The sequence below is a fragment of the Triticum aestivum genome, chromosome 3B, assembly GCF_018294505.1.
Source record: "Triticum aestivum cultivar Chinese Spring chromosome 3B, IWGSC CS RefSeq v2.1, whole genome shotgun sequence".
Classification (NCBI taxonomy): domain Eukaryota; kingdom Viridiplantae; phylum Streptophyta; class Magnoliopsida; order Poales; family Poaceae; genus Triticum; species Triticum aestivum.
The window spans coordinates 751307063-751379151 of NC_057801.1; the positions used below are offsets into that span (position 1 = coordinate 751307063).

The window sequence follows — 72089 nt, forward strand, 5'->3', positions numbered from 1 at the left end:
GCATATGACAATCATAAACATTTGGAAGTTTTGGCTTCTAAAAAGATTGGGTTATCACCCTTACTGCATAGGTATCATAAGCCGGCAGTACGATTCAATATCATAGGTATGATATTGTTTATACATTATTATGTTTAAATCGGCCCTGGCTATGGACTTTAAGTCACCGATCTATTTTGGATTGCGCCATTGGAATCATGTGCTTATCAATCATTGGATTATTGCCCTTACTGGATACAGAGATGTAAGCCGGCCGGCAGTATGAGCCAATTTCTACAGGTATGTTTTCCTGATTATATAAATATGCAAGGTTAGATAACCCGCCCTAGCTTTTGTCGTTAAGTCTCCAATATGTTTAGGATTGAATGGCCTTAATCCTAGTCTTTTTCATAATTGGATAAAGAGTATATTATGTTTGGGTTGTTACCTGCCCTGGTTTTGAAGTTCAATCGCCAGGGCATATGTTGTTGCAGGATTTGCAGAAATATGACTTATATAAATGATTAAGTTCAAGCTCATCATCAAAATTGATGCTTCAAAATGATTATCCGTTCTGGATTTTCTCAAAGGCTATAAGCCGCCGGGTTATAAAAATTCCGGCTTACGATGGAGGTGTATTATATCGCCATCGGCCAAGAGCCGCCGGGTATATAAACTCCAGATTTACTTGTCAAACAGATAAGGTATTCAAAGTTGCTTTGGCGCAATGGCTATTATTTTATCAATGGATATGATTTATTTTACAATGGATGGAATAGTCCCGAGTCGCTGCAGGCTTAGGATCCGTCACTTGGGGGCTACATTATTCAAGTTGAGATTATATCAAATATGCAAGTCCCATGTCACCGCCAGCATGTTTATTAAGCCGGAGCTTTGGAAACCGACTCAAATGGATTATTTCTTATAATATTTCTCTACAAGAAACTAATGTTAGCAAATTGATTATGAAGCTGGTCTATTGACCCAGATTTTTTCAGAAGAAGTATCTGGATTTTTTGCATTGATAAAGTTGAGACATATATGCTAAGGAAGATTTGCTATGAGATCATTGACATGTATATATCAACAAGGAAATGACAAGGACTTAACGATGATCAAATGCCAGCTCAGAAGAACCTTCGACCCGGCGTATTATCTTTGAAAGTTGATCTTGTTTTCAGGATAAGTTTACCATGGATAAATCCAAGCTAAACTAGGGGCTAATGTTGGGAAACGTAGTAATTTCAAAAAAATTCCTACGCACACGCAAGATCATGGTGATGGCATAGCAACGAGAGGGGAGAGTGTTCGTCCACATACCCTCGTAGACCGTAAGCGGAAGCGTTAACGCGGTTGATGTAGTCGTACGTCTTCACGATCCGACCGATTCAAGCACCGAACGTACGGCACCTCCGAGTTCAGCACACGTTCAGCTCGATGACGATCCCCGGGCTCCGATCCAGCAAAGCTTCGGGGATGAGTTCCGTCAGCACGACGACATGGTGACGATGATGATGTTCTACCGGCGCAGGGCTTTGCCTAAACTCCGCGACGATATGACCGAGGTGGAATATGGTGGAGGGGGGGCACCGCACACGGCTAAGGAACGATCCGTAGATCAACTTGTGTGTCTATGGGGTGCCCCCCCCCCCCGCCCCGTATATAAAGGAGCAAGGGGGGAGGCCGGCCGACCCCTTGGGCGCGCCAAGGGAGGAGGAATCCTCCTCCTAGTAGGAGTAGGACTCCTCCTTTCCTACTCCTACTAGGAGGGGGAAGGAAGGGGGAGAGGGGGAAGGAAAGGGGGGGCGCCGCCCCCCCCCCCCCTCCTAGTCCAATTCGGACCAGAGGGGGGAGGGGGCGCGCGGCCCATGCTGGCCGCCCCTCTCTCCTTTCCCCTAAGGCCCATAAGGCCCAAACTCTACCGGGGGGTTCCGGTAACCCCCCCGGCACTCCGGTTTTCTCCGAAACTACCCGGAACACTTCCGGTGTCCGAATATAGTCGTCCAATATATCAATATTTATGTCTCGACCATTTCGAGACTCCTCGTCATGTCCGTGATCACATCCGGGACTCCGAACAAACTTCGGTACATCAAAACTTACAAACTCATAATAAAACTGTCATCGTAACGTTAAGCATGCGGACCCTACCGGTTCGAGAACTATGTAGACATGACCTAGAACCATTCTCGGTCAATAACCAATAGCGGGACCTGGATGCCCATATTGGTTCCTACATATTCTACGAAGATCTTTATCGGTCAAACCGCATAACAACATATGTTGTTCCCTTTGTCATCGGCATGTTACTTGCCCGAGATTTGATCGTCGGTATCCAATACCTAGTTCAATCTCGTTACTGGAAAGTCTCTTTACTCGTTCTATAACACATCATCTTATAACTAACTCATTAGTTACAATGCTTGCAAGGCTTAGGTGATGAGTATTACCAAGAGGGCCCAGAGATACCTCTCCGACAATCAGAGTGACAAAACCTAATCTCGAATTATGCCAACCCAACATGTACCTTCGGAAACACCTGTAGAGAACCTTTATAATCACCCAGTTACGTTGTGACGTTTGGTAGCACACAAAGTGTTCTTCCGGTAAACGGGAGTTGCACAATCTCATAGTTGCGGGAACTTTGTATAAGTCATGAAGAAAGCAATAGCAATATACTAAACGATCAAGTGCTAGGCTAACGGAATGGGTCATGTCAATCACATCATTATCCTAATGATGTGATCCCATTAATCAAATGACAACACATGTCTATGGTTAGGAAACATAACCATCTTTGATTAATGAGCTAGTCAAGTAGAGGCATACTAGTGACTTTATGTTTGTCTATGTATTCACACATGTATCATGTTTCCGGTTAATACAATTCTAGCATGAATAATAAACATTTATCATGATATGAGGAAATAAATAATAACTTTATTATTGCCTCTAGGGCATATTTCCTTCAGTCTCCCACTTGCACTAGAGTCAATAATCTAGATTACATAGTAATGATTCTAACACCCATGGAGTCTTGGTGCTGATCATGTTTTGCTCGTGAGAGAGGCTTAGTCAATGGGTCTGCAACATTCAGATCCGTATGTATCTTGCAAATCTCTATGTCTCCCACTTGGACTTGGTCCCGAATGGAATTGAAGCGTCTCTTGATATGCTTGGTCCTCTTGTGAAATCTGGATTCCTTTGCCAAGGCAATTGCACCAGTATTGTCACAGAAGATCTTCATTGGTCCCGATGCACTAGGTATGACACCTAGATCGGAAATGAACTCCTTCATCCAGACTCCTTCATTTGCTGCTTCCGAAGCAGCTATGTACTCCGCTTCACATGTAGATCCCGCTACGACGCTTTGTTTAGAACTGCACCAACTTACAGCTCCACAGTTTAATAAAAACACGTATCCGGTTTGCGATTTAGAATCGTCCGGATCAGTGTCAAAGCTTGCATCGACGTAACCGTTTATGACTAGCTCTTTGTCACCTCCATATACGAGAAACATATCCTTAGTCCTTTTCAGGTATTTCAGGATGTTCTTGACCGCTGTCCAGTGATCCACTCCTGGATTACTTTGGTACCTTCCTGCCAAGCTTATTGCTAAGCATACGTCAGGTCTGGTACACAGCATTGCATACATGATAGAGCCTATGGCTGAAGCATAGGGAATATTTTTCATTTTCTCTCTATCTTCTTCTGTGGTCGGGCATTGAGTTTGACTCAACTTCACACCTTGTAGCACAGGCAAGAATCCTTTCTTTGCCTGATCCATTTTGAACTTTTTCAAAATTTTGTCAAGGTATGTGCTTTGTGAAAGTCCTATTAAGCGTCTTGATCTATCTCTATAGATCTTGATGCCCAATATGTAAGCAGCTTCACCGAGGTCTTTCATTGAAAAACTTTTATTCAAGTATTCTTTTATGCTATCCAGAAATTCTATATCATTTCCAATTAATAATACGTCATCTACATATAAAATTAGAAATGCTACAGAGCTCCCACTCACTTTCTTGTAAATATAGGCTTCTCCAAAAGTCTGTATAAAACCATATGCTTTGATCACACTATCAAAGCGTTTATTCCAACTCCGAGATGCTTGCACCAGTCCATAAATGGAATGCTGGAGCTTGCACACTTTGTCAGCACCTTTTGGATCAACAAAACCTTCCGGCTGCATCATATACAACTCTTCTTCTAGAAATCCATTCAAGAATGCAGTCTTGACATCCATTTGCCAAATTTCATAATCATGAAATGCAGCAATAGCTAACATGATTCGGACGGACTTAAGCATCTCTACGGGTGAGAAAGTCTCATCGTAGTCAACCCCTTGAACTTGTCGAAAACCTTTTGCAACAAGTCGAGCTTTATAGACAGTTATATTACCATCAGCGTCAGTCTTCTTCTTAAAGATCCATTTATTCTCAATGGCTTGCCGATCATCGGGCAAGTCAACCAAAGTCCATACATTGTTTTAATACATGGATCCCATCTCAGATTTCATGGCTTCTAGCCATTTTGCAGAACCCGGGCTCATCATCGCTTCCTCATAGTTTGTAGGTTCATCATGGTCAAGTAACATGACTTCCAGAATAGGATTACCGTACCACTCTGGTGCGGATCTTACTCTGGTAGACCTACGAGGTTCAGTAGAAACTTGATCTGAAGTTTCATGATCATTATCATTAGCTTTCTCACTAATTGGTGTAGTTGTCACAGGAACCGGTTCTCGTGATGAACTACTTTCCAATAAGGGAGTGGATACAGTTATCTCATCAAGTTCTACTTTCCTCCCACTCACTTCTTTCGAGAGAAACTCCTTCTTTAGAAAGGATCCATTCTTAGTAACGAATGTCTTGCATTCGGATTTGTGATAGAAGGTGTACCCAACAGTCTCTTTTGGGTATCCTATGAAGACACATTTCTCCGATTTAGGTTCGAGCTTATCTGGTTGAAGTTTCTTCACATAAGCATTGCAGCCCCAAACTTTAAGAAACGACAACTTTGGTTTCTCGCCAAACCACAGTTCATAAGGCGTCGTCTCAAGGGATTTTGATGGTGCCCTATTTAACGTGAATGCAGCCGTCTCTAAAGCATAACCCCAAAATGACAGCGGTAAATCAATAAGAGACATCATAGATCGTACCATATCAAGTAAAGCACGATTACGACGTTCGGACACACCATTTCGTTGTGGTGTTCCAGGTGGCGTGAGTTGCGAAACTATTCCACATTGTTTCAAGTGTAGGCCAAACTCATAACTCAAATACTCTTCTCCACGATCAGATCGTAGAAACTTTATTTTCTTGTTACGATGATTTTCCACTTCACTCTGAAATTCTTTGAATTTTTCAAATGTTTCAGACTTGTGTTTCATCAAGTAGATATACCCATATCTGCTCAAATCATCTGTGAAGGTGAGAAAATAACGATACCCGCCGCGAGCCTCAACATTCATTGGGCCACAAACATCAGTATGTATGATTTCCAACAAATCAGTTGCTCGCTCCATAGTTCCGGAGAACGGCGTTTTAGTCATCTTGCCCATAAGGCACGGTTCGCAAGTACCAAGTGATTCATAATCAAGTGATTCCAAAAGTCCATCAGTATGGAGTTTCTTCATGCGCTTTACACCGATATGACCCAAACGGCAGTGCCACAAATAAGTTGCACTATCATTATTAACTCTGCATCTTTTGGTTTCAACACTATGAATATGTGTATCACTACTATCGAGATTTAATAAAAATAGACCACTCTTCAAGGGTGCATGACCATAAAAGATATTACTCATATAAATAGAACAACCATTATTCTCTGATTTAAATGAATAACCGTCTCGCATCAAACAAGATCCAGATATAATGTTCATGCTCAACGCTGGCACCAAATAACAATTATTCAGGTCTAAAACTAATCCCGAAGGTAGATGTAGAGGTAGCGTGCCGACCGCGATCACATCGACTTTGGAACCGTTTCCCACGCGCATCGTCACCTCGTCCTTGGCCAGTGCTCGCTTATTCCGTAGTCCCTGTTTCGAGTTGCAAATATTAGCAACAGAACCAGTATCAAATACCCAGGTGCTACTACGAGCTCTAGTTAGGTACACATCAATAACATGTATATCACATATACCTTTGTTCACTTTGCCATCCTTCTTATCCGCCAAATACTTGGGGCAGTTCCGCTTCCAGTGACCAGTCTGCTTGCAGTAGAAGCACTCAGTTTCAGGCTTAGGTCCAGACTTGGGTTTCTTCTCTTGAGCAGCAACTTGCTTGCTGTTCTTCTTGAAGTTCCCCTTCTTCTTCCCTTTGCCCTTTTTCTTGAAACTAGTGGTCTTGTTGACCATCAACACTTGATGCTCCTTCTTGATTTCTACCTCCGCAGCTTTTAGCATTGCGAAGAGCTCGGGAATAGTCTTGTTCATCCCTTGCATATTATAGTTCATCACAAAGCTCTTGTAGCTTGGTGGCAGTGATTGGAGAATTCTGTCAATGACGCTATCATCCGGAAGATTAACTCCCAGTTGAATCAAGTGATTATTATACCCAGACATTTTGAGTATATGCTCACTGACAGAACTATTCTCCTCCATCTTGCAGCTGTAGAACTTATTGGAGACTTCATATCTCTCAATCCGGGCATTTGCTTGAAATATTAACTTCAACTCCTGGAACATCTCATATGCTCCATGACGTTCAAAACGTCGTTGAAGACCCGGTTCTAAGCCGTAAAGCATGGCACACTGAACTATAGAGTAGTCATCAGCTTTGCTCTGCCAGACGTTCTTAACATCGTCAGTTGCATCAGCAGCAGGCCTGGCACCCAGCGGTGCTTCCAGGACGTAACTTTTCTGTGCAGCAATGAGGATAATCCTCAGGTTACGGACCCAGTCCGTGTAATTGCTACCATCATCTTTCAACTTTGCTTTCTCAAGGAACGCATTAAAATTCAACGGAACAACAGCACGAGCCATCTATCTACAAACAAACATAGACAAGCAAAATACTATCAGGTACTAAGTTCATGATAAATTTAAGTTCAATTAATCATATTACTTAAGAACTCCCACTTAGACAGACATCTCTCTAGTCATCTAAGTGATCACGTGATCCAAATCAACTAAACCATAACCGATCATCACGTGAGATGGAGTAGTTTTCAATGGTGAACATCACTATGTTGATCATATCTACTATATGATTCACGCTCGACCTTTCGGTCTCCGTGTTCCGAGGCCATATCTGCATATGCTAGGCTCGTCAAGTTTAACCTGAGTATTCCGCGTGTGCAAAACTGTCTTGCACCCGTTGTAGATGGACGTAGAGCTTATCACACCCGATCATCACGTGGTGTCTGGGCACGACGAACTTTGGCAACGGTGCATACTCAGGGAGAACACTTCTTGATAATTTTAGTGAGAGATCATCTTAAAATGCTACCGTCAATCAAAGCAAGATAAGATGCATAAAGGATAAACATCACATGCAATCAATATAAGTGATATGATATGGCCATCATCATCTTGTGCTTGTGATCTCCATCTCCGAAGCACCGTCGTGATCACCATCGTCACCGGCGCGACACCTTGATCTCCATCGTAGCATCGTTGTCGTTACGCCATCTATTGCTTCTACGACTATCGCTACCGCTTAGTGATAAAGTAAAGCAATTACAGGGCGTTTGCATTTCATACAATAAAGCGACAACCATATGGCTCCTGCCAGTTGCCGATAACTTCGGTTACAAAACATGATCATCTCATACAATAAAATATAGCATCACGTCTTGACCATATCACATCACAACATGCCCTGCAAAAACAAGTTAGACGTCCTCTACTTTGTTGTTGCAAATTTTACGTGGCTGCTACGGGCTTAGCAAGAACCGTTCTTACCTACGCATCAAAAACCACAACGATAGTTTGTCAAGTTGGTGCTGTTTTAACCTTCGCAAGGACCGAGCGTAGCCACACTCGATTCAGCTAAAGTGAGAGATACAGACACCCGCCAGCCACCTTTAAGCACGAGTGCTCGTAACGGTGAAACCAGTCTCGCGTAAGCGTACGCGTAATGTCGGTCCGGGCCGCTTCATCTCACAATACCGCCGAACCAAAGTATGACATGCTGGTAAGCAGTATGACTTGTATCGCCCACAACTCACTTGTGTTCTACTCGTGCATATAACATCAACGCATAAAACCTAGGCTCGGATGCCACTGTTGGGAAACGTAGTAATTTCAAAAAAATTCCTACGCACACGCAAGATCATGGTGATGGCATAGCAACGAGAGGGGAGAGTGTTCGTCCACATACCCTCGTATACCGTAAGCGGAAGCGTTATGACAACGCGGTTGATGTAGTCGTACGTCTTCACGATCCGACCGATCCAAGCACCGAACGTACGGCACCTCCGAGTTCAGCACACGTTCAGCTCGATGACGATCCCCGGGCTCCGATCCAGCAAAGCTTCAGGGATGAGTTCCGTCAGCACGACGGCGTGGTGACGATGATGATGTTCTACCTGCGCAGGGCTTCGCCTAAACTCCGCGACGATATGACCGAGGTGGAATATGGTGGAGGGGGGCACCGCACACGGCTAAGGAATGATTCGTAGATCAACTTGTGTGTCTATGGGGTGCCCCCCTGCCCCCGTATATAAAGGAGCAAGGGGGGAGGCCGGCCGGCCCCTTGGGCGTGCCAAGGGAGGAGGAATCCTCCTCCTAGTAGGAGTAGGACTCCTCCTTTCCTACTCCTACTAGGAGGGGGAAGGAAGGGGGAGAGGGGGAAGGAAAGGGGGGGGGCGCCGCCCCCCCTCCTAGTCCAATTCGGACCAGAGGGGGGAGGGGGCGCGCGGCCCATGCTGGCCGCCCCTCTCTCCTTTCCCCTAAGGCCCATAAGGCCCAATACTCTCCCGGGGGTTCCGGTAACCCCCCCCCCCCGGCACTCCGGTTTTCTCCGAAATCACCCGGAACACTTCCGGTGTCCGAATATAGTCGTCCAATATATCAATCTTTATGTCTCGACCATTTCGAGACTCCTCGTCATGTCCGTGATCACATCCGGGACTCCGAACAAACTTCGGTACATCAAAACTTATAAACTCATAATAAAACTGTCATCGTAACGTTAAGCGTGCGGACCCTACGGGTTCGAGAACTATGTAGACATGACCTAGAACCATTCTCGGTCAATAACCAATAGCGGGACCTGGATGCCCATATTGGTTCCTACATATTCTACGAAGATCTTTATCGGTCAAACCGCATAACAACATACGTTGTTCCCTTTGTCATCGGTATGTTACTTGCCCGAGATTTGATCGTCGGTATCCAATACCTAGTTCAATCTCATTACCGGCAAGTCTCTTTACTCGTTCTGTAACACATCATCTTATAACTAACTCATTAGTTACAATGCTTGCAAGGCTTAGGTGATGAGTATTACCGAGAGGGCCCAGAGATACCTCTCCGACAATCGGAGTGACAAAACCTAATCTCGAATTATGCCAACCCAACATGTACCTTCGGAAACACCTGTAGAGCACCTTTATAATCACCCAGTTACGTTGTGACGTTTGGTAGCACACAAAGTGTTCTTCCGGTAAACGGGAGTTGCACAATCTCATAGTTGCAGGAACTTTGTATAAGTCATGAAGAAAGCAATAGCAATATACTAAACGATCAAGTGCTAGGCTAACGGAATGGGTCATGTCAATCACATCATTATCCTAATGATGTGATCCCATTAATCAAATGACAACACATGTCTATGGTTAGGAAACATAACCATCTTTGATTAATGAGCTAGTCAAGTAGAGGCATACTAGTGACTTTATGTTTGTCTATGTATTCACACATGTATCATGTTTCCGGTTAATACAATTCTAGCATGAATAATAAACATTTATCATGATATGAGGAAATAAATAATAACTTTATTATTGCCTCTAGGGCATATTTCCTTCAGCTAATGTCGGGGATATACCCCGTAGTATGACCCGACCAGACTTAGCGGCTCACCGGAGACCCGACAGACATTTGACGACTCACTGGAGACCCCCCGATCCTCGACGACCTATTAGTGACCCGGCGGGCAGGTCAGACGATCGACAAGACTCAAGCCCAGAAGGATGGCTCATGCTATGGTGTGCCAGCTTAAGAGAAAAGGCATAAGGAATATTCTCCCACAAAAGGAAGCAAGACTAGGACTCCACTTGTAATAGAGTAATCCTAATCCTACTAGGACTAGTCATGGAACCCGCACCTCCAACTTATATAAGGAGGGGCAGGGCACCCCAAGAGGGACAAGCAAGAAACAATCTCTAGGGCTAGACCCAACGAGAAGAGAGTCGGCTTACCGGCGACTCCCTCATGAGCATAATGAGACCTAGCCACAAACAGCATGTAGGGCTTTTACCGGATGATGTTTCCCGGGGCCCAAAGCTGTCTAAATCCTTGACTTGTGTGTTGCGTATCTCGATTCCGCCCAACCCCACTCAAGCTACCGCATAGATGCGTTGGCCTCGCGACTAAGTCCTCACACTAAGGACATCTGTCGTGACAATTCAACGACAAAAGGTTCAACATGAACCGGGACTAATGCATAGCCTCACATTAGTACCGGTTAATTTACAAACCGGGACTAAAAGGCTGAACATTAGGCCCTTTTTATACTAGCGCCATGGGACGCGTAGGATGAAGATGGTCTCTCTCAAGCAACCCTGCAACCAAATAACAAAGAGTCTCTTGTGTCCCCAACACACCCAATACAATTTTAAATTGTATAGGTGCACTAGTTCGGCGAAGAGATGGTGATACAAGTGCAATATGTATGGTAGATATAGGTTTTTATAATCTAGAAATATAAAAGCAGCAAGGTAGCAAGTAATAAAAGTCAGCGAAAACGATATTGCAATGCTTCGAAACAAGGCCCAGGGTTCATACTTTCACTAGTGCAAGTTTCCTCAACAATGATAACATAATAAGATCATATAACAATCCCTCAACATGCAACAAAGAGTCACCTCCAAATTCACTAATAGCGGAGAACAAATAAAGAGATTATTTTAGGGTACGAAACCACCTCAAAGTTATTCTTTTCGATCAATCCTTTGGGCTATTCCTATAAGTGTCACAAATAGCCCTAAAGTCCGTAGTAAAATAACACCTTAAGACACACATCAACCAAAAACCCTAATGTCACCTAGATACTCCAATGTCACCTCAAGTATCCGCGGGTTTGATTACACGATATGCATCACACAATCTCATATTCATCTATTCAGACCAACACAAAGAACTTCAAAGAGTGCACCAAAGTTTCTACCGGAGAGTCAAGACGAAAATGTGTGCCAACCCCTATGCATAAGTTCACAAGGTAACTCAACCCGCAAGTTGATCACAAAAACATACATCAAGTAGATCACGTGAATATCCCATTGTCACCACAGATAAGCACATGCAAGACATACATCAAGTGTTCTCAAATCCATAAAGACTCAATCCGATAACATAACTTCAAAAGGAAAACTCAATCCATTACACGAAGGTAGAGGGGGAGAAACATCATAAGATCCAACTATAATAGCAAAGCTTGCGATACATCAAGATCGTGCCATATCAAGAACATGAGAGAGAGAGAGAGAGAGATCAAACACATAGCTACTGGTACATACCCTCAGCCCCGAGGATGAACTACCCCCTCCTCGTCAGGGGGGTCCACGAGGCAGCCACGAGGTTGGGGGAGCACTACTAGGAAAAGGCCTACTAGTGGCGCACCTGTTTTGCCTACTAATGGCGCACTACACGTGCACCACTAGCACCACGACATTAGAATTTTTTACTAATGGCGCACCACTGGTGCACCATTAGTATATGGTATACTAATGGCGCACAAGGCAGTGCGCTATTAGTATAGCCCACGGTGCGCCATTAGTATGCCTCACAGGGGGCCATATTTACCCATGTGCTTTGGCTTACTAATGGCGCACTAGTGGATGCTGCGCCATTAGTGTCCTTTTTGCAGTGCGCCATTAGTCTGCTGAGTGGTGCACCACTAGTATGAATATTAGGGATTTTTTTTCTTTTCTGATATTTGCACAGGTTACAAAACATATTACTACACAGAATATAGAGAGCACAACATATAAACAGCAGATTTATCGAATACAATAGAATATTAGTCTCCGAATACAATTTGTCATATTAGTCTCCGAATTTAAAATATCAAACGAAGTTAGAACGGTGCACCCTTTGTAAGTGTTACCGCTGAAACGGTGAACCTGTCTCCGACACTCCTCCCAGTCGTCGTAGACTCCGGGAACCTTACCCTTGTACACGACATACGACGGCATCTCTATGCACTAGCCAAACAAAACATTAGTAACAATTCACAGACAATACATAAGCAATATATAAGTATGCAACAAAAGGATTGGAAGAGAAAAGCAACACATTAATAGCACGATTCATGGTCCTGCTAATAAATAGCATCGATTACATATAAGTTGAAGGATTGTCCAAACCAAAGAGACATACAAGTTCATTAAAGTTTAATATACAACATGAGCCAATCGACATTTCAGAACTACATAGAATCACTACTTTCGACTCGACTCAGGGACCGGAGCGTGGATGAAGCCGTCGTCTTTCGTGATGGTCATGAAATTGCGGGCGTTGTCAGCCTGCATTTGTAGCATTGTTTTTATCTCACTGTTGGACGGTTGAGATCTGAGGTAGAACTGCCCCGAGGTACGAAGGACATCTTGATGGATGATTTCCACAAACTCCGACTAGATGCGAAAGAATCCTTGTCTGATATCCGCGTCCTGGTTTGCTGACAAGCGTGTGGCCAAATCTTTGAGATTATTTGGTAGCAGAAGGTGATTATGGTCCCGTACGATCGCCCGCATGTGATGGAGGGTGTAGTAGGCATCCTTCTGACCGCGAGGCGGCTACTTGACGTAGGGGAACATCGTATTTTGGGTGAACATGTGCTTGTCGTACCTACGAACTGGCCTCTTGAAGGTGCCTCTAGATCTGGCGTAGCCTGGGAGAGCATCATCAAGAACTTTCTTGATATTTGTGTAGTCTATCTTCGACTCACAGTCCGGGTCGAAATACGTGGCCATGGAATATTTCGGGCTTAAGAGGATGAGTGTGCAATGTGTGTCACTGCACAAAACACGGATTGTTAGGAAAAAAAGAATGATCAAAATCTAAGAAATCATATATTACGGGGCGGTGAGGGGATGACTTACTCGGAAAGTAAGGCATGAGGAAGTTATCCTTATCTGGGTTTTCCAGAATGACGCCTTCGAGGTGTGAACTCGCAACTTGCCGGTCCCCAGCGCTGCCCAAGATCTTGGCACGCATGTAGAAGGGGTCGACTATCACGATGTCCAGGGTCTTGTCTCTAATGATCCGCATCTCTGTACTCAGCAAAAACAGTCGAACGAAGGTGTAGTGCAGCGGATGAAGGTTAAACATAGCGAAGATGTCATCAAATCGCAGGACGATCGTACCCCCGATGGCGCTATCCACAAAGCCCTTGCCCTCTGGCACCTTGGCCACGAAAACTAGGCCACATCATTCTGGGAGAGACGCCGCTTCTCCAAATAAAGAACACTATCATTCAGACTCTGCATAGCTCCTGTTGCAGCATTTAGCAGATTAGTCGGTAGCATCGCCCTACCTGCCACATGCACCCTCTTCGAGATATCCTTAGGTGAAGGTGGCCCATCCTGAGCATGGATCGTACTCGGTGCCGGCTGGCTCGCACCGCTCTTGTTATTCTTTCGTTTCCGTCCCTTCTTCTTCATCTGCTGTAATGGGATCGAGTTCTGCTCAGAGACCGCCTTCTTGAGTGTGTTGGGGCTGATAATATTTTGCACCTCGACTATCTGAGGCTCGGTGAAGGCGGCAGCTGGAGGCGTCTCCTGAGAACTGAACGCCATACGACGCATGTTGCAATTGGGTTTCTCTGCGGTACCAGCAAGATCGCGGTCATCTTTTTCAGGGTTGGGTTCTTGAGAAAGAGGCCCGAAGAATTCGTCACCATACCCATGTTTGGCAAATTACTTATCGACGTTGGTAAATGTACCATCGTCATTGTCGTCGTCGTCCGGATCCTGTGCCATAGGGATGTCCGGATCCTGTGCCATAGGGATGTCCGGCATGTCCGTTAGCGTTGCGGCGGTCTTGCCATGACTTGGTGCCGGCACGACTGGCGGTGTTGTCTGTGGGGTGGTGTCCCCCGCCCACAAACGAATTTGGCTCTTCGGCCAAAGCAGGGGCCAGCTTACGCAGGCACTAAGGGTCATCACATCATCTTCGTCGGCCCCAGCAGGTCGAATCGGAGGTAACAACTCGTCGCAGCCTGGTAGCACCAGAACCAGTTCAACCCTATACACGGTGGGTGGCATCGGATTACCGTGGAACACGGGGTTGCCCGGTTGAATGATTCTTCCCTTGGCAACATCGATCAACTCGCCACGCACGAAGTGCAGGAGAGTGCATGGAACGTCGGCGGTGCCCTGTGAAAACATGTAGGGTGTTAGGGATGCCCAGTCAAAGGCAAGAAGATGAAGTCATCGGCCGAGAGGCTTAGTTACCGTGATGGCGTCGAGCTGGGCTAATGTGGAGGCACCGCCAATGGCGGGCGTGCAACTGACGGAGGGGCCACTTGCTGCCGAGGTGCCGGCCGGCGTACACCCGGGTGCATCAAGCTCCAATGCCCATGCCGGCGCCGGAGACACGAATACCGCCTCCGCCAGAGACACCAATGGCGCTGCCTGAGCGTTGTGCGAGATGCTGGCTGTGAAGCTGGGAACCGAGGGCGGCCCCTGTTGGCCGCCCGCAATCCACGTCGTCAGCCCCTGAATCAAGGTAGGCACAATGGCGGTGAGCATCGTTCCCAGTTTTTTTGCACTTGCTCTTGGATAATCTCCGGAATCTGTGCCACTTGTGCCTTGAGTTCTTGAACCTCGCGCGGCTGGCTTTCTGAGCTAGTCTTTCTCTCCTTTCGCCCACCAGCGGTATAGTATGACGACCATTTTGTGGAGAAGCCTTTGCCGGCCACACGACCAGCTGACGACGGCTTACTGAGCTTATCCTTGTTTTTCATTATGTTCAACGCCCTATTTAGAGTGTTGTCCCAAGGGGAGCTCTGAGACGACCCCGCGCTACTGCTTTCAGTCTCCTGCGGAAGGAATGTGAACCATTTAGAAATTTGGCTTCATTAATTAGAATGCAACCATATGGAGCTAATTACGCGGGGGTGTATTCCTTACCAGAACACGCTCAAGCGCCTTGGTCTTCGGATCCGTGGTAAGCTCCTTTGTTACCGGGTCCTCCTTGTACCGGGCCCTGACATAGTTCCTGGTCTTCTTGTCATGGTATTTCTCAAAGCGGGGCGGTAGGACTTGCTCGGCACGCTCCGCGTCCTGCTTGTCCCATATAGTCTTCGCCACTCTGTAACCGCTGAGACCGAGTTGGTGGACCCCTAAGTTCAACTCCCGCATTTCTTTCCCCCACTGACTTGATTCCACCTTGGTGGCACCATCAGTGGTGTCGTCCCCGATGCCACTAGGGGTTGTGTAGTTAGGATCGCTGTCTTCCGCGACGTCCTCATAGCGGTGAGGTTCTTCCTCCATCCCCTGGGACAGCTCCCGTAATTGCTTGCCCGAATCGCCGGCCTCATCGTTGTGGGCCATGTTTCGCTCTAAATAGGAAAAAAGTTTGGTCCAAAAGTTGGTTATTGTCAAGGAACAAGATCATGGTCTCATCAGTTAGGGTTTGTCGACGCCGAGGCACCCTAAAAGCCTAAGCTTCCATCATTTAGGTTTTTATCGACACCGAGGCACCCTAAAAGCCAAGGTTTTATAATTTAGGGTTTGTCGACGCTGAGGCACCCTAAATGCTAAGTTAAGTTTTCATCATTTAGGGTTTATCGATGCCGAGGCACCCTAGGTTGACTGATATATATGGGTATCTTCTAATAATATACCCTATCAAGAAAAGGGAAGGAGAATTCTAAGTTGGGCCTAATCACTTGGCTCTATTGCCACCTATGGTTTAATGCAGCAAGAATAAAGGGGCAGTTGATCCTACTTAATTAAGTACTAAGATACCCTGGCCCATGCATTAGTCGCAAGTACCCCATATGTCCTATTTTTAGCAAAGTCATGCTAAAATTCACGGAAAATTTCAGCATGACCTTTGCTGAAAATAGGACATATGGAGTACCCGAATTTGCCAGAACGGAAGTTAATCGACATTCCGGCAAACTCAAGGGCCTCTGAGGATACTTGCAAAATCATCACGACACGATGGTCGGAGACAAAAACCAGCAAACTAGCAAAGTTACTGACGTGTTTACAGAAATTGTTTTCTGTAAAAGATGATCATCATCTTTACAAGTCTTTCTCAATGTCTACAACTATAAGACCATCACAAGTATCAACAGAACATGTCTACAACTATCAGACCATCACAAGTACCATCGTTCAGGCCATCACAAGCATAACAGAGCAATGGTGTTTTCTTCAGTTACCTTTGATCTGGCTTCTCGGAATCAATTGACCTTCAGATCCGCTGACCAATCCACTAACCTGCTGTAAACTGTACATCATTGTAAAAACACAGTTCATTTCATTTTATTTGTAAATAAATGCAATTTGTAAAAAAAATTGTACAACAATATATCTTCTAGCCATGAAACCCTACCCTGATTCTCCTTTCTTCCTCTTGCCGAAGAGAAGTTGGCTGCAGAGGATGGTCCAACTCAGATCAGCCTGCAGAAGTTCATTGTATAATTTTTGTTTAGTTCCAAGCAGTAGTTCAAGAAGTGCAAATTGCAGAAGTTTGAGAAAGCACTAACTGGAAAGTCTGGTGTTTCCTAGAAAACATGAAAGGGCCTGACTATGCATACAATTCTACAACAAGACATCCACCATACAATTTTTATTAAAGGAAAAGACTTAAGTTAACTTTAATTAAAGTTTCAGTGAAAGTTTAAATTAAAGTTTCAGTTAAAGTTTTAGTTGATTTTAAAGTTAAGTTAAATTTTCACTTAAAGTTTCAGTTAAAGGAGAGCACTTGCTACTGGATTTTAGGGCTATTGTAAGCAGTGCACTACTGCACTATTGTTCATACTCCTGCACTATTGCACTACTGGAATCCTCCTTCAAACTACTGCAAGCGGGAATACTGATGCAAACCCTAGAACTTCAAGCAGTAGCAGGAGTACAACAAGAAGAGAAGATGAGACAATATGGAGGGCACAAGACAAACTACTGAAATGGTTTCTTTGTGCTGTACTCCAAAATTCAACCAAACAAATTAACTGAAACTTAACAGCAGCAGCAAGTACTACACTATTGTTGTCCTACACTAAACTAATACACCCAAACAAATTAATTGAAGAAAAACTACTGAAACTATACAAGCACTACAGTCAGATTACACAAAAGTACTGATGCAAGCAGTATAGTACACAAAACTTGCAACCTTACAAGCACTACTGCAACTTAATTAAGCTGCTGGAGTAAGTGAAACAAATGCACTTAAATAAGCTACTGGAGTAAGTAACTCCATGGCGTACTCACTTGAGTACAGCTAAATGTTCAGGAATACTTCTCTAGCATAAGCAACTGCTGACAACTTTCATACTCCAATGAGAAGAGTACTTGTACTCATAGCAGTTCAGAAGTGCAACTACTCTTCTGTGAAATTCAGTGCATCTACTGCAAATAAAATTCAGTAAATTTCCACCCAGCAACTAGATAGGATGGCCATAAAATTCAGTGCATCTACTTCAACTACTCTTCAAGTATATGAATATTGTGAACCTAATAAGTTTTCCAGAAACATAAGTATTAGGGTGATAACTAGTGTATCAATTTCATTGTGATAATTGTACCCTGAACACCTCAGAAACTCTATTATTGTGTTGGTCACTATAAAACAGGAGTATGAAAACCAACAACCTAGCTAGAGCCTACTATAGCAGCACCCTTGGCGTCGAGAGAGGAGAAGAATGGGATTGAAACAAGGCAGAGAGGAGAAGTGGGTCGAGAGAGGGGACCTTGGCGTCGTTCTCGCGGCCGACGGAGTAGCGGCGGTGTTGCTGGGCGGGGGCAGCTACTCCGGGGACGGGGAGGGAGGTGCTGCGGTGCCGGAGGCGGGGCCGCGAAGGCTGGGCGCGTGTGGCTGCCCGACTCGTCGGTGGAGGCGACCGTCGGAAGCAACGGACGGATCCCGTCCTCCTCCTCGTCCTGCACCCCGTGCGGTCGTCGGCGGTGGGATGGTTGCGAGTCGGCGGCGGGATGGTTGGGGGCCGCGGCGTCTTGCTGTCCGGTGGAGGGTGGATGGAGTGTCGACTTGTGGGCGGCGGAGGAGCTGCAGTGGTGGGGGGCACGGGGTGCGGGGGCGGCGGCACATGTAGGGGCGGCGGCGCAGTGGATCGGGGAAGCGACGCGCAGTGGGGGGGCTGAGAGAGATGTGAGATGGGATCGGGGATTGGGAATTTTAGTCGGGGGAGGGATAGCAATGGCGCACCACCTAGCGGTGCGCCATAAGTAATTTTTTTTAGATAGCAATGGTGCACCACCCAGCGGTGCGCCATAAGTAACATTTTTTGCATAGCAATGGAGCACCACCCAGCGGTGCGCCATAAGTAATTTTTTTTGTTGCATCTAATAATTTTTAGAAAATGAATATGAATATAAAACAGTAATATTTTTTTATAAAAACAGTAATAATTTTTTTAAAAATATTATCAAATTTGTTATTTGAAAATATCATCAAATTGGTTATATGAAAATATAATCAAATTTTTTTTTAGTTGCATTCATTTGTGAATTGGTGCGGGGGGGTCATCGGCAGCGGTGGAGCGGGGGAGGGTGCGGTGGGTGTCGGTGACGGTGGAGCGGGGGAGGGTGCGGGGGGTCGTCGGCGGAGGTGGAGCGGGGGAGGGTGCGGGGGGTCGGCGGTGGCGGTGGAGCGGGGGAGGGTGCGGGGGAGGGTGCGGTGGGTCGTCGGCGGCGGTGGAGTGGGGGAGGGTGCGGGGGGTCGTCGGCAACGGTGGAGCGGGGGAGGGTGCGGGGGGTGCTCGGCGGCAAGGGGGATCTGGCGAGGGAGGATAGCGATCGAGATGGAGGGGATCGAGATCGAGTGTCGTCATGAATATTCAATATTTTTTCATATTGAATATGAAAAAATATCATCAAATTTGAAAAAATATTCATGAATTCAAAAAGTGCCCATGAAATTTAAAAATATTCATGAGTTCAAAAAGTGCCCATAAAATACAATCGAGAAATGAAGGCTACAATTTAAATACAATCGATCTTAGCTAGCTATCTGTTCACAATCTTCTTGCCCTTATTTTTTGTAAATGGAGTTCTTCTCTTGAACGGACGTCCTTTAGGTAGGGTGGTCCTGCTTCTTCTTGTGGTGTATGCTGGTACTTCATCATCGTCGTCATGTTCCATCTTCGGGTCGCCGTACTTGTCGAAGTCTTGCTCATTGGCGACTCCATCCATTCCGATGATCTTCCTTTTGCCTCTCCTCACAACTACACGACTGGGCTTTGACGGGTTGGTAATGAAGAAGCATTGGTCGATTTGGGAAGCCAGTACCCATGGCTCATTTTTCGCGGTGACGTTTGCGCCCGCGGTCTTGGATTTGGCTTTGGGTATAACCATGTTGGTGAAATACTGGTCTTCTTTTATGACGCTCTTGGCCCATCTGACACGGAACATCGGGACCTTCTCTCCAGCGTAGCTCAGCTCCCAGATCTTATCGATCCTTCCGTAGTATCTGTTCTTGTCGTTACTGGTGTAGGATTCCATCGTTACCTGGGAGTTCTGATAACCATCGCTCTTCATGTCCTTTCCCTCGGTGTAGAATGTGAAGCCGTTGATATCGTACGCCTCATACGTCATCAGCTTGTGCTCGGCGCCCTGTTTCAAGGCGAATATGAATTGTTCTTCCGCGGAAGAATCCTCATGTAAAGGGTACGACGGAAGCTTCTGCTTGAACCAACGCGTGAAACATGAGTTGTGCTCTTTGATTATATCTCCGTCCGTCCTCTGTTGGCCTCGGTCATTGTACGTCTTGTCAATAAAGGTTTTGTGCTCTACCACCCAAGGATCGACCACGTCTATGTGTTGTAGTGTGACTAGGTTTGCTCTTTCAAAGTCGGCGAGTCGACCCTCAAAGTCGACATGCATTTCGAAGCGACCCTCATAGTGACCCCATCCAGCGAGCCTGCCGAGGTGCCTGTTGACAGGCAGACCAATGGGGTTCTCGATGCCTAGATAATTCCTGCAGTAGGAGATGCACTCTTCAGCCTGAAAGCCCCTCGCTATGCTTCCCTCTGGACGTGACATGTTGCGAACGTATCCTTTGATGACACCATTCATCCTTTCGAGCGGGCATCATGCTGTGCAGGAACGTCGTCCCGAGTTGGATGATATCCTCCACGATATGGACCAGCAGACGCACCATAATGTCGAAGAATGCGGGCGGGAAGTACATCTCCAGCTCACATAGTATCACCACGATCTCTTCCTGTGGCCTTCTGAGTTGCCTCATGCCAACCGACTTTCGAGAGATGACATCGAAGTTGCATAGGCCAAATAGCGTTTCACGGACATGCGCGTCCATGATCCCACGGATTGCAACGGGAAGTATCTGCGTCATCAGCACGTGATAGTCGTGAGACTTCATCCCGCTGAACTTCTGCTTCGCTGAGTCTAGGTATCTGCTTATCTTCCCCGCGTAAACGTAAGGAAGTTTTACTCCTACGAGGCAGGTGAAAAACTGATCGATCTCCTCCTGACTTAGAGTGAAGCACGCGGGAGGGAAGTCATTTCTGGTCTTCTTGGCCTTTTTGCCTTTGCGACGACTTTCTGTGTCCTGCTTCGCCTCATCATCATCATTAGCGTGAAGGTCCTCCCTAATGCCCATCGATATCAAGTTTGCCCTTGCTTTCAGCCCATCTTTGGTCCTCTCTGGCATGTTGAGCAGGGTACCAAGCAGACTCTCGCACACGTTCTTCGTGATATGCATGACATCAAGGCTGTGAGGCACACGGTGGATCTTCCAGTACGGCAAGTCCCAGAAAATAGACCTCGTTTTCCATACCTTCAGTAGCGGCTCTAGCGCCTTTCACTTCTTTCCCGGCTCTAGCGCCTTCTGCTTCTTTCCCGGTAGTGGGCAATCTTTCCAATTTTTCAACAGCTCATCTATTTCCTCGCCGCTCCTCGTACGCGGGCATCTTCGGGGTTTGGTTTCACCATCGAACAGATCCTTGCGTTTCCTCCATGAGTCATCGTCGCGAAGCCACCTTCGATGTCCCATGAACACGGTTTTTGAATACCCGTGATCTTTATCTAGCTGGTGATACGTTGTGTCATCCATGCACCTGACGCATCCAGAAAATCCGTGGACCACCTGCCCGGCGACATATCCGTAACCGAGATAGTCCTCGTGAGTAGTGCGGCTCTCATAGGTATTGGCTGGTGTTTTCCACAGTGTGTCTAGCTCCTCTTTCAGCAGCCCCAGATACAGATTGATGTTGTTCCATGGTTGTTTCGGCCCTTCAATTAGTATACTCATGTGAATGTACTTCCTCTTCATGCACAACTAGGGGGGAAGGTTGTACATCCACACAAATACATGCCAGGTGCTATGTGTGCTTCTCTAGCTGCCAAACAGATTGACTCCATCGGTGCTCGCACCCAGCATGATGTTCCTTGGATCCTTTCCAAATTCTGGGTGTTCGAAGTTCAACGCTTGCCACTGGCTCCCATCTTTTGGGTGACTCAGCATCTTGTCTTTTTATTTATATCTGGATCATTTGCGTCATCTTCTCGCTTCTTCTCCTCCCTATCCGCGTGCCAACGCAGGAGCTTTGCTACCTTAGGGTCCGCGAAATACCGCCGCAGACGAGGAGTGATCGGAAAGTACCACACCACTTTTCGAGGAGCTTTCTTCCTCTTCTTGTATCGAGTGACGCCGCACACCGGACATATGGTAGACTCCGTGTGCTCGTCCCGATAAATGATGCAATTTTTCATGCACACATGGTATTTCACGTGCGGTAAATCCAGAGGACACACGATTTTCTTCGCCTCCTCGAAACTGGTCGGGCACTTGTTCCCCTTGGGAAGACGTTCGTGCCACAATGACATGTTCTCGTCGAAGCATGTGTCGGTCATTTTGTGTTTTACCTTCATCTCCAGAGCCATGAGCGTTACTTTCAGGCGGGTATCCTCGGGCCTGCATCCTTCATACAATGGAGTAACCGCGTCTATCTCAAGTTGATCCAGCTTGGCTTTCTCTCGGGCGACAGCTCTTGCGTGATCCGTCTGCTTGAGAAGCATCTCTTGAATATGAGGGTCCTGCACCTAGCCCATCGATGGTCCATCGTCGTCTGCTCCGGCATCTTCATCTTCCTGATCATGCCCTTCGTCTGCTTCGGCATCTTCCTCATCATCATGTTCGGCATCTTCTACATGATGACTGTGTACTGCATCTACTTCGTGATCATGTCCTGGAGATTCTTCGTCTTCTCGCCCGCCCTCGCCACAGTTGTCTTGCTGCCCTTCCTCATTTCTTGCCCGGCCCCCATGGACGACTTCATAATCATCTTCATCACCTTGCCAACGATAGCCATCCATGAAACCACGCAAGAGCAGGTGGTCCCGCACCTGTACGGAATCCGGGTCCATAAGGCTCCTCAGCTTGCATCTTCGACATGGACATCTTATCTCCGTCTCGTTCTTTCGAAGCAACTCGGCCTTCACGGAGCTCAAAAACCTATTCACGATGCCTTCGGTCATCGTGCGGACCATGGTCGCCTGCGGGATAGAGCAAAACGATATTTTATAACAAAGAAAAAATTTGGCATCACTTCGCCTAAAAATAGTACCAAAAAGAATGCTTAGTGCCAAAATTCTCGCCGAAACGGAAATGAATCAACATTCCGACAAAATATTGGCAACTATCGCATTTCAAATACTGGTACCTGCAAACACAAACATATGTGCAACACAACAAACATATGCAACATCACAAACATACATAGATCTAGCTAGGCCATAAAAAGTGCATGTGCACGTTGTTGGAGGGAGAAAAAAAGTAGATCTACAACATAAAAAAAGTTTTCCCCTTACTTACCTATCAAAAAAAGTAATTTAACCACTTAATTTGGATGAATCTATGGTACACATGAGGTGAGGAGGAGGAGGAAGCCGAGACAAGCTTGGAGGAGGAGGTGGAGAGAATAAAGTAGGGAAAGTGAGTGTGTAGGTGGCTGTCCAAAATATCTAGCTGGTCTCATGTTACTAATGGTGCACCACCTACAAACGCGCCATTAGTAACCCTGGTTACTAATGGCGCACCAGCTAGTGATGCGCCATTAGTAGTTTTGCAAAAAAAAATTATAGTAGTGGCGCACTGTGTGGTTGGTGCGTCATTACTAGTTAAAACTAGTAATTGCGCACTGTGCCCTGGTGCGCCATTAGTATTTTTGGAAAAAAAATTTACTAGTGGCGCACGATGGGTCTGGCGCGCCATTAGTGTCTATCACGCTAATGGCGCACTAACACATGGTGCGCCACTGCTATATAGTAGTGGCGCACCACATGTCTGGTGCGCCATTAGTGTCCATATCATCTATAGCCCTTTTCCTAGTAGTGGAGCGCCCAAGGGGGTAGGGCGCGCCCTCCAGGTAGCCTCGGGACTTTTGTCCATCTCCGATGCGCCGTGGGCTTCTTCTGGTCCAAAAATAAGGTCCGTGAATTTTCAGGTCAATTGGACTCAGTTTGGTTTTCTTTTCTACGATACTCAAAAACAAGGGGAAAAAACTGGCACTAGGCTCTAGGTTAATAGGTTAGTCCCAAAAATTATATAAAATAGCATATAAATACATATAAAACATTCCAGATAAATAATATAATAGCATGGAACAATCACAAATTGTAGATACAATGGAGATGTATCAACACCCCCCCCCCCCCCCCCCCCCCCCCCAAGTCTTCCCTCTATAGTTTAGTATTCCCTACGTTCAAAAAAACTTGTTGTGGTTTGAACTAAAACCACGACAAGTATTTTGGAATGGAGGGAGTAGTAGTTAGCTGGTATTTGTTGTGTAGGATTAGGTGCAATCAGGCCTACTAGCATAAGTAGCATGGTTTTTTGCCGAGACATTTGAATTTTATTGTAGAATTTTCCTCCCGGTCTTGCTTAGATAGGAATAGGATAGGGTCTTTTGGTTTTCCATGAGTAATACGTGTACATTTACAGTATACCACGTAAGCATTTGTAAATTTGCAAATATTACATTGTACGAAAGTGTTTCCGTTGAAACTTAGAAATTGCAATGCAACTACATCAACTTTGGCTTGTGAATCAAAGAGTTAATTTGATCACCTCATCAAACAATTATTACGAGAGTATTTGGCGAATAGATATTCCACTTATAAATGTTGAGATTTTGCACAGTTCATTATTGCAGCAAGCCAATAACATTGCCATGTCTAGGCTAACATATCATAATGTCATGTGTCATACTCAGCGGGACGTATGATGGGATAGCGACTGTTTATTAAAAACACATGACTCACACTTACCCGATGGTGAAAGGTGGGAAGGAAAAGTGTGATCACCTTTGAATGGAATCTCTGATAAAAGACAACAATATAATACAGGTAGTCTAATTTGATGGAAAAATATATCAAATCCAATCGGACTTTGACTTTTTCCCGGACAATCAACAGGGTTGCAGCCAGCCCACTAGTATTGTCTCATTGGGTTCAGTTGACCCTACTGAAAGCTTGCACAACCTATATAAATCATTAGGTTTTATTGCTCATTGCTAGCCAATGAACCTCTTGCAATAGGATGAACCAATTGCTTCAATTGTCTGATTTCATCCCTTATAGTACTAGTTCTCCTATGATGCTACTGAATGAAGGTGAGCCCTGAGCCCATTCAAAGAGCTAGCGGCCGTGACCCTTGAACATTTCTAGATGCACTAGTGTGATTGATATATTTTCTATCATAGTCACACTACTCAGACTGCAATTGGGCTTCCCGTGGGCATTCTATCTCCACCCACTTATATATATGTCCTGTTCTAGTCGCATTGCTCCTGCAAGATGCCTACACAAGTATTCCCACATCCTGCATGTTTCGCCATGGCCGTGTTACTGTGCTCTGCACCTATGCCTTGCTTCATGGCGGGATCGTGCCAGAAGCGGGACGACATCATCTCCTACAGCTTCCCTTTCTTCCCCCATGATAGCATGCAGAACTTGGCGATTTTCGGGGACGCGAGTGTGATAGTGGCAAACCTCGTGCTCACTGTCGACAGAGACGGGATGAAGGGTGGAGCCGGTTCTGCCCTCCTCCTATCACCCATCAAGCTCTGGGGCGTCGACTCCGACGATGTGAAGCACGAGGCGTCCTTCAACACCTCCTTCACCATGAATATCTACAGGCGGCTGGGACAAGGCGGCGGCCTTGCGTTCGTCATCGTCCCCTCCCTCCACGGCCCTCCGCCTGGCAGCGAGGGTGGTTTCCTCGGTCTCACCAATACCACCTCAAAGTCCACCACTGCCTCGGGCAGCAGTTTCGTCGCCGTCGAGTTAGACACCTGGAAGGACGACTTCGATCCCGATGACAACCACATCGGGCTCAACATCGGCAGCGTCGTCTCCGACGTAGTCGTCTCGCTCTCCTCACTCCCGGTGCCCGACAACATCACCCTCGCACCGCTGATGGAGTCGGTGGATTACACCGTGTGGATCGATTACAACGGAGTCGGGCACCACATATGGGTGTACATGGCCGTCGATGGACTGCCCAAGCCTAACAAGGCCTACCTTGATGCGCACCTCAACATGAGCAGCAACATCCCGCAGCAAGCGTTCATTGGTTTCACGGCATCGACGGGGGAAGGCCACCACCTACATCGTATCCTGAGCTGGAACTTGACAGTCGAAAAGCTTCCCGATCACCGAGCCGTCCGACAACGGAAGATGGTACTGTCCGCTGTTCTTGGGTCAGCGGCCGCCACCGTCGTCATAATATCTGTCGCGGTCTTCTACTTCTACTTGAGGTACAAGGCCCTGAAGATGGAGCTGAAGCTGTCAGATGCTCTTCCGCGGCTTCCGGGAACGCCCAAGGAGTTCAAGTACGCCATGATCAGGAAAGCCACAAACAACTACGACGAGGCAAGGAAGCTAGGCAAAGGCGGGTTCGGCGCAGTGTACAGGGGAACGCTCCGCCTCCGGTCAGACAAGACGTGCCAGCTGGTGGACGTTGCTGTGAAAAAGGTCACACGTAATCGAGACCGCGGCTACGATGACTTCCTCGCCGAGGTCGACGTCATCAACCGGCTGCGCCACCGAAATGTCGTGCCGCTTGTTGGTATGTCGTCACCCCTCACCACTACATTAAATTTTACTAGTTCGATGATACCCTTGGCGTTGCTGCTAGAATTAGTTGCAATTTATTTTTATAATATTTAGTTATATGGGCATGACCATTATTATAAATCAATAACATAAGAAATAAAACTGAAAATACATATGATTATTGTATAACAAAAAAATATTGAATATAAGTTATATAAGATACATCCGTATCTAAACAAATCTAAGACAAGAATTTTGGGACGGGGGGAGTATAATTAAAACATTTGAGAATTTTTTCATGCATATATAGCTATATCCTGAGGTGAGCCTTTTTTAGGCTTGGTTGAATGTTAATGTAGTGTAACTGAGATAAATATGTTAATGGAGATCACCTTAGTTATATAGAATTAGGTCTATGTCACAACAATAATACCCCGGGTGAGATATTATCATAATACATAATTGAAATGAAATGTCGTTCTCTGTAGGTGACGTCATTCAAATTATACGTGACAACCTCTGTCATACAAGAAAAAACAAATGTACTCCCTCTGTTTCTAAATATTTGTCTTTCTAGAGATTTCAACAAGTGACTACATACGGAGCAAAATGAGTGAATCTACACTCTATAATATGTCTATATACATCCGTATGTGGTGGTTCATTTGAAATGTCTAAAAAGACAAATATTTAGGAACGGAGGGAGTACTTGAGATGTTGACTTTTCTTACTTGAAATATGGTAGAACGAATCATATAATGTATGGCAAGCGAAAAGTCACAATTACTCCCTTTTTTTGCGGGCAAGTCACAATTACTCATGATACTAGAGAATACCCCGCGCGTTGCAATGAGAATTGATTGATGAAAATTTAGATTGACAACATGAGAATCAAAATTTAAAATACATATATTATTTATATATTATTATTTATAGTTGTAACAATCTTTATTGAATATAAGTAGAAAAATCGTATGAAAAAACATTTTTCCGTGCATGGTTGAATGGTGTACTGGTCTTTTCTCATGTGTGATTTGCATATTGAGGTGGGTCTTATCCTATTTATAATTATATGGTGAGGTGACATGCTTGTATGTTCAGTTAAATAACTTGATGCGGATGACTCTCATAGGTATATAGGATTAGGTGATGAGATCGTTACTTTATAAACAAACTAGCCATTGATACACTCAGTTTTAGCTTCTTAGTTTCCACACACTAGCTGGCTCCAAGAGGCTAACTACCATTACCATCACCGAATGGCAATGATTTAGTTCTTTGTCAAATTATGATGTCTATCCTCGGTATGGATAACATTTACGGTAGTGAAATACAAAAGTTTTTGAGAAATGATGTAATGCTTGTGTTGGAGAATTCAAAACACTTAAGAGTTAATTTCTAATTTTGGAATTGGGCAACACATGGACTGTAGATTTGCCGCCTTATATGAAGCAACTTCTTTATTATGAAAAATACGATCTTCAGGTCACATATGGGCAAGATTAATTTGTATAATTGACCGATCACAGTTCAGATTACTTTGCAGTGTTTTCAGTAACACAAATTAGGGCAAATAAAAAATGATGTCAAAAAGTGGCGTACTATAGTATTGATAAGGGTCTACTCATGCCACTGAATTTGGATCACACAATTTTGCCTCCCAAAAGGAAATAAATGTACTGCAAACAGAACATATATATACGTGTGCAAAAACTTCTTTATTAAAAAGATCATACATTCACTTGTGTGCATATTTACGATAAAGGGTTCCCCCGCTTTATATTACAAAGCAAACACCCGATACATTCAGCTCGCTGGGGCCGCAGCACAGATAAGCCCAAAAGAAAAACAAGAAGAAGAAAGAGATATAAATGCCGACACCAGCAGATCAACGAAGAAAGGAAGTCCGGCAACCGCTGCACCCTCCGAAGAAGTACCACCACGCTCCCAGCATCCCGAAGCGCCGCGCCCCAAGCAACACCTTCAAGAAGGAATGCGACGACGCCACCGTTGTTGCCCGAATAAGTTCTAGGGTTTCCCCGGTACGCGAGGGATAGTGGGGAAGGGGTATACCCGATGCCCCTCAGGAAGGTCCGACGGCACCCGCAGGCGTCATCGCATCGGTGTCGGCCAGGCCGACAGGGGTTTCTCCCGACCCAGAACCACCACCACCACCTCAGGCATTTCGAAATGCACCACCTCCTTGGCCACCCACCAGCTAGTGCCACTACGATTACCGGACAACCCTCACCGCTTCACTGGAGCTGTCAACACGAGACTTGGAGAGGAAGAGGGGACACCAACTACGGGAGCGACCACAACTCGACCGGATGGAGGGGACAGCCTCCACCGCCACAGCGGAGCCGACCGGACGTGGCGACGAGGACTTACCGGGCCTCAATGGCCCGGCCGGGCCCACGTGGATCCGGACAGTCCTGTCACCATGCTGCAGCAGGCCGGCCAACGAAGTCCTCACCGCCCGAGACCGCCGCCAGCACGCCACCACCAAGGAACGTCGCCGCCGAGCACCAAGCCACCGGCCCGCCCCAACCCAGATGGGCCCAAATGGGCCCAGATCTAGGCTGGGCGGGCGCCGCCAGCCACAGTGCCACCGGGCCGCACCACCGCGTCGAGAGCCATCGGGCCCGCGGCACCACCACCGACGGGCCGCACCGATGCCGGCCGAGGAGCACCGCCGCCAGCCACCACCGTCCGAGCAGGAGGGAGCCGCGCGCGGGGAAGGGCAGGCCCGCCGCCGCCAGCACCACGCGGCCAAGGCCCGGCGGCGCTCGCCGACGGCGGCTGGAAGGAGCGCTTGAGAGGAGCGGTGGAGATGCCCCCAGTTGCCTCGCTCGGGGAGGCGACCCAGGGGTACGGGGAAGGAAGGGGAGGGGTAGGGGAGCGGGCTCCGGCTAGCGGCGTGGACGGGCTCCGGCCGCGGCGACGGCCCCGCGCGGGGGAGCCGCCGGCGGCGGCGAGGGAACCCTAGGAGGGGGCGGGTCGCGAGAGCGGGCAGGTCGCGAGAGCGGGCGGGTTTCGTCGACAACGACCAGCCACCAACTTTTCACTCCTTCAGAGTGCAGTTGTGTGCATATTCGATGTCTTGGTTAGCTCTTGATATTGTGTTGGTGCAGATGCCAGGAGTAATGGGTGTTTTTCTTGATATTAATATATATTCCTTATTGGCCAAATATTTACACTATCAAAAAAGCGTAACACGGTGTAAAAGTTATCATAATATAGTGTCCAATTTTTTTTATTGGGCACATGGCACATATCACGTGCTGAGGAATTTCGAAACTACTCGCTGGCCTTGCACCTAGCTTACAAATATTAAAATTATAATTCCAATAAAATTCAACAAAAATGCACAGCGATATACAACATACATCAGTCTCCCAGAGAAAGTAGTACTAGGATTTTGGAAGGTGCTTTTTAGTATTACACTAGGCATTCACTAGAAAACAATAAGGAAAACTCACCGAACTCTGCCTCAATTGATCCACAAAATCATCTTTCATTTCACAATGGCAAGTCTAGTAAAGAATCATACAAATTGAATTATTCAGGGTTAAGACAATCAATGCACAATAGATATGACATGATGTGTTCATGATGGTCGTAGCGCAAGTCAGTGGTTTGTGATAGAGTGCGGAAACCCGAGACAAATCCTATTAGTAGACCGCAACCCATAATGGTTCAACAAAGACCATGCTACCATCTCTCCATACAGATCTAATGCGCAGTCTTGTAGATAATTAATCTACAAGAATTTGGAAACCTGAACTTTGCTAAAAATGCTCATGGCGACAATTCCAAATTGCCCAACATGAATGGCATAACCCCATCGGGATTTGGACCCTAAGAGCGTCTAAAGCCGCATAAACCCGCCTCAAACGCCCGAGCGGACGGTCCGGTCAGTGAACGGTAAAAAAAGAACCCAGAAGGGCGCCTCAAACGTCTGGGCTGACCGGCACCCCTCATATCCAGCCCAAATACGGGGCGGATATGGGGAGTCCCGGGCACGTCCGCTATGTCGGACTGACGATGGGGTCCCACAGGAAAACACTCTGAAACCCGATGGGTCCGAAACGCATCTCTTCTGTTGGCGTGTGGCGCCGTTCCAGCGGGCTGCGTAATGCCCTAGCCCGGCTATTTAAGCGGACTGATAGGCACTGAAACCCTACCCTTCCACATTTCCCCCTCTTGTCTGCCGTTGCCACCACTTTCCAATCGCCATCCACCACCACTAGTAGACATGCCCCCAGGCAGCCGGGTAAGGAGCTAGCCATATCTAACGCCAGAGCGCCGGCTGCAGCTCCTTGAGCAGACCCGCGCAAGGCGCAAAGCCCGGATCATGTCGGGGCTACATCCGGACGCGGTGGATCCGGAGGAGGACTTGGAGAAGGAGGTCGAAGTGGAGGAGGACCGGGAGGGCGTGGAGCAGGAGGAGGAACTGGAGGAGGAGCATGAGAAGGATGCTGGGGATGCGGATTTGCGGGCGGTCCTCGATTCCCTTCGGTCGGAATCAGCAGCGGAGGCGAAGCGCTGTCATCTGTGGGAGGCGGAGGCGGAGCAGCAGGCTGACGTCGATCAGATGCTCACTTATATGGATGAGGAGGAGGAGCTGGAGCCCTACTACACACCCATCTACCCCATGCTCGGCATCAACACCATGGACATCTTCGATGACGAAACGTAGTTAGGCTAGCGCGATATGCATAGCACGTAGGATTTCTTTTGCATGTTTTGTAAGGATTTATGGGATGAAATATGAGGTACTCGAATGCATAGCACCAAGTATGAGGTGTGACCCGTTAGTGCCGACGGACGCGCCCGGTCGCGTCCGGGGGCGTTTGAGGGCCCGGATTTGCCAACAAGTCCTGTTGTAGATGCTCTAAGCTTTTGCTACATCCCACCTATCCAGTTTTCTAAACATATACTTCTGCATAGTACTCCCTCCGTCCCTAAACGCTCTTATATTATGGACCGGAGGGAGTAGTAAACTTATATCATCATAAATAGTGCATCAGGTTTTTCTTTTGGGGGGTCGATAGTGTACCGGGTAATTGTGGCAGAAGGACATGACAGACACAAGTGGTGTATTGTTTCGTATTTCTCACAATAACAACATTTCTTACTGCCATGCCATTTGTACTTCGATTTGTTTTTTGAATTTTTAACAGAACGTTGAGTTTTAAAATGTTTTTTCTTTGAAAAACATGACCCTCACTAAGCAAGTCAGTATACGTACATCTGACTGAGACGAAACCAAAACCAAAAGCCATGTTGTCCATTTATTGAGTGATTTCCTGTCGGAAGACACTAGGCGTTCACATAGTTCTAACATTACTTGTGTGGCTGGCAAATATGATATTTCAGGTTGGTGTTATGAGAAAGGGGAGCTCCTGCTTATATACGAGTATATGCCCAATGGTAGCCTGGACCAGTACCTCTTTGAGGAAAACCCTCGGCTCCAGCGGCCCATCTTAGGATGGAATACCCGGTACGACATCATCATGGATGTAGCCGTAGGGCTCCACTACGTGCATCACGAGCACGAACACATGGTGATCCACCGCGACATAAAAGCGAGCAACATCATGCTTGACTCTTCCTTTCATGGCCGCCTCGGTGACTTTGGCCTTGCACGCATCGTCAGTTTGAACAAGAACTCCTACACAGATGTGGGTGTCGCTGGCACCTGGGGCTTCATCGCGCCGGAGTACTCAGTCTGCCACAAGGCCACTCGCAAGACTGACGTCTATGCCTTTGGGGTGCTAGTCCTCGAGATTATCACCGGGGAACGGGCACTTGCTGGGAACCATGACCATGAGACGCTTCAACCGCTCACTGACTGGGTCTGGTGGGTTCACCGGGAGGGAAGGTTGCTCCATGCAGTGGACGACAAAGTCACTTCCACGCAAGAGTTTGATCGCAATGATGCTACTCGCTTGTTGCTTCTTGGACTGGCATGTAGCAACCCAAACCCATCTGACCGACCAAGCATGGCCGAGATAGTGCAAGTGATAGCCAAATCGGTGCCGCCACCAGACGTACCGCTTGTGAAACCTACATTCGTCTGGCCACCTGAAGGCGGGATCCCCATGGAATTTGACGACATGATGGCAACGAGCAACCTCGACTGGGAGGACATGTCTAGCAATGAAGCCCTTGGGGCTAGCGTACCATCAGAGGTGAATAGGCGCAACGCTCGGGTTGGGCATTCAAACACAGCTGGATCAGCTGAGGAGTATTATGTGTAGTCGTGTAAGTTGATTGTTGTGGTAAATCTTGTGACAGGTCAAACTTAAAAGGAGGGACAGAAACCCTGACTGTTGTTGCTCTTGCTTGATTAAATGTTCGAGAGACTTTCTTGTACCAAAGTATTTGCAATTAGTGGTTTGATTTGGTTCTACTTCGAAGGCCGGTGATTTGGTTTCTTCTAGCTTCATGCATGGTTGGAATGTGAAGGAAATATGCCCTAGAGGCAATAATAAAGGTATTATTTATTTCCTTATTTCATGATAAATGTTTATTATTCATGCTAGAATTGTATAACCAGAAACTTACTACATGTGTGAATACATAGACATACATAGTATCCCTAGTATGCCTCTACTTGACTAGCTCGTTAATCAAAGATGGTTATGTTTCCTAACCATAGACATGTGTTGTCATATGATGAACGGGATCACATCATTAGGAGAATGACGTGATGGACAAGACCCATCCGTTAGCTTAGCATTATGATCGTTATAGTTTCATTGCTATTGCTTAATTCATGACTTATACATGTTCCTCAGACTATGAGATTATGCAACTCCCGAATACCGGAGGAACGCCTTGTGTGCTATCAAACGTGTAGGACCTTGAAGTATGTCTAGAGGGGGGGGCTGATTAGACTACTTGACCAATTAAAAACTTAACATTTTCCCAATTTTAGACTTTGGCAGATTTTAGCTATCTTTGCACAAGTCAAGCAATCTTCACACAATTCAAGCAAACATGCAAAGAGTATATGAGCAGCGGAAATTAAAGCATGCAACTTTCAAGAATGTAAAGGGAAGGGTTTGGAGAATTCAAACGCAATTGGAGACACGAATATTTTTATCGTGGTTCCGATAGGTGGTGCTATCGTACATCCACGTTGATGGAGACTTCAACCCACAAAGGGTAACGGTTGCGCGAGTCCACGGAGGGCTCCACCCAAGAAGGGTCCACGAAGAAGCAACCTTGTCTATCCCACCATGGCCGTCGACTACGAAGGACTTGCCTCACTAGCGGTAGATCTTCACGAAGTAGGCGATCTCCTTGCCCTTACAAACTCCTTGGTTCAACTCCACAATCTTGTCGGAGGCTCCCAAGTGACACCTAGCCAATCTAGGAGACACCACTCTCCAAAAAGTAACAAATGGTGCGTTGATGATGAACTCCTTGATCTTGTGTTTCAAATGATAGTCTCCCCAACACTCAACTCTCTCTCATAGGATTTGGATCTGGTGGAAAGCGGATTTGAGTGGAAAGCAACTTGGGGAAGGCTAGAGATCAACATTCATATGGTAGGAATGGAATATCTTGGCCTCAACACATGAGTAGGTAGTTCTCTCTCAGAAATGGTAAGTTAGAAGTGTAGGTTTGTTCTGATGGCTCTCTCCACGAATGAAGAGGAGGTGGAGGGGTATATATAGCCTCCACTCAAAATCTAACTGTTACACACAATTTACCAATTTCGGTGGGACCGAATCAACAAACTCGGTCGGACCGATTTAGTAAACCTAGTGGCCGTTAGTGATTTCGGTGGGACCGACATGCAACTCGGTGGGACCGATATGGTTAGGGTTAGGGCATAACATAATCTCGGTGAGACCGATTACACAAACTCGGTGAGACCGATTTTGGTAATTAGCTAACCAGAGAGTTGGTCAGGTAAACTCGGTGGGACCGATTCGCTCTTTTCGGTGAGACCGAAATGTTACGAAAGGGAAAGAGAGAGTTTACATTGCAATCTCGGTGGGACCGATCGCTCACTTCGGTTAGACCGAAATGTTACGAAGGGAAACAGAGAGATTACAATCCCATCTCGGTGAGACCGAGATCCCTATCGGTGAGACCGATTTGCCTAGGGTTTGTGGCAGTGGCTATGACATTTGAACTCGGTGGCGCCGGATAGAAAGAATCGGTGGGACCGATTTTGACTTTAGGTTTAGGTCATATGTGGATATGAGAAACTAGTTGAGGGTTTTTGGAGCATATCACTAAGCACTTGAAGCAAGAGGCTCATTAAGCAACACCTCATCCCTCCTTGATAGTATTGGCTTTTCCTATAGACTCAATGTGATCTTGGATCACTAAAATATAAAATATAGAGTCTTGAGCTTTTGAGCTTGAGCCAATCCTTTTGTCCTTAATATTTTGAGGGATCCACTTTCATCATCCATGCCATGCCATTCATTAAGCGTTCCTGAAATATTTGTCTTGGAATAGTATTAGCTCAATGAGCTATATGTTGATATGAATTACCAAAACCACCTAGGGATAGTTGCACTTTCAAAACGTCACAACGTAACTGGGTGATTATAAATATGCTCTATAGGTGTCTCCGAAGGTGTTTGTTGAGTTGTCATAGATCGAGATTAGGATTTGTCACTCCGTGTTTCGGAGAGGTATCTCTGGGCCCTCTCGGTAATGCTCATCACTATAAGCCTTGCAAGCAATGTGACTAATGAGTTAGTTGCGGGATGAAGTATTACGGAACGAGTAAAAAGACTTTCCGGTAACGAGATTAAACTAGGTATGATGATACCAACGACCGAATCTTGGGCCAGTAACATACCGATGACAAAGGGAACAACGTATGTTGTTATGCGGTTTGACCGATAAAGATCTTCGTAGAATATGTAGGAGCCAATATGAGCATCCAGGTTCCGCTATTGGTTATTGACCAGAGATATGTCTCGATCATTTCTACATAGTTCTCAAACCCGTAGGGTCCGCAAGCTTAACATTCGATGATGATTCGTATTGTGAGTTATGTGTTTTGATGACCGAAGTTTGTTCGGAGTCCCGGATGAGATCATGGACGTGATGAGGAGTCTCGAAATGGTCGAGACATAAATATTGATATATTTGAAGGCTATATTCGGACATCAGAAAGGTTCCGAGTGATTCGGGTATTTTTCGGAGTACCGGGAGTTACGGGAATTCACCGGTAGAAGTAATGGGCCTTATTGGGCCATACGGGAAAGGAGGAGGCAGGCCAAAGGGGAGGTGACGCCCCCCCCCCCCCCCGCCCCATGGGTCCGAATTGGACTAGGGGAAGGGGGCGGTGCCTGCCTTGCCCTTTCCTACTCCCTCTCTCTTTCCCTCTTTCCTTCTCCCCTACTCCGAAAAGGAAAAGGATTCCTACTAGGACTTGGAAGTCCTAGTAGGACTCCATACTCTTGGCGCGCCCCCCTAGGGCCGGCCTCCTCCTCCTCTCCCTCCTTTATATATGGGGGCAGGGGGCACCCTAGAACACATAAGTTTCTCTTAACCGTGTGTAGTGCCCCCTCCACAGTTACACACCTCGATCATACCATCGTAGTGCTTAGGCGAAGCCCTGCACCGATAACATCATCATCACTGTCGCCACACCGTCGTGCTGACGGAACTCACCCTCGTCCTCAACTGGATCAGGAGCACAAGGGACGTCATCGAGCTGAACGTGTGCTGAACGCGGAGGTGCCGTACGTTCGGTACTTGGCCGGTTGGATCGCGAAGAAGTTCGGCTACATCAACCGTGTTATTGAAACGCTTCCGCTTTCGGTCTACGAGGGTAAGTGGGCACACTCTCCCCTCTCGTTGCTATGCATCTCCTAGATAGATCTTGCGTGATCGTTGGAATTTTTTTGAAATTACTGCGTTCCCCATCAGAATGTATAGTGAAAAGAAAAGCTCCACGGTTTGTGTTGGTGTTCATAACAAGTAGGCTTGTAGCCTACCTTGAGGGCCTAACCCTGGGTAAATCCTCTTTATGTTGGTTGCAAGTTTCATTGGTTAGATCCTTGTGCCCCCCACAATTCCATTTTCATAATTTCTTTTGCCCTAGTATTCCACAAAATATCAAAAACATATAAATGAAGTTCCTAAAAATATTTGCAGTATTTGTAGTCGGTGTGAATGCATGTGTTGTCAACTAGGTGTACCTAATTGCTCTGTTCATTCCTGAAAAGAGAGCTGCAGCATGGAGACAAACGAAAGCAGAGGAAATGTTAGGCGGAAGTTCCTTGTTGTTAGTGATTTCTTTGGATATGCAAATATGATTTTAACCATGGTTAGTATATTTTATAACTCATTGAATATTCAAGTGATGACTTGTACTTTACAAGGATTTTGATTTCTTGCTGACTTGTACTTTGCAAATTGCAATGCTTTGATTTGTAGGTCAGTGCTTCTTGTAAAAGAAAAGATGCATTATTACAGAAGCATAATGAAAAGATTGTGTGACAATTAGAAAATGGGGAGATTCTTAAAGGAAGAGGCAAACATCAAGAGACAACTTTAGCAAGACCTGGTGACACGTGATGGGTATCTCACCATAGGACATTGGTTCGGCTTTATCAAATGTGGGATTCGGTGATTCAAGTGCTACATGCTATTTCTCATGATGGGAAGTATGCGGATGATAGAGGAAAAACATCAGGTTTGATGAAATGTATGGAGGTCTTTGAATTTGTTCTGATCTTACATTTGATGCTTAAAGTGCTTGGTTTGACTTGTCACAAGCATTGCAACAAAAGGATCAAAACATAGTAAGTGCAATGAACATGATTGTGTCTGTTAAAAGTTTATTGCAACAGCTAAGGGATGACGGATGGGAGGCACTTTTGGCGGCTGCCACTTCATTTTATATTAAAAGGGAGATACCAGTTCCTAGTATGGATGAGAATATACCAGCAAGGGGTTACCCAAGGAGTTCCTGCAAAATGGTTAGTTGCTTCCATCACTACAAAGTTGAAATATTCAATGAGGTTCTTGACAGAAACATAGCTGAGATGAATAACCGGTTCAGTGAAACTTCAACAAGGTTATTGATATGCATTGCTAGTCTAGATCCTAGAGACTCATTTAGCAGGTTTAATCATGAGAACTTACTTGAGCTTACATCTATGTACTCAGTCGAGTTCGATCCACAAGAACAATATCATTTGGATGGTCAGCTCAAGATATACATTGATATGATGAAAAGGTCTGATGTTTTTGAGTTGTGGCAGTCTCGCTAATCTTGCTCTCAAGTTGGTTGAAACTAAGGAACATTTACACTTTCCTTTGGTTTACCGGCTCATCACACTTTCTTTGACTTTGCTAGTAACGACGACATCTATTAAAAGAGTTTTCTCAACCATGAATATCATTAAGACAGATTTGAGAAATAAGATATCTGATGATTGGTTGAATGATATGATGATATGCTATGTAGAGCGAGATATATTTGCTGGAATTGATGACAAGAAGATCATAGAACATTTTCACAGCTTGAGAGACCGTAGAGGCCATCTACCAAACCCTCCGCGTATACTTACGACTTAGGGTAAATACTTTTGTTATCTCTTTCAAACTATTTGCTTACTTGTTCCAATACATGTATTGATATCAGCTTGTTCACCTGTTGTAGGTATCTATTAGTCATGGAGTTGGACATTTTAGGCCATGGAATGAATTATTCAAGCAGCGGGAGTCCAAGTTAGTAGTTATGTGTGACGTTTATGTTATATTTTGTGATTTTAGGTGGTTACAACCTAGTTCTCGAGAATCTTGAACTGTTCTGAATCATTGGTTATGTAAATTTTCGAGTGCATCTAGCTTCATATTTGAATTTTATGAGATTTGGTTCAGTGGACTTGCATTCGTCAATCAATTTTTTTGTACCTTCAATGTTTCGCCTCGGCTAAGTTCAATTCCTGGATCCGCCACTGGGCGGAACCTGTCTGATAGCTGCGAAGCCGTCTCCAAAAATCGCTATATAAACTTGCCCACTAGTACTGGGCATAATTCGCTTTGGTCGTGTCAAACAATTTCTTTTACAAATTGGCGTACAGGAATTCCTGATGAATTTTACAGACATAATGCAGAAGCCATCGCATTGCCTTGCCAAACAAAGGATTTGAATTACTCGTTCATAGCCGGCCATGATCAGTTGTTCATGTCAGACCAGTATGTCACTCACATCGACAACATTCCTGGGGAATTCGATCATCTGCTCCTGCTAAAAACATTATAGACCTTTATTTCTGGGGCTGCCACCGGCGCCCTCAAGCCGGCGGCAGGGGGAGCGCGGCCACGGTCTTCTTCCAGGCGGGGCGGGCGGAGATGTCGTCCCACCACGCCTGCACGTGCGGCCTGGCCGCGACCAGCTCCGCCGCCCGGGGCGTCCGGCTCATGACGAACAGCTGCGCCATGTGGTTCACATCGGCGAGCGTGAACGCGTCGCCGGCGAGGTACCTGTTCCCGGCGGCGAGGTGCGCGTCGTAGACGTCGAGCACGTCGGCCACCTTGCGGGCGAGCCCGTCCACCACGGCCGGGTCGGGCGGCGCGCCGCCCGGCAGCCGGGGTCTGACGCGGAGCTCGTACACCAGGTCGGCCACGGCCGGGTAGAAGTGGTGCGACTCCACCTCCAGCCACACCTCCAGCTTCGCCGACGGCGTCGCCGGCAGCAGGTCCGTGCCCGAGGACCGGTACTTGGCCGCGATGTACCTACTTATGGCGCGAGACTCTGCACGCGATCCCCAAATCAGAGCAAATTCGTGCAGTTGATTAGCCGAAAATGTTGCCAACTAACTCCGGCGAGTCTGAAAATCTGGATTTTTTTGGGGTGGGCGTACCGAAGAGGATGTCGTCGCCGTCCTGGAACGCCGGGACCTGGCCCAAGGGCTGCACGGCGCATGGAAACGAGGTAAAAATTAGTGAACGATCGCATCGGCTGATGATCAGTAGCTGGGAAGTGCGTGGGCGGGCGTACGTACGTTGATGGCGAGGAAGTCGGGCGCCTTGGTGTCGTCGACGACGACGAGCTCGTAGTCGAGCCCCTTCTCGTTGAGCAGCGCCGCGATGCGCACCGAGTTGGACGACAGCGCGTACCCGTACAGCTTCCTTGTGCTCACCGCAGCCGCCGCCGCCGGCTCAGCCATGGCGCCTGACACGATGTGGCGACCGGCGATATCGACCGAAGACCGGAAGAGCTGCGCCGTCTGCGGATCGAGCGCGGTAGGTGGCTTGCCGAGCAGACACCGATCGCACCCCACCTAACGCTCAATCAACTGATTGGTTGGGTCTGCTCTGCTCTGCTCTGCAGGTGGCGCTAGTACTAGCAAGGAAGCAAGCGCACTTGGTTAATTGTTAATTCCTCAAAGTCGTCCCACGTAACGTGACAATCCATCCGCCCGGACAAATGTTATTTTCTTAACACAGTACAGAAGCTCATACATAAGTATATACACTCACTCCTATAAACACACACCTGCACATCTGTCTCCTTCCACTGAACGCACATCAATGAAAGGCCTGAAATATATCCAGAAAAATGTGAATACTAATGCCAAGTCCAGTGCTTGAATCTTGACGGCTGGGGATACCGCTCCTCCTGAACAACCAACCACAGGTTGGTTCGCCATTCGGATAAATGCTATGAGGGCGTGTGCATAGTTTGGAAAACCGGTGGTCCAACCGAAAAATCGAAACCGCCTATCCGTCGGGATTTTAAGCAACTAGATGGGTAAATATCAAATTAATTCGGTGGTTTTCTGCGAAAATCGGAATAAAATCAGGATTTGACCAACTATTAGTACTATATTAGGACAATGGTCGTTTGTTGCAACGAATATAAATATCCTAGCACATTAGCCTGTGATTTACCTGCCGATTGTATAAATAAATATTTATCAAATCATATAGTAAATTAAATTATAATTGATTCATCAGTTAAGTAAATTAAGGTGATTGATTATCGTACAGGAAAGGTGGACGAAGGGATGGTGGGACGAAAACAGACACATGAAACCTAATAGAGAAGATTAACTTAATACTAACTAACTAATTGTTTGTGAATTGCAATGGGTGCACATAGTGGCTCAACAATAATTATATCTGACACATGTTTTACACACATCATGTTCTAGATTTTGATAATATTCAATTTGATTTACATATGTGTAAGAAATGCAAGGAAAATTTTAATTTAGTTGATGATTTGGTAATATTTGACTTGATTTGGGTATTCTTTTATTTTTTGCGGGTGATTTGATTTGGTTATTCGTAAGTGAAGGAAAGAAGAATTTCGATTTAGTTGTGATTTTGGGAAAATTTATTTTGACTTGTTGAATTAATGCAGAAACTGATTTTGAAAAAGTATCAATTCGGTTTAGATTATTTCAAGTTACTCTATTTATGTTGGTTTTAATTTTATGCAGCATCAATTGAGAGTATCAAAAAAATCAATAGAAAACCAAGACGAGAGGGGGTCATGGGAATGTAAAAACAAGGAGGGGGTGACGATCGTTACTCAATATTTTGTTATTTTATTATTAGAAACCAGCAAATGAACCGGTGAACAGACAGATGAAAACCTAAACCAGCAGGGTCATTGGTTTGTTTTTTTAAACCATGGGCGTGTTGTATGTCTCAGTTGAGGCCTCCGTTGGTATGTAAAAATCCTGTAGGAAATTCATAGGATAGGATTTTAAAAGAAAAGTTTCCTATGTAGCTGTTTGATTTATAGGAATGGATACCTATTTCTTTGTAGAATAAGAACCAATCCTTCATATTTTAAAAACCAAAAAACATTTGCCTAGACTCAATAATTTTTTTCTATACTATGCATCACATGACATCTCTTTCCTATAAACCAAACAGCGGCCACAGGTGCGGCGGGAGGAGGTATGATCCTGCGGGATGACAGAGGCGAGATCATCTACAACGCATGTAGGGAACTACGTACATGCGACAACGCTTTAGAGGCGGAGCTAGCAGCGTGCAGAGAAGGCTTGGAGCTGGCCTTGCACCGATCTAACCTACCTATTCTGGTTGAGTTGGATAGCGCGGAGGCGGTGTCGATGATTACAGCGCGCGAGATGGATAGATCGTCACATCGTGCACTTATAGAGGAGATTCGTAGGTTGGCTGGAAACGATGCTAGGGAGATCTCTTTTACTCTTTGTAGCCGTCTGCAGAACGGGATTAGTCATGAGTTGGCCGCCTATGGCCGTAGAACTCCGCGCACAGCAGTCTGGCTTACTGCCGGGATGGACTTTGTTGTAAACCTGGCTCTCGCTGAGAAGCCTCCTTGAGTAATGAGAACTTCTTTTTCCCTGCAAAAAAAAAGACATCCCTTTCCTTATAGAAATTGAGATGCATGTCATCTTATTTTCTATGATTTTCTTATTCGATGGTATTCATATCCTACGAACCAAATGAGGGGAACAAACCCCCGACTCTCCTCGTGGTCTGCACTCTGTACTCCATGGTCCATCCACGCACACGCTCGTCATGCCACGCGCCCGATCGCATGAGATGGCCAGATCGGGGTCCTGCCTGGTGCGAGTGCATATCTGGTGATACGGTGGGTGATATGATCCCATGATACCGAACCATGTTGGCCGTTGGATCTGTACTAGAGGCACAGGATTGAGCAGCACCAGTTCGCATTGGAAAGTATGCCAAAGACCCCCCTGGGTTATTCTATAATTCACGAAGGAAGTGCAATCACTCTGTTTTGTTCCCTCTTCTTCGATACGATTCGTTCCCCACCGCCGCCGCCTAGATCAAGTCAACCATGGGAAAATCCCACCGCAGCCGCCAACTATGGGACTAGTCCCACCGTCGTGGGATGTGGCGTCCCGCCACCGCCGGTTTCCATAGCCGGTGTATCTCTGCCGGCAGTTGTGCCGGTCCTAGCGGTCAAAGCTCAACCCGCATCCTTCAATTGTGGTGTTGCCTCCAATGGCACGGCGGCCGCAGACTTGCCCCACTCCAAGTTTGACCGTGGCCCGTTCCTAAGGAAATGCAACACAGATCTGAGAAGTCAACCTGGTTTGTTCATTCTCTAATCTCATAGCGTTCGGGCAAAACATCTAATTTTTGGAATATAATATTGTCTTGTGAAATTTTCTCCACAACGTAGTCCTTAATGATTGTAGAAGGCTGCCATGAATGACTCTGCAAATGTCTTGGTGTATTTGGATTCACACTAGCAAAAAAAAGGTTCTAAAATATGCATATTTTGCGGTGACAATCTGCAAGTAAAAAAACAGTACCTATCTCGCAATCCTAATAGGTTGTCACTAAGCCATTGATTTACAGAACTAATGTACGTCACAAAGCTTTCTTCATTATCATGGTGCAAGTTAGTGCCATCTCAATTTTCTGTCACTCCTGCATGTAACGTGAGATGTGTGTTAGTGTTATAGCTGATTGCCAGAATAGTTAAGCTTCACTTTTTTTTATATGTTCAAGCGGTGTTACCAACTGATATCTAAATAATTTTTTGTATATTTCAGTTGCGCCAAGTAGCCCATGATGCAGTCGACGGAGAGCATTGGTCAGAGCTGATCGACTACTCCAATTGTGCTTGAAGATGATGCCAATAGCATTTCACGGTACATAAGTTGGTGCATTCAATAATTGTGCCTTGTTATATGTACCATATCATTTGTTTATTTTTTCTGTACCAAAATTTACCTTACAATATATATATATTTAAATATTACATTTAACGAGGATATATAACGAAAGAAAATAGATAAGAAGAAACCTAGTGTTTGAACAAAAAAACGATGGGAACGTAGAAATTTTACCTGCATACTTGACGAAGAACGAAGAAGCAATGTCTTGTGTAGCATTATTACATATGAGAAACATGGTAGCCCTTGAATGTACTCAAAGAATATTAGAATCCTCTGGCTTGTAAGAAGATAAGACATTGTGAAACAATGGGCTGATGAAGAGCTTTCCGCTGCTAACTTTGTCAAAGGAATTTGGGATTGAAACTCCTTTCTTGTAAATAGCTTTGACTGACAGTTAAAATTACAGTTGCACCAAATCATAGCTATTATGGTGATAAAGCGGGTGCTATCATTTAATTATTTCATGGTTTGTACTAGGTCAATAACTGATTTTTTTACATGGTCTTATAAGGTCAAGAAACATCAAAGTCGATCAAGAGAGTTAGATGGTGTGGCATGCATGACTGTCATTTGGCATCACAAAGGTGTTTAAACATTGAATGTATTTAACGTTGGAGTATGTTTTTCTAGGAAAAGAATGTGTTGCTCTAATTCTTTATTTTGTCATGTACTCCCTCTGTCCCGAAAGGTAAGACGTTTTTTAATACGGACAACGCTACACCTACGTAAATTCTTTTACGTATCTTACGAAAAGGCTTAGGTGGAGATATTTGATTGGAAAAGAAAAGGGAGGGGCCCCCACCCCCTGAAAATCAGGGGGGGCTGATTAGTTAGCGATGGAAGGCTTACGTAGCTTTTCGTAAAGCCATACGTAGGTCTAGCATTTTTGTTTTAATACTATCATAGTATCAAAAAATGTGCTGGAGGGAGTAGGTATGATTTTTTGTCCACCACCGGACGGCGCACAAGTACTCATCAAGTGATCTGGAGTGAAGTTGTTCCGTCTAGCCACGTAAATCTGTGAGCTATATGGTACTGTTGTAAATATATAGTATTTTGTAAGGTCATGCTAATTCCAAGAAAAAGAATTTTATTTGTTGAAGTGGTTTTGTTTCTAGTGATTTTTGGATGCTGTGAATGAATGAATGTGCCGTGTCTTGGAAATGTATGTTCCCAGTACTTTCATGTGATCAGATAGAGCTCATGACTATTGTGTTCCCAGAATTACAAAAAAAAAAAGATATTGTATTCCCAATGCCTTGCTAGAAGTCATTCTTATACTCCCTCCGTCCGAAAATACTTGTCATCAAAATGGATAAAAGAGGATATATCTAGACGTATTTTAGTTCTAGATACATCTATTTTTATCCATTTTGATGATAAGTATTTTTGGACGGAAGGAGTTGGAGAAAGTGAGCAATGCAAACTGAAGGCAATAGATTTTCTTCTGCTTGTACTTGTCGAGAAGCTCAGTTTTTGGAAAGATTTTGAGAAAAAGGCTTTCGTCCCGCTATATAGATATAGCATCAGCATCAACAGTATCTCTTGGTCGCATTATAGCAAGTAAATATGTCAAAAAAACAAACTCTACATGGGTACTTGCAGTGTCGTCCTAATGATTTGGTGTTAGTCTGATTAATCCATGCTTATTGGTTTGATACAAACTAGATCACCTGATGTGTGCCATGAGTCCATGACCCACTAGGATGCGGTGTTCAGGACAGGAGTTACTGGCGAGAACGTGATAACTGTTGGTATCTGAAGGAGAAAAGTGTAGATCTGCTGTGATTTTGCAAGGACAAACAAGGGGCTATATGTAAATTTATCAGTGAGTTGATCATGTCCCTTCGATGCAGATCCAAAGGACTACTCAATCGTGGAGCAGGGTATCATGTGAACGACCGTATCACTGGATATTTTCCCCCTGCCTGGTGCCCTTGGCCATGTGTGCGCTCTGAACGTGGGTGGTTGGCAGCCCTGTCGTCGCCCTCAATCTGTTCGACAGCTGCGACGCCATTGCCCAGCTCCCGCTACAGCAAACACTCGGTACTGTACGGCACGGTGTGGTAGACAGAGGCGCGTAATCATTTTTTTACTGTAGATCTCGCGCCACCGAATGTGCTGACAAAGAATTAAGGGCCGGACACCAACAAAGTTCAAGCCAAAAACTGGATAAATAGATGCGCCATAAACATTCAACACCAAGATTCAACATTCAACAACAGCAGCAGCACCAAGAATTCGAAGCTTCTTCTCTAAAAAGTAGTTTATTCCATCATCGCGATTTTATTCCATTCTCGCCGCAGCTAGGCAAGCAACCACCTCAGAGGCTCAGACGCCGGGCGGGAGGGGGATGGAGGCGACGGTCTTGGCCCAGGCGGGGCGGGCGGAGATCTCATCCCACCAGGCCTTGACGTGCGGGCGGGAGGCCACCAGGTCCGCCTTGGGGCTCTTGGTGAGCATGAAGAGGTAGGACATGTGGTTGGCGTCGGCGAGCGTGAAGGCGTCGCCGGCCAGGTACTTGTTGCCGGCGGCGAGGTGGGCCTCGTAGACGTCGAGCAGCTTGGCGAGGTCGGCGGCGTTCTTGTCCACCTCGGCCGCGTCGGTTGGGGCGCCCAGCATGGGCTTGATGAGCAGCTCGTACACCAGCGTCCGCGCCGGCGGGTAGAAGTGGTGCGACTCCACCTCCAGCCACGCCTCCAGCTTGGCCGACGGCGTCGGAAGCAGGGCCGCCCCGTACTTGGTCGCGATGTACCGGTTGATGGCGCGCGACTCTGCAACCAAATTCGTTGATGATTTGGGGGGGTTAAGCTCGAGCTCTGCTACACGCAAAACAAGAACAAAGAATCTGAAGCTCTGCTGGACTGGTTAGTTGCTAGTAGATCTGCTCTGTTGGTAAGATTCTTACTTGCTTTGTTATTGACCAAACCCTCACTCTTTTTTCAATCTCAGATCAGACAAATTATAAGCATATTCTACCTTCTCGAGAAAAATATAGTATCCTAGAAGTTTGGATAGATCGGCGGAGGATAAAATAAAATTTAAAGAGAGGAACAAGATACAGTTACAGAGAGCCGTGTGTGGTCAGTGACTCGGTGTGGGTAAATCCTGCTGAGAGAGACTGAGGTGCATCTACCAGAACAGATCTGAGTAATTCTGTAAGAAGGAGAAGGAGCGGCAGAATTGTTACCGAAGACAACTTCGTCCCCGTCCTGGAGCGCCGGGATCTGCCCGAAAGGCTGCAAACAACCAACCAGAGCAGTGAGGCAAGTAAATTAGTCCCGGATCTTGGCGAAGAACTAGTAATTAACGATGGAGCAGGGGAAGCAGGGGAAGCAGGGGGAGCGTACGTTGAGCTTGAGGAAGTCGGGCTGCTTGTGGGCGCCGGTGCGGAGGTCGACGTCGACGAAGTCGAAGTCGAGGCCGAGCTCATTGAGCAGCGTGGCCACGCGGGTCACGTTGGGCGACAGCATCATCCCGTACAGCTTGATGGGCGCCATCTCCACCTCCCTTCCTTCCTTCCTTCCTTCCTGCTGCCTGCTCGCTCGCTCGACTTGCTTCTACTGACCCCTATCCGCTCTCTCTGCCTCTCGATATATATCGAGCTACGGAGCGGTGGTGAAGGCGTCAATCCACGAGGTTTCACACCGAGCGCGACTGACCTGCGGGGCCCGAGTGAGAGTGATGGCCATCGATAATATCGGCCAGCCGTAGGCGACCAGCTGTCGCTCGCGCGGTACATCGCGGCTGCATCTACGTGGTGGGGGTACCCGGGTAGGAATCGGGTCCTAGTGAGGTTCCGGAGATCGCAATCGATGATTGTAAAGATTTGGTAATTGAGTAATACTACTACTACTACTACAAAAAAAAAAAGAATAGATTATACGGGATACACCTGACAAAAATCCCGATACAATCCTAATCATGATTGGCCGATAAATATGGTAGGCGATAAGTATGAAAAGGAATAACAAAATATTTAGGTTCTCCTCTACCCTTTCGGGAAATAAAATAATAAGAGTAAAATTTAGGGAAATGATGCATCGTGAGCGATCAGAAAACTCCGCTCATCCCAGCGAACACCCTTCTGGCAGTCAGATGAAGAACATGGATCTTGAAGCACGGGAGGTTTGCCACGTCAGGCATAGCCACCCGTTTGCGTGGAGCAAGCCCTCACACAAACAATTTCATTGTACGAAAGGGTATCCATCCATCTCCATCGCCTCTCCATAACTCCCCGCCACTCTCTCGCCCTCTCCCTACATGTGGATTTAGATCATTTGCCGAACCGCCAAACAACACAACTGCGACACATTGAGCAGAATGACCCATACGAGGCCCAACTTCTACTATCACACAACATTGTCTAGTACTACTACTACAACAATACACTAAATTGCTAACCTAATGATATTGTTTTATAGCCATGTGAACAATTGATTAATTTCTCGTTTTGGTTGTGTTTTTCTCTATGGCTCAATGGGTTTTTATGTTCCGGTCAACACCCGCTTTCATTGGAGTTAATTGTACAGAAGTACCACAATTAGGGCATTACATACGGATTGGTACCACTTTTGGTAATTTTTACATGTCAGTACCAAGTCTGAGGCCAGCTATTACAAAAAGGTCTAAACCACGTATTTGACGGTGTATCTGACTGGCTGGACCCACCATGTCAGTGCTGACGTGGCATATTTTTTTGCAGAAAACTCCCTTGCTTTGTACGTAATCACATAAATGCCCAATTATTTTGCGGAAAAAAGATTGTTACAGAGGCTTTTTTTCGTTCGTAATTTACACTACCGAAGCGATTCTTTGAAAATTTCCGTCGGCTTGAAAGAATAAATAAAACAACTAAAAATTGATACCTGGGCGGGATTCGAACAAGCGATCCGCTGTCCGGCCGCAACTCGCGCTAGCCACAACGCCACAGCAGGAGTAGCGATAGAGAACAGGCGTTCTGTCCTTTATACTAGCAGCAAAACGCTGGGCCGGCCTCCTTCATTTTTTTTTTGCACTTACCTGGCGCGCGTGTTGAGGCTCGTTTGTTCAGATTTCTTTACGTTCCATTTCTCTTACTATGCTTTATTTCTGTTTCTGGTTTGGGCTTATTTTTAGGTTTTCCTTTCCTTTTTTATTCAGTAGGTTGGTTTTTCTCCTGGATTTTAACATATTTACTGAACATATTTTATGATGGGTTTCAGTATATGATGAACATCTTTTCAACTATGCACGAACATTTGTACGCTGATCACTTTTTCTGCATATAGTGAACATTTTTCAATGCACGATGAACTTCTCGTTACAAACAGTGAACATTTATTTAATGCAATGAACTTTTGGTAATATACATATACATTGAACATATTTTAAATGCAAATTTAACATTTTTGTAATATGGGTTGAATATGTTTTCTTAAGATATGATGACATTTTGCATAATGCGCGGTGAACTTTTCATCATTATGGTGAACATTTTCTTAATACACGATGATTTTCAAGAATATTATCATTAAACAATTTCTTAATTTATGGTGAAAATTTTCTTAATACACGATGAGTTTCAAGAGCATTATGGTGAATATTTTCTTAATACATGGTGAATTATATGTATTTCGAAAAAAATCAGCATGTGTTAAACACTTATTGTATAAAACCGTTCTTGCATGTCAAGAAACACGTTGATTTTTTAATAAAAGTTGAACCGTTTTAATGCATTTCTAAAATTTATTATGATTACACATTTATTTTTAATACATGTTGTCAATTTTTTAAGTAACTGTGCCTTTAAAAAATACAATCAATATATGGGTAACTCAAATAAAAAACTGTGTGTTGAGCATATAATTTTTTTGATAGTTGTGTATTTGAATAATATAATGAGGATACACAATAATTATGCATGGTTGTGGTCCTGAGTGCAGACACGTAAAATTTGGGCCATAAGTGTGTTCTAGTCTGGTGCTTGACACTTGATAACACTAATATGCAATTGCAATTAATATATTTATTAATATAATAATTAAAAAACAGTAACTCAGCGCGCGCAGCCTAGATGGGCCAACCGCCGGCCCAGCGTCACGGGACTAGTATAAAAAGGGTTCTCTGCCGCGTGCCCAGCTGTGGCGTGGTGGCTAGCGCGAGTCGCTGCTAGACGGCCGGTCGCCGGTTCGAATCCGGCAGCCTTCAAATTTTTAGTTGGTCTATTTATTTGTTTAAGCCGACGAAAATTTTCAAACAAGTCCCGCTTCGGCAATGTAAATTACGAACGGAAAAAAAGCCTCTCATACGAGCCCATTTTCTGTAAAATAATTGGGTATTTATGTAATTACTTGCAAAGTAAGGGAGATTTTTGCAAAAAACATGCCACCTCAGCACCTAACTAGCGGGCCCTGGCAGTCAGATACACCGTCAATGCATGTTTATACGTTGTTTAGACTTTTTTGTAACGATTAGCCCCAGACTTGGTACTGACATGTAAAAATTACCAAAAGTGGTACCAATCCGCATGTAATGTTCCAATTGTGATACTTTTATGCAATTAACTCCTTCCATTGCCATGTCCGCTCCATATTCGCTCTTTGATTGTTTCCTGAAGTTTCCGTATTCAATTTTGGGGATTTGTATTCGTTTCCGCTTCCACAAAACATATGAAAACAAATATGATAGCATCCTGTTATGTTCAATTTTGTTTCGTTTTCATCCTAGTGGTAGGTGGACAGGAACGGTGTTGCGGTGCCGATTGAACCGTGTATGTGTCTTGGCGCGACGGGCACACATGACACAGTAATGTGAAAGTAGCCTACTGATTTTAAAGTTCAAGGGACCGGGACACGATCCTGACCTTCCTGCCTTGTACTATAAGATTGAAAACAATCCTAAGTAGTACAATCCTTATCATTTTTTTGAGACAAATCGCAAAGCTTTATTACTCTGTCACAATACTTACAAGGACGAAATCAAGTTCATTGGGTTGGCCTAACCAAGCATGGCCAGGGCCGGTCCTGATATTTTGGGGGCCCGGGACGAAACTAAAATTTGGGGCCCTTAATAAACGCATCATAATAATAAAAATGAATACATATGTGTATGTAAAAATAATAATTAATAACACTCAAATGCATTGAAAATCAGTATGCGTATCAAATAATTTATACATATTACCTTAAATATTTCTTCTAACATTCCTCGATGCAAAGTCACTTATGATGGGGTCCATGTTAATCTCATCCAATAATTTGTTCTCGATGCATAATGTAGCCAAGCAATTTAACCTCCCTCGAGTCATTGTTAACCTCAAATAATTCTTCAACAATTCCAGCTTTGAATTTTTTTTTCAGCCAATACAACCGTCACAGACACCGTAAATAAGATGCAATAAGCAATGAAGATTTTCAGATATCAATCAACTTCTCTGAAATGCCCAAAAATCCCCATAGCAAACAGTACGCCATCTGGCAAAGTGGATCTTGTAATCTTCAACTCAGCAATAAGATCATATACCTCAACATCAGATGAACTATCAAGAGAGAATGTTTCAACAAATTTTGTGCAATACTTTGTGATTGTACCAATTTATCAGCCGCCTTCTTCCTTTTCCTTTTATTGCTAAACGATGCATATGTCTTGTTTCTCGGCGGCATACTAGCACACAATTCTGAAAACGTACTTTTTTGCATCGATTGTCGAACGGTACCACATACACATCAAGGAACCGCAAATTGCAAATAAAATATGCCTGACGGTCGAATCCATGATAGCATCAGTCCGTGTGCTTTTTGCGGCGCTTAGATTCGGAGAACTATTGATCAAGCGTGAAGATGGGGCCCCTAAACTGAAATCAGCGGCGGACTGAATTAGGAAGGAGACTAGGAGAAGGGAATTAGGAATTAGCAAGAGCCAGGCGGCAGACATGCAGTACTGCGTGTCGGTGTCCGACGTCCAGCGTCTGGCATCGGCGGCCTACGGCTGGGAGGTAGGGAAATCACGATTGCACTTTTTTTAGGTCAAGCCGTGAAGTGACAGCAGATCGTTGTCTTTTTTTTTCTACGTGAAGGATGAAAGGAACAATCGCTAATCAGGGCGTGCTTGTCGCTAATCCAGCCGCTGCTGCTCGTTTGGCTTGCGATCGTGTGCCTTTGACTATTTTTTCTGACATGGGCCGACCTAGTAGCCTGCTATTCACCAGGTGGAGGCCCCTAGCATGTGGGGGCCCGGGGCGGCCGCCCCCTGCCCCCCCTCAGGGCCAGCCCTGAGCATGGCAGCCAACCCCTAGAGATAAAGCGTGCTTTGCTAGTTTGTGAGCCTCGATATTCGAGCTCCTAAATTCATGAATAATATTACAGGTTTCAAACGATAGTCTATATTGCATGATCTCATGCACAATTGCACCGTAGCTCCCTTTGTATGAATGGTGAATATCTTCCACGGCCACCTTGCAATCAGATGCAACATGAATCCTTCTGGCATAAAGATCATCCGCAAGCGCCAGGGCTTCCCTGATTGCGAGTGTCTCTAGGATACCGGGGTCTAACAGATGTGGAAATACTACTGCCGATGCTCCCATGAAAACACCCTCTCGGTCCCTATAGACCGCTGCCACTGCTCCATTTACTCTTCCCACTGCTGCATCAACATTGACTTTGGATAATCCCTCCGGAGGTGCTAGCCAATGATTTGGCCTCCGTTGAGCCACCCCTCTACCGACCCCTCCTGGCTGTTGTAGTGCCCGTAGCTCTGCTATATAAGATGTTACAAAATTGTGAATAACAAAGGGGGTTTGGAAGATATCTTCGTACATAGCCTTTCTTCTTGAATTCCACAGCACCCAGAGGGTAACCACAAACGCCAGAAAGTCATCCTGGTTGAGAGCTTCGTGCATGATAAAAAGCCACTTCTTTGGATTTTCCTCTGTATTGCTCAACCTGTCTAAAACAGCATCCGATGACAGTGCCCAAGTGCTTCTAGATACCGAGCAATCCACAAAAGCGTGACGCCAAGTATCCTCAGACCCGCATAAGCAACACGCCCTGGAGGTTGACATGTTCCTATGGTGGAGAAGTGCAGCTGTAGGGATCGAGTTTCTGGCTAGCCTCCACAAGAAAAACTTCAAATTGGATGGGACCCTGATGCGCCATAAATCAGTCCAGCCTTGCTCGGCCACGTGGGAGTCGGAGGAGCCGCCTTGCTCGTACAGCCATGCTTCCCGGCTTAACTTCGTCCTTTGAATCATCCGGTATGCCGAACGGACAGAAAAGACACCCTTTCGCTCCTTGGCCCAAGCCCAAAAGTCATCAACTTGTCTTGTGCACAATGGAATTTGTAGGATGGCCTTAGCATCTAACGGTATGAACACCGAGCGCACCAAGTTTTCGTTCCAGGTAGACGATGTGTGGTCAATCAGTTCAGCCACCAGCCTCGGTGGGTCATCAACTAAGCAAGCCATTGGCCTCCTTGCATGTGATCTCGGCAACCAGTTGTCCTCCCAAATTTTGGTTGATGTTCCATCTCCAATTCTACGAACCAAGCCTTGCACCATTATGTCCCGGCCATCGAGGACCGCTCGCCAAATCTGTGAGGGGTGTGATCCCAGGGATGCCCCAAAGATGTCTGAATCAGGATAGTAGATTGCTTTCAGGATCCGCGCGCTTAAAGACAGTGGGTTTTGCAAGATGCGCCAAGACTGCCGAGCTAAAAGCGCCAAGTTAAACATCTCCATGTCTCGAAAACCCAGAGATCCTAGGTTCTTCGGTAAAGTCATCACGTCCCAAGCCACCCAGCTAGGCTTCCGTTTTCCTTGTTTGCTCCCCCACCAGAACTGTCTGATCAACGAAGTAACACTATCACATAGGCCACGAGGAAGACGGGAACATGCCGTGGAGTATACTGGGATTGCTTGAGCAACCGCCTTGATCAGAACTTCTTTCCCTGCGAAGGATAAGAGTTTTTCCATCCACCCTCTCACCTTTTCCCAAACACGATCCCGCAAGTACTTGAAGGTCCCATTCTTCGAGTGACCGACCTCCGTTGGCATGCCTAGGTACCTGTCACTGAGTAACTCATTTTGCACATTTAGGATATTTTTCATATCATCTCTGACCTGCTGTGGGCATCCTCTGCTGAAAAAGATTGATGACTTATCATGATTTATTCTCTGACCTGATGCCAAACAATATGTATCCAGTAGGTTTGATACCGCTACTGCCCCCTCACTCCCTGACTTAAAAAGCAGCAGGCTGTCATCTGCGAAAAGAAGGTGGTTCACGGCTGGTGCTGTTGATGCCACCTTTAATCCTACAATGTTTGATGACGAAGAACTGGTTTTCAGGAGGCACGAAAGGCCCTCCGCTGCAATTAAGAAAAGGTAAGGGGATATCGGATCTCCCTGCCTTATACCTCTGCTTGGTACAAATTGATCTAGCTTTTCTCCATTAAACAGAACTGAAAAGGAAACAGTCCGTACCATAGCCATGACAGTTTTTATCCAGGGCACTACAAAGCCCAACTTTCCCATCATTCCCTCCAAATAGTCCCACTCCAACCTGTCATATGCCTTCATCATATCCAGCTTAAGAGCACAATAGCTGTTAGACTTTGCTTTGCTGCACTTCATAAAATGAAGACACTCATAAGCACTGATGATATTATCTGTTATAAGCCTGCCTGGGACGAAAGTTGATTGTTCCTCAGATATGATCTCCGGTAGAATTTGCTTCAGCCTGTTTGCAATGACCTTGGATGCAATTTTGTATAGGACATTGCAAAGGCTAATAGGCCTAAATTGTGACAAGATGGTAGGATTTTTTACCTTAGGAATCAAAACGAGGATGGTGTCATTTATGCTCTCCGGTGTTTCTTCCCCTCTCACAATCCTCAAAACAGCAGCTGTCACCTCTGCCCCACATAACTCCCAGTGTCTCTGATAGAAGTGTGCCGGAAAGCCGTCGGGACCGGGCGCCTTAGTTGGGAACATCTGAAATAAGGCCGCCTTAACCTCCTCATTTGAGTAGGGGGCACACAACATGTCATTCATCTCTGCCGAGACTTTGGTTGGGACACAGTTTAAAACTCTCTCCATATCGCTAACCCCCTCTGAAGTGTACAGAGTCATATAGAAGTCATTTACCATAGCCTTTAACTCCTCCGGATCATCCGTGATAACCCCTAGCGAATTTTGCAACACCTTGATCATGTTCTTCTTACGCCGGATACTTGCACGTAAGTGAAAACACTTGGTGTTCCTGTCACCAGATGTAAGCCACTGCACCCGTGATCTCTGTCTCCACATTATTTCCTCTCTGTGATATAGCTCCACAAGCTTCTCATTGATTTTCAATTCAACATGCGTTGGCGCGGTACGGCCAGCTCCCGCCCTAAGCTTTCCAAGTTTGCCCTTGAGCTGTTTTATCTCTTTGCGAACGCTCCCAAAAGTGTCTCTGTTCCATCGACCCAAATCACGTGAAACCACAGCCAGCTTTGCTTTGAGTTCTTCCACCCTGCCGGCAGCATCATGCACATCCCATGTTTCAGCTATCATGCTGTTCCACACTTCATGGCCCTCCCACATGACCTCATACTTGAAAGAACCCGCACTCTGCCTGCTTCCCTGATCCGTGTTAAACCTGGCCAAGATTGGGCTATGATCTGATGTTGCGGCTACAAGGTGTGTAAGGTCAGCTAGCGGGAAACGTGCTTGCCAGTCAGCCGTCACCAGAGCTCTGTCAAGGCGAACCATAGTAAAAGTTCCTCCCGTTACCTTCTTTTCAAACGTCCATGGTATACCAGAATATCCCATGTCCAGCAGCATGCAAACATCAACAGCATCTCGGAAAGCTTGTATTTGCGCGTTGTTACGCTGCCCAACACCCTCGTGCTCATCCGGACGTAGCACTTCGTTGAAATCTCCAACAGAAAGCCACGGGAGGCTGCTTGAAGAGCTGATGTTTTTCAAAGTATCCCAAGTCTTGTATCTCAGGTGAGTTTGTGCTTCACCATAGACTACAGTTAATCTCCAAGGAGCATCACCTTGTTCACGGACCTAGCAGTCAAGGTGATAATCAGAATAACCCGAAATCTCTAAATTTATTGCATTATTCCAGAACAAACCGATTCCTCCACTCCTACCACGACTACTAACAACATAAACATTGTCATCACCAAGTGTTCCTGCTAAAACTTCTACCCTAGAGCCTTCCAACTGGGTTTCTACGATACACAACAGGGTAGGGGCAAATTTCCGCGCGAAATCGCAGAGTTCACGAACCGTCGCGGCCTTTCCCACGCTACGACAGTTCCAGCATAGAACACTCATTGGGCTCGGCGGTGCCCGTCACTCGGGCCCGCCAGACTTGAATCAAACTTGGTTAGCAGCATGGACTTCACTGTTGAAACTTTATCCATCTCTGTCCCCACCTTGGCTCGCTTTGTATCCTGTGTAGAGCTTGGGCTTAAAGGCACAGGCGGGGGGAGCAAAGCAAGCGTTTTTCCTTCTGATCCCGCCGGAGGTTGATCATCCCTTGGGGTTGTCACCGGTCCTAAGTGCACCGATGGTTGGGACCCCCTCTTCCTAGCTTTTTCAACGTCCATCATCTCCAGATCCTGCTCGCTGTGTTCCTCTTCGGCCCCATCATGCTGAGAGCTTGAGCTTCCACCTCTCCCAGATCGTCCTCCTCTGCGACCCCCCTGCATCCACGGCCGCCTCCTGACCCACTGCCGCTCCTCATGAACCAATTTGCCCTGAGCTCCTTGAAAACAAGCGCTGAAGGAGGGTGGATTCCCGTCCCATGTTCCTTATGGAGGTGGCCAAGCATGCCGCATGCCGCATACCGCGCACCAATTCGGCAACTTCTCATATTTGACCTTGTAGATTTGCCTCTCTCCTCCTCTGATCATGGATACTGCGTTCTTAAGCGGCTTGAGGACTATTATTCCGACCCACACACGGTAGAAGTTTCCTGTGAAGTCATGCGATTGGGCCTCCGTGAAGAGGACCTCTCCCACCTTGGATGCAAGGGATGGAACCAGGTGGGCATAGAGGAGAGGCACATCGTGAATTTGGATCCATATCTCGATTGAGTCCAACCTGACCGTGGATGGCTTCGTCACACCATCATATTCCTTGAGAATTACTGCATCACCCCGAAAGTGCTACGGTCCCTTGCGCATGACCCTCTCCCAATCCCCTAGGCAGGAAAATTGGATGATGTAGAGGTTCTCCTCTAAGGGCTTGAACTTGACTTCTTGAGCGAGATCCCATGCCGCTCTCATGTTCTTGAAAAACCAATACTGACTGTAGGGTTTGTCGGAGTTGACCCGCGCGAGAGCAATCCAGCGCGCCGCCGCCTGCGGTACGTCCTTCTCATCGAAGATCACGTCGTCCATGTCTTCCTCCTTCAGCCCTAACTCTGCCATCATCCTTGCGACGTCGCTGATCCCCTCCGGCTGGGATCCATCTGCCGCCATGTTTGAAACCCTAACCCGAGCTTGAAGAACAGGTTTTCTGCAGAAGCCCTATGCCCCGGTCCTCCGAACAGCCTAGCCCCCCCCCCCCCCCGGTCGTTGGGAGGAGAAGTTGTGGAAGAGTCGCGGGCGGGGAAGGACAAAGCTCGATGGCGGCGAGAGATTCGCCCCCGAGAAACCAAAACAGTACAATCCTTATCAATGGCTGAGACATACCGTAGGCAGCGCTCGGGCCACGGCCTTGGGGTGTGCGGCCCAATCCCTTTGTTTTGTGTTTGTGAAATGCCCAATCCCTTCGTCGCCTATAGCAATCATTGTAGCTACAATGCACGAAGGTGTCCTGGGGCCTCTCCTAAATCGCCTGTGGTCCGGTCCATTCCCGGCGGCGCCACTGATCCTAATCATAATTGGCTGATAAATACAATATGCAACATGTATGAAAAGGAATAACCAAATATTTGCTCTATTAGGCTTGCCTAACACTCCTCTGCCGCTATTCGGTTTGATAACACCCTCGACGGTCCCTGTACATGGAGTCGGGTGTTATGTTACACATGTTTGCAAGTTATTGCACTCTCCGCTCACTCTCCATCCATCCTATCTATCGACAATTTGTCATCATTAACGGGTCCTTCATCGTTTTTGCCACATCCAACCACCTCTTACTCCCTACTCTTTCTTGAACTAATGGCATATTCTCGTTATTCCTATAGCCCTATTAATATTCATATTTGATCTGTGTTCAACAATTCACTTCTGGTAATAATTGTACCATTTCATTTGACTATGCATGTTTTATGTTAAGGACCTTGAAACTAAGGGCATGAAACCCTTCCCACACATTCATGTTCCGCCCATGTCTTCTCCATCGCTGATTAAGATCTATGGCATCGTTGACTTGAACACACTGATCATGGCATTCTTCGTCTCTTCGCATCATCATGTTCGCCTCCCGGAGATAAACAATAAAAGAGCATTTTTTCAGTCATCCGTGTTCGCTTGGGCTCCCTGTTCATTCGTCTTTTTCAGCCCTTGATATTTGCACGTCATGTTCTTTTGGACTTGTATGTTATGGACTCTGGATTTCCACATTAAAAGTTGTTCATCCTGGCTGTTAAATCTGCATCGATTAGGAGCACCCTTTCAATCATGAGCTCCCTCAACTATAAGAATCGTCAACTTTATGTCAAGAACGCTTTCCTGCATGTATTACTGTTCGAAGTGGTCTTCTGTTGCCAACTTACGAGGTTTGTCGACGTGTCCCGACACAACCATGCATGCCGCCTCAACATCTCTCTCTATCGACGAAAGGATGCTCCGCATGTGTGGTACCGACACTTCTCCAACTTCATCTTGACTGCCAGTTTGACATGCTTGAACATCTTTTTCCTTCATGACACAATGTTCCTACTCCTCTATGCCGACAACATCATCCTCACGATTTTATTCTCCCATGCTCCTCGAGCACGTCATCACAATCCTCGACTCCAAGTTTAACATGACCGACAAGGGCAACCTTCACTACTTGAGTACTCTCACTACTACCTTGGCTTGGCGGTTATAAACAACTCCTTTTTTTGGGAGGAAATAGCTGCCTTAATAAAACGTAGTTTGTGGCACCATCAGCTACCACAACATCACGGATACATGAAGGTAAAACATTAAACCAGGTTATACACAACTCGGCTGGTATATTTTTCTGACAAACCAAGTATACACTCGAGATCATCGAGAATGTTGTCATGAGCACTTGCAAGCCTCTATGAACTCACCTCCCGTGGTCACTTCTCCTAAGCTGGCTGCCACAGACGACACGCCGTTTGACAACTCTACACCTTATAGCAGGCTTATGGGGGCTATGTAGTAAATTACGTTCACACGTCCATACATCCCCTATGCAGTGCAATAGGTCCACCTCCACATACATGATTCACGGAGTGCTTGGTACATGAAGAACTTTCAACCACGACTTACAACCAACGCCTCTAGCATCGACACCGACACCGTCTGTGCGGGCTGCCTCTACTCCCTGTAAAACATAGAGTTTGGGAAACTGCTCGACACCCTAAATGGGGTGTGGCTATCTCATTATTTAGTAGTACCAAGGGGTACAATACAATTACAGATGTGTACAAGAGTCCACATATAGATATACAGTCTAACACCCTCCCTCAATCTTAACTATGGCCTGAAGTACAAAGTAAGTTAAGATTGCGCTTACAGCCTACAAACTGTGGTTGTGGAAGAGGCTTCATGAAGATGTCAGCAAGTTGATCTTTTGATGAGATAAACTTGATACTGAGGAGCTTCTGTGATACACGTTCTCGAACAAAGTGATAGTCTACCTCAATGTGTTTTGTCCGACCATGAAACACCGGATTAGATGAGAGATAGGTAGCACCAATGTTGTCACACCAAAGCACTGGAGAACGAGTAGGAGGGACTCTCAATTCTCCCAACAAGGACTGAACCCATATAATCTCAGTAGTCGCATCAGCAACTGCTTTGTACTCAGCTTCAATACTGCTGCGAGATACCGTAGCTTGCTTACGAGCATTCCAGGCGATCAAATTAGGACCAAGAAACACTGCATATCCTCCCGTGGATCGCCTGTCATCAGGACACCCAACCCAATCTGCATCTGAAAAGGATGATATCTCATAAGATGGTGCAGGCTGGAGAAGTAAACCATATGTGGTAGTGGAACAGACATAACGCAGAATGCGTTTCACAACCGACCAATGAGACGTCCTGGGCGCATGAAGATACTGACAGACACGATTGACTGCATAAGAGACATCTGGTCTGGTGATAGTAAGATACTGCAGACCACTAACAAGACTGCGATACTCAGTAGCATCATCAGATGAAAGAAGATCTCCATCCATGGCAGACAACCGATCAGTAGCAGACATCGGAGTGATCGCATGTTTACACTTCAGCATGCCAGCACGACGCAATAGATCCAGAGAATACTTCTTCTGAGTGAGAGTCAACCCAGCAGAAGACCGTGAGACCTCCAGACCAAGGAAAAAAATGCAGAGCACCTAAGTCCTTGAGAGCAAAATCCCCACTCAAAGCAGCCACAAGACGATCCGCAGCAGCAACAGAGGAACTGTTGAGGACGATATCATCAACATAAACCAGGAGATACATCGTGATCTCAGGACACTGAAGAAGGAACAAGGACGTGTCAGCAGTGGAGGGAAGAAAACCAAGAGGCTGAAGAACAGAGCCGAAGCGTGCATGCCACGCACGGGGAGCCTGTTTAAGTCCATATAGTGCCTTAACAAGACGACAAAGATGATGAGGACATGCAGGATCCACAAATCCCGGTGGCTGACGCATATAAACTTCTTCCTCCAGAACACCGTGCAGAAAAGCATTCTCCACATCAAGCTGACGAAGAGACCATCCTCGGGTAACAGCTAGAGACAGCAACAAACGAATGGTAGTAGGCTTGATAACCAGACTGAATGTGTCTTCATAGTCAAGACCATACCTCTGTTTGAAACCCTTAGCAACAAGCCGTGCTTTGTAACGCTCAATAGAACCATCAGCATGTCTCTTGTCTTTAAAAACCCACTTGGAATCAATGATATTAACACCAGATGTCGGGGGAACAAGATGCCAAGTGTTATTCTGAAGAAGAGCCTGAAACTCCTATTCCATCGCAGCACGCCAATGAGGTATGCCCAGTGCAACATGAAAATGGCGAGGCTTAGTAGTGGGATCAGCAGCAATATGAGCCATGCAGGCGGCAAGCCACACGACAGTCCCATCAGTGCGTTGCTTTGGCTTAAAACCCCTGTCTGACTGCGCGTGCGAGGACGAAGAACAACGACAACCGGCTGTGGCGACGTGGCCGGGCTTGGCACAGGCGACTAGAGAGGCGAGGCCTCAACTGGCGAGCCAGCACCCGAGCCAGCACCAGAGTCGCCTGGCAGCGGCGTCAGGCTAGGCGTGGTCGGCCGACCCAGATCCGGCGTTGGGACAAGTGAGGTGAGCCCAGTCGGCGCAGAAGGGCCAGTGGCTGGGCCATGTGTCGTGGCAGATGGCTCAGCCAGGCGAGGCGCGAGTGACACCCGTGAGGCGGGCAGTGGCGGCACTCGCGAGGCAGGCAGAGGCGGCGCCTATGGATCGGGTGAAGGCGAGGGCGGTGCCCGCAGGGCGGCTGCACCCGATATGCATGTCCCATGCAGATCCACGTCCTGCTCCGGAGCATCTTCATCCGACACCTGTTCATCAAGTAGCTCAAGACGAGCACCATGTCCTATACCTGCAGTATGATTAGGAAGCAACACAGGAGCATTTGCAACATCCACAAATTGATCAGGCATGGGTACGGAAGAATGGATAGGTGGCATAGAAGTTTCAGAGTTATTCGGAAGTGCATGAAAAGGGAAAATGTTCTCATCAAACACGACGTCACGAGAGATGTAGATGCGATTGGTGGAAACATGTAGGCATTTGTACCCTTTGTGAAGGGAACTGTACCCAAGAAAAACATACTTTTTAGACCAAAACTCTAACTTATGTTTGTTGTATGGACGCAAATGGGGCCAACATGCACACCCAAACACTTTGAGAAAAGTGTAGTCTGGGATTTTGTTGAGCAAGAGTTCAAGAGGAGTTTTCATATTCAGAAGTCGTGAGGGTAGCCTGTTTATCAAGAAACTAGCGGTGGAGAAGGCATCACTCCAAAACCGAAACGGGACAGAGGTATGAGCTAGCAAAGTGAGACCAGTTTCTACAAGATGACAATGCTTACGTTCGGCGGTGCCATTCTGCTGATGTGTATGAGGACAAGACACACGATGCGAGATCCCAAGCTTGTTGAAAAAAGTGTTGAGGTTGTGATATTCACCCGCCCAGTCAGATTGGACATGAATAATTTTCTGCTTAAGGAGACGCTCAACATGTGCTTGAAACTGAATAAAAACATCGAACACATCAGATTTTCTCTTAATAAGATAAAGCCAAGTAAACCGACTATAAGCATCAATGAAACTGACATAATAATTATGGCCACTAATGGATGTTTGGGCATGATCCCATACATCAGAAAACACAAGCTCAAGAGGATGGTTCACAACACGATTAGACTCTGAAAACGGAAGTTGGTGACTCTTGCCCTGCTGACAGGCATCACAAATTGTTTCAGCAGTTTTATTGGACATAACTGGTAGTTCATGATGATGTAGCACATGACGAACTATAGAAGCAGCAGGGTGACCAAGGCATGCATGCCAATGTGTAGACGACACATGAACACCGCTGAACGCCTGAGGAAAAGACTGCATAGGAGATGTAGGCGACACGTCAAGTGCATATAAGCCATGGCGAAGACGACCACTAAGAAGAACGGCCCTCGTGTCCCGATCCTTGATAAAGAAACAAAAAGGGTGAAACTCAGCAAGGACATTATTATCACGAGTAAGTTGAGGAATAGACAACAGACTACGTGTAGCAGTGGGAACACGAAGAACATTAGAATCAGTTTGCGAAAGTTGTGTGTGAGGAGTGAAGCCTGACCAACATGGGAGATGTGCATACCTGCTCCGTTGGTTGTGTGCACCTGATCATGACCGCGATATGGTTCCTTGGTGGAAAGCTTGGCCATCTCGTTGGTGAGGTGGTTCGTGGCTCTCGTGTCCATATATCACGTAGGATCGATGGAGTAGGACGGGGTGCACCCATGATCATGGCTTGTCACAACAGCAGCCTGTTTTCATTCCCCTTACCATTATTACCCAGGCCGAGGAAATCTTGCTTGTAGCATCGATGGCACCGGGAGGCGATGTGACGCTCAAGCCCACACAGCTGGCAGGCCTGCTGAGCACCGCAGCAAGGGCAGCAAGCCACCGTACGGGTGCCGCCAGTGATGGAGGGCGGGGTAGCGCGGGCCTGCGGGGATGAGGCCGCCGGTTTCCCGCCAGGCGATGGCGACAACTTCTGCGGCTTACCGCGGGTTGCGGCGTTGGCAGAGATGAAGCTCGGGGAGGCACGACGCGCTTTGATGCGCTTCTCACGACCAAGAAGACGTGCATATAGCTCTCGTGGCGGAAGTGGCGCCTCACGACCATGAATATTCTCGATGAGATTGTCATAATCATCATCAAGACCGTTGAGCACGTGGGTGCTGAATTCCTCATCTCCAGGTGGTTGACCAATCGAGGCCAATGTGTCCACGAGACCCGACATCTTGTTAAAGTACTCGGTGATAGAGAGACCACCAAGTTTAGTCTCCCCCAACTCGGTGCGTATGGTATGAGCACGCGCCGTAGACTGCAAGGAGAAGCTGCTGTGAAGTGCCGACCAAGCATCTCGGACGTCGCGGCGAAGATGACCAGCGACGACACGCTCGGAATGAGCGATGACTGGATAGCGGAGTGGATCGCCTGATCCTGAGCCACCCACACATGATACGCCGGATGATACGGCGGCGAGCATGGGATGGAGCCATAGACGTACCCCTCCAGGTAGTGGCTTCGAAGGAGAGGTAGCACCTGAGCCTGCCAGGACAAATAATTATCCGGCGTAAGCTTCACCGGAAGGAGGTGTGAGAAGTAAAACGGCGACGGTGTGGTCATGTGATCCGCATGAGGCTGTGTCGGTGGCGCATAGCAGCCCATCATCGGGTCCGTCTCCTGGTTGGGGGCGAGCGCGAGTTGTGCGCTAGCGTACGGCGACGCAGGGTAGGCGCCTGTAGGGACGGAGCCAACGCCCGAGCCAGCCGGAACTCCGGGGGGCACAGAGGGAGCAGCCCCGTGAAGCAGTGCGGGCAGCGGCACCCCGTAGGGCTGGGGGTGTGACAACCCAGCGTAGCCAGGCGCCGGCGACACACTGTAGGGCAGCGGCCAGGCGGACGATGATGGAGGTGCGGCGCCAAGGGTTGAGGCAGGGGCGCCGAACCAAGGGGCTCCATAGTGCGATGATGAAGGCACGGCGCCGAGGGTTGAGGCAGGGGCGCCATACGCAGGTGCAGGGCCACGGAAGCCCGGCGGCCCAGCGGCTATGGCTGAGGAGGACCCGCCAGATTGGATCGGCGGTGGCATGTCGCCCGTCCCGCTCGGTCCGATCAGGAAAGCCGCGGGCGGGAGGCCATGAAGGGCGATGAGGGAGCGAGCGCGTGAGCCGATGCGGCGTCAGCGATGGCAGAGGCCGAGGAGTCGGTGGTGGCAGGGGCCGAGGCGGCGGCGGCGTGAGGGGCAGTGGAAGACATCGAAACCCTAAACTGATACCACGTAAAACATAGAGTTTGGGAAACTGCTCGACACCCTAAACGGGGTGTGGCTATCTCATTATATAGTAGTACCAAGGGGTACAATACAATTACAGATATGTACAAGAGTCCACGTATAGATATACAGTCTAACACACCCGTCTCTCGACTTTGGACTATTGTGTCTTCCTCAATGAGAACCTTGTGTTTTGGTCCTTCAAACGGCAATGCGTGCCCCCCCTCTCCTCTCGCCCTCTCCCTGTCTCTAAAGGTGAGAGTATTGCGGCACTGCGAACACCTTCTCGGCTGCCTTCAACAACTCCCGTCAGAATTGCTGTGCCCCCTACGCCAACTTAGCCATGTCCCAACACGATGATGTCAACATGGTCTACATGTCTACGAACCGGTGCAACGTCAGTCACTACTAGAGAAAAGCTTACTAGTGGCGCTGTTTTTTTACATACCAGTAGCGCGGGCACCCGCGCTACTGTTAGGGCGCTACAGCTATTATTTACCAGTAGCGCGTTTCTGAACAAGCGCTGCAGCTAAAATACTTATTAGTAGCGCTGCTTCCTCCACCAGCGCTACTACTATCATCACGTAGTAGTAGCACCCTATTTTCATCCCACGCTACAACTAGGCAAATAGAAATAAAAAATAAAAAAAGCAGTCAGGTGCAATATTCATGGAAATCAAGACAAGTCCAGTGCAAATAAACTAAGTTGACAGAACTATCTCACAAACATTAACAACAGTACCACATTTAATATAACCACACAATCTCACAAACTCATATAGTAGTCAACAATGCATGGATAGATCATAGTTGATAAGTCTACTAGGTAGCCATACTAGCATATATATGGTTCAACAGCCACATGCATGCATATGAAGTTCTAGATGATGTCGATGACGACCATCATCCTCAAGCCTGGGCGGTGGGTGTTCCTGATAGTAATTAGGATTGCATGTCCAACATGAAGATTCTTGCCGACGAGGAAGCTCTTTCACCCAACCGAGTTAAAGTGTGTGCGACCATCCGTGTCCACGCCGTACGCACAAGTGGTGACGGAGCCCCTTGCGGTAAGGCGTATTCCAGCAGAGCCTTCTTCATCATGCTTGATACCACAACTCTCAGATAGGGTCTTTGGCAATTTCTGAATAAGAAAAACATATCAATTAATAAATAGCCTCACACATTCTACACGAAGCCTATATATCATCGGACTCTACACTAAGCATATATATCATCGGACTCTACACTAAGTATATATATCATCGGACTCTACACTAAGTATAACAATAAAGCATATAAGATTCACTAAGCATATATATCATCGGACTCTACACTAAGTATAACAATAAAGCATATAAGATTCATTAAGCATAGATTCACTAAGCATATAAGATTTAGTAAGCATATAAGATTCAGTAAGCATATTTATCATCAGACTCTACACTAAGTATAACAATAAAGCATATCATCAAATTACTCTAAAAACTACAGTAAATGCAACATACCATCATATGTCGATCAACCATGGTACTTGTCAGGCGTGTCACGAATGGCACCCCGACGAAGTCAGCACGTGGCGGAATGATGTCCCATAGGTTGCACACCTCCTCCTCGCTCAACTTCATTCTTTGAGCTACGATGGCATCACCGAGTGGGTCATCATCATCCTCATCATCCTCATCATCCTCAATTCTGCTTTGTTGATATAAATCACGGCCAGCTTGGGTCTTTCAGCTCTGAAGGAGAAGCTGATCAACTCACCACCGGTGATACGCATGTTGTCGATGAAACGGACCCATCCATCTCTTCCCACCCGCGTCATCTTTCGTCCTTTCTCGATCTCCATAGTGTAGGGGCCCCCAGGAGCCTCAAATGTCACAGAGTCTCCAGTCAGATTGTTGAATTCTGACCTCACATTGCATGGGACGATCTGTGTACAAAAAGCAAACTGATATATACACGATGCATTAATGCCAATAACACTAAAAACAAAATAGTAGTTACTAGTTTCATATAATTTATTACCGCCGCATGAAGAAAACTAGACTCGAAGTAGATGCCAAACAGCATGCCAGTTGCAAGGCTGGTGGCGCACCTTGACTTGCACCGTCGACATGGTGGTGGTGGTGGTGGTGGAGCCATTTCCCTAAAGCAATATGATTAAAGGATTAACGATCCAAAAAGTAAACATAAAGTTTTCATAGCTAGAGTTCACATGGCAAGCAAAATAACAACTAAAAAGTAAACATAAAGTTCAGTCCAACAATCACAAATTGCAAAAGTAGAGTGATTGTATGATAAAACACAAGAAAGCTAGCAATCTAGTAAACTAATGTCCCCAACTCTTCAGATGAAGCGTCACTATCAGCATGAAATTTGCACTACTTTGATCTAGAGATGTAACAAACAAATATATGGCAAAACATAACAATACTTTGATCTCATCTCATCTTCGTTAATCACAACAAAGCACCCTAAATAAACTACCCCCTTCTCATATCAGTAATCCTAAATCTTGATGATTTCTCACAACAAAGCACACTAAATAAACATGAGCTTGTAGCTTTGTCTCTCACATGAACAACACCTATACAACATCCTATAGAAGGGCACTTAGATACAACCCGAACCGAGAACTTACACTCCTATAGAAGCAATATCCATAACATCACATCAGAAAAGTCGAAACCGCCCAACCACAAAGCAAAAAATCAAACATGAGCCAACCCAATCTAATGCCAAATCATGTCAGCAACAACCAACCTAAATCCTCTACTCCCTCCCCTATGTGATACTAATTAACAGTAGGATCTAGAGATGCATATGTGATACTAATTAACAGTAGGATCGATTGGAGCCATGCATCGAAGCGTGGAGCCACCGTGCAATCCCTAAATCCCAAAACATGGCGAGCCGCCGCGGCAAACCGATTGGAGCCCCTACGACGAACCCTAACGAGAGATCGAGAGGAGCTACTGTGGCGCGCGCAGGGAGGAGGAGATCGAGAGGGGGACTTACGGGGCTGGAGCGTCGGAGGAGGCGAGAGGCGACCGCGCGTGGTGGCGGCGCACGGCACCGTCGTCGGGGGTGAGGCGGTCGGGGACGAACCCTAACTGCGGCGGCGGCGTCGTCGGGCGGAGGGGATCGATTGTGTGAGACGAGGGGGGGGGGTGTGGCCGGGGGCGCTCACCGGCCGGTTTTCTTTAGCTATAGTAGTAGCGCTGGTTGCAGCACCACGCTACTGCTAAGCCCACCAGCTGTAGCGCCTTTTCAGAACAAACGCTACAGCTAAGTGGGCTACATATGCTGCCCTGTGGCCCATGTAACAGTAGCGCGGCCCAAACAAACAAACGCTGCTACTATATGTTAGTAGTAGCGTGTTCTCTACACAGCGTTACTGATAATTACTAGTAGCGTGGGTTCACAAAAACTCGCTGCTGGTAAACTTCTATCTATAAGCATTTTCCTAATAGTGAGTGAACTAAATACACCGAGATTCACTCAAAGCCATGGGCACATACAGACTCCTTCAACGAGATACAATATCCCTCACGTCCTGCATCAAGGGCGTACTAATTAAAAACAGAAAATAGTCCCTAAAAAAACAGAAAATAGCCTGTCTGAGAAAAAAAGACAGAAAAGAGTAAACAAATGGTGGTGTATATTGCCCCGCAGGCAAGCCATCGTGAGTGGTTGGCTCCTGGCTGCTAACTAAACAAGTTCTTTGTTTCATGTCATCATGCATATGGGGGCTGCTAACAACGATATCTTATGATCGCTGGGTAGAAAGTGCGCAACATGCCCAAATTAGCTTGATCAGGGCAAAGAATTATACCAGTCCTGTCCACATGGTGACGGGGGCCTCCTCCGTATTGATGCATTTCGGATCTGCAATTGGCGTAGGTACGTGGAGGCGGCCCACCACAAACACATGGAAAATCATTTCTTGAAGCAGACTGCTTTCACAACGGCGTACTCTGCGAAGAAACAGAAAACAAATCGCTAGCTCCGAGCAACCGTCAATGATATGATCCGTGAATACTAATTAAGAAATTGTTATAGTATTATGTTTCGAGGGAGGCTGCTAACGAAGGTGTCGACTCTTCGGTTATATTGAAATGCCCAACATTTCAAAATGTCAATCGACTGAACTGGAGCTATCAGGCAACGACTTCTGCACAGAACAGGTCACTTCAAGGCAGCGCCCTCCACTCCATGCAAAGCCTCCTGTCTCGATGTTTCGTTCCTTGCCACTGGCGTCACGCACAGAGGATTCGGGTCATAATTTGGATACAATGGGAATACAAATCAAAAGAGAAATCTAGGAGGAAGAGCAATAATGGAGGAGGGAAAAGTAGCCATGCTACAGTTCAGTTCATCATCGATGCGTCTTCTCAGGCAACACACAGGTTCAATACAAGCCAGACATAAAATAGGCTTGCAGGCCCAAACAGTCGCCCCGCTACTACTCCTGTTACCAGCCCAGGACCCAGGTCGTGACACTCTGTCGCCAAAGATTTGCTACCCTGAGCGCCGCACTGTTGAAAATATGAACAAATTACTACGAGTTTTAATCCGAATAAATAGAATATAAATCATGACAACACAAGCAGAGATTAAACTAATCATGCGAACTAGCATAGTAGATGAACAGATCACATCAGGGCACATACTAGAAACATGAATTCTACCACAATCTTAAACAAGAAGGATAGAATCATATACGGTGTGGCGGGAGCAGCACCGCCGGCGTTTATGTTTTCGGCTATGTCGTTGAGGATGAGGTTGCCGAGGTCGGGGAAGAAGTCGTCGTTGGCGAAGTCAGCGCTGCCAGCAGTCACGCGAGTGCGCTCCCCAAAAACCTGATCGCCCCTCTCCCATACAGGATCACGAGTGGCGGGGTTCCGGAGGCCTGCTGTCCCTTCTCGCGGTGCACGCCGGAAGGAGGGATGGAGAAGACTTGCATGGCGGTGCAATGATCTCGAACGGTTGTGTGAAACCATACAAAGTGGCGGCGGCTAGGTAGCCGCCTGCCTGACTATATAGTGCGGGCCGGCAATCAGAAACAGTTCAGTAATTAACGCGTCCATTTATTAATTAATGACTCATTAATTTTTCCCGAGCAGCAAAAATATAGAAAACCTGCATAGCTCTGTCCTCGGCTCGGCTCAATCCCGCAACTCGTGGCGCGTCGTGACGAGGCGTGGCGTGGCGTGGCGAGGAGGAGCGCGCGTGTAGGTCTCCTCTTCTCATGCTCATACAAGTGGTAGAAGATCTCACCTTATAATAAGGTGCAACTCCTTCTCAACTTTCGGGGTGGGACTAAACTTTAGTCTCACTCACACGCCTCACATGTGTGCATGAATGGGCCAAGAGAATTTCAGAATTTTAGTTGGGCTTTGGGCCAAAAGCCTACTAGCAAAATTCCAACAATCGCCCACAAAGTCTCATTGGCACATCTCATCATTTAGTTCCAAAACATTGTTTATATACCCGTGCTCAGTGGAGACTATAAAGTTGAACTTTCACTCAGAGATTTAGGCTACACTAGATCACAACTTGAATAGTGGACTATGCCTTGAACTACAAGTTTTCTGCGAGACTAGTTTCACACAAATTCTTGACCGATACTGGGCTGCCGCAAGGCTTCCCCGCGGGTGAAGCGTATACATCATACTCCAGAGCCTTTCATGAATTTATTAGAGAACACTCAATTCTCACAGACTGCGAGGTTAACACTCAATTCTCAGGGGATGCTCTGCAGGACAACATCTCTGCTTACTCAAATAAGCCACTTGGAACACATTAAGATAAATATTAACCTGCCATGCATATCAGGAGAATATTGCATCTTCACGGAGTGGGATAACTAAAATAAGGATACTCTCCTCTCAGCTGACCAACAGCTTGTCTCCCACTTCTACTTCACGGGATCTCCGATCACATAGAGTGGGTTACCACTATGAACAACTCATGCGGTGGGTCTCAAACCCATCTCCATCGATGCATTATCTATCACATTACGTGATAGACCCTTTGTGAAGGGATCTGCCAAGTTTTTCGACATTTGGATATAATCCAACGTAATAACTCTGGAGTTCCTCAATTTTCTGACAGATTTTAGTCTCCTCTTCACATGCCTTGAGGACTTCATATTGTCCTTAGAACTGTTTATCTTGACGATCACAGTTTGATTATCACAGCTCATCAGGATAGGGGGTATTGGTTTTTCAACCATAGGTAAGTCCATCAATAGCTCACGAAGCCACTCTGCTTCAACAGTGGCAGTGTCTAATGCTGTGAGTTCTGCTTCCATAGTTGACCTTGTTAAGATGGTCTACTTGCAAGACTTCCCAGAGACAGCGCCACCACCTAGTGTAAAAACATAACCACTTGTGGCCTTAATCTCATCCTCATCTGATATCCAGGTCGAGTCACTATAACCCTCCAGTACCCTTGGATACCCGGTGTAGTGAATCCCATAGCTCGCAGTGCCTTTCAAGTAGTGCATAACTATCTCAAGCGCACGCCAATGATCATCTCCCGGTTTTGACACAAACCGACCCAGCTTGCTCACAGCAAAAGAGATGTCATGCCTCGTGGCACTCGTCAAATACATAAGCGAGCCAATAATCTGAGAATACCTCAGTTGATCTCTAGCAATATGTCGAGTCTTTCGAAGCAACACACTAGCATCATATGGAGTTGGAGAAGGCGTGCAATCGCTATGCCCAAAATGACTTAAGATCTTTTCCACATAATGAGACTGAAGCAGCGTGATCCCACCATTCTCATCTCTCAACAGCTTGATGTTCAAGATAACATCAACTACTTCTAGATCCTTCATCTCAAAACAGCGAGATAGGAAATCCTTAACCTCCATGATTAGATCAAGTTTGGTTCCAAAGATCAGTATGTCATCGACATACAGACAAAGAATAACTCCTTCGCCGCCACCATGGCGATAGTACACACAATTGTCACCATCATTTACTACAAAGCCGGCAACAGTAAATGTTCTTCCAAACTTCTCATGCCACTCCTTAGGAGCTTGCTTAAGGCCATATAAAGACTTTAACAACTTGCACACCTTTCCTTCCTGACTAGGTACTACAAAACCATCTGGCTGATCCATGTAAATTTCCTCCTTTAACTCTCCATTGAGGAAAGTTGTCTTAACGTCCATTTGATGAACAAGAAGACCATGTGAGGCAGCCAGTGATAGTAGCACCCGAATTGTGGCCAGTCCAGCCACGGGTGAGTAAGTATCAAAGAAGTCTTCACCTTCTTTCTGGGTACAACCCTTAGCCACAAGCCGTGCCTTGTAATTTTCAATCGTACCATCAGGTTTAAGCTTCTTCTTGAACACCCACTTACATCCTATAGGTTTACACCCATAAGGACGGTTAGTGATCTCCCAGGTTCCATTAGCTAAGGTGAAATCCATCTCGCTACGAATAGCTTCCTTCCAGTAGTCAGCATCAAGAGATGCATATGCTTCTGAAATAGTCCTGGGCATGTCATCCACAAGGTACACTATAGAATCATCACCAAAGGACTTTGCAGTCCTCTGTCTCTTACTCCTTACAAGAGTTTCATTGTCATCCTCAACAGGATTCTCGACGTGTTCCATCGCAATGGTGGCTTCAGGAAATACAGTGAATTCCTCACTAGATGGAGTAGGTATCTCCTGATTTGATGAACTCGACATATCCTTCATAGGAAAAATGTCTGTTGGGGAACGTAACAAAAATTCAAAATTTTCCTACGTGTCACCAAGATCTATCTATGGAGAAACCAGCAACGAGGGGAAGGAGAGTGCATCTACATACCCTTGTAGATCGCTAAGCGGAAGCGTTCAAGAGAACGGGGTTGAAGGAGTCGTACTCGTCGTGATACAAATCACCAGAGATCCTAGTGCCGAACGGACGGCACCTCCGCGTTCAACACACGTACAACCCGGTGACGTCTCCCATGCCTTGATCCAGCAAGGAGAGAGGGAGAGGTTGAGGAAGACTCCATCCAGCAGCAGCACAACGGCATGGTGGTGGTGGAGGAGCGTGGTAGTCCAGCAGGGCTTTGCCAAGCACCGCGGAAGAGGAGGAGTACGAGAGGTAGGGCTGCGCCAAGAGGGAGAAGTTCTCATCTATCTGGCAGCCCCAAAACCTCAAGTATATATAGGGGGGAAGGGGGCTGCGCCCCCTTTAGGGTTTCCCACCCCAAGGGGTGCGGCCAGCCCTAGATCCCATCTAGGGGGGGGGGGGGCGGCCAAGGGGGGAGGAGTGCCTCCCAAGTCAAGTGGAGGCCT

At 46.4% G+C, this 72089-nt stretch overlaps 3 protein-coding genes across 3 annotated transcripts; 1 reads left to right on the plus strand and 2 right to left on the minus strand.

Annotated features, from left to right (window-relative positions):
* The first annotated feature begins 25203 nt into the window (after window positions 1–25203).
* On the plus strand, window positions 25204–32690 carry LOC123067819 (probable L-type lectin-domain containing receptor kinase S.5). Its single transcript, XM_044490444.1, has 2 exons — window positions 25204–26437; window positions 31807–32690. The coding sequence occupies exons 1-2, from the start codon at window positions 25204–25206 to the stop codon at window positions 32688–32690; spliced, it is 2118 nt and encodes a 705-aa protein (XP_044346379.1).
* Window positions 32691–38429: 5739 nt separating this feature from the next.
* On the minus strand, window positions 38430–39795 carry LOC123066343 (glutathione S-transferase 3). The gene is made up of 3 exons (XM_044489438.1): window positions 39429–39795; window positions 39288–39336; window positions 38430–39178 (listed from the first exon to the last, which is right to left on the minus strand). The coding sequence occupies exons 1-3, from the start codon at window positions 39591–39593 to the stop codon at window positions 38718–38720; spliced, it is 675 nt and encodes a 224-aa protein (XP_044345373.1). The 5' UTR covers window positions 39594–39795; the 3' UTR covers window positions 38430–38717.
* A 5442-nt stretch (window positions 39796–45237) lies between these two features.
* Window positions 45238–46757, minus strand: LOC123072192 (glutathione S-transferase 3). The gene is made up of 3 exons (XM_044495756.1): window positions 46433–46757; window positions 46273–46321; window positions 45238–45856 (listed from the first exon to the last, which is right to left on the minus strand). Exons 1-3 carry the CDS (start codon window positions 46580–46582, stop codon window positions 45414–45416), a joined length of 642 nt encoding a protein of 213 aa, XP_044351691.1. The 5' UTR covers window positions 46583–46757; the 3' UTR covers window positions 45238–45413.
* Between the last annotated feature and the right edge of the window lie 25332 nt (window positions 46758–72089).

Excerpts from the sequence above, each read along its gene's own strand:
- LOC123067819 (XM_044490444.1), top strand. The coding sequence starts at position 25,204 with ATGGCCGTGTTACTGTGCTCTGCACCTATGCCTTGCTTCATGGCGGGA. Across the intron at positions 26,438-31,806 it reads AAATGTCGTGCCGCTTGTTG|GTTGGTGTTATGAGAAAGGG; the intron begins GTATGTCGTCAC and ends ATGATATTTCAG.
- LOC123066343 (XM_044489438.1), bottom strand. The coding sequence starts at position 39,593 with ATGGCTGAGCCGGCGGCGGCGGCTGCGGTGAGCACAAGGAAGCTGTAC. Across the intron at positions 39,337-39,428 it reads CCGACTTCCTCGCCATCAAC|CCCTTGGGCCAGGTCCCGGC; the intron begins GTACGTACGCCC and ends TGCGCCGTGCAG. Across the intron at positions 39,179-39,287 it reads CGGCGACGACATCCTCTTCG|AGTCTCGCGCCATAAGTAGG; the intron begins GTACGCCCACCC and ends GATCGCGTGCAG.
- LOC123072192 (XM_044495756.1), bottom strand. The coding sequence starts at position 46,582 with ATGGCGCCCATCAAGCTGTACGGGATGATGCTGTCGCCCAACGTGACC. Across the intron at positions 46,322-46,432 it reads CCGACTTCCTCAAGCTCAAC|CCTTTCGGGCAGATCCCGGC; the intron begins GTACGCTCCCCC and ends GGTTGTTTGCAG. Across the intron at positions 45,857-46,272 it reads CGGGGACGAAGTTGTCTTCG|AGTCGCGCGCCATCAACCGG; the intron begins GTAACAATTCTG and ends ATTTGGTTGCAG.